At 43.5% G+C, this 72,089-nt stretch overlaps 1 protein-coding gene across 8 annotated transcripts; it reads right to left on the bottom strand.

Annotated features, from left to right (window-relative positions):
• Nucleotides 1–20,954: 20,954 nt before the first annotated feature.
• On the bottom strand, nt 20,955–53,242 carry LOC147632905 (zinc finger (CCCH-type) family protein). 8 transcript variants are annotated; one of them, XR_015267246.1, is made up of 15 exons: nt 52,647–53,240; nt 52,469–52,561; nt 52,152–52,385; nt 51,982–52,054; nt 27,208–27,340; nt 25,042–25,195; nt 23,779–23,841; nt 23,510–23,632; nt 22,927–23,094; nt 22,675–22,809; nt 22,474–22,569; nt 22,065–22,176; nt 21,767–21,810; nt 21,360–21,625; nt 20,955–21,235 (listed from the first exon to the last, which is right to left on the bottom strand). XR_015267246.1 is itself a non-coding variant. In XM_086807821.1 (15 exons), the coding sequence occupies exons 1-14, from the start codon at nt 53,130–53,132 to the stop codon at nt 21,379–21,381; spliced, it is 2,301 nt and encodes a 766-aa protein (XP_086663947.1). In that variant the 5' UTR covers nt 53,133–53,242; the 3' UTR covers nt 20,955–21,235; nt 21,360–21,378. The 8 variants fall into 8 exon arrangements, 5 of the variants coding, with proteins under 5 accessions (XP_086663947.1, XP_086663948.1, XP_086663946.1 ...); XR_015267247.1 differs by having other exon boundaries at nt 20,955–21,188; XM_086807821.1 differs by having other exon boundaries at nt 21,925–22,176; nt 52,647–53,242.
• Nucleotides 53,243–72,089: the final 18,847 nt, after the last annotated feature.

Below are 72,089 nucleotides of genomic sequence, written 5' to 3'. Positions count from 1 at the left end.
AACAGCAGGATCTGAGGCTATGGCCTTGTGACATGGCCTGGTGAAGTACAAGAGCTTGTGCTCCACTTTGTGTTTGTTCTTCATGAGGGAATGGACTTTATGGCCATTGACCTGCCTCATGAGAGTCTCACCAAGATGTGAAAGCTGGGTCAGGTGCTTGGCGTACTCCTCGAAGTGGCCACCTGTGCAGGTCACTTATGATGGAGAACCTCTGTGGAAGAGTCAGAGGTGTCCGACATGGTAGTGGCTAGTGGATGGGTGTGAGAGCTCAAGAGAAAAATTGGCAAGAGTTTGGCTAGGGAAAGAGATGAAAGTGCGTGAATGAGCCCCTATTTATAGGTTTGGTAGAAGGGTACGACCGTGGCAAATCCAGGGAACGACCGTGGCATTTGAAACAAATGGCCTTTAATTGGATAGTGGAAGCAAACAGGAATGGCAACACCAGCAAACGGTCGTGGCACGGTCAGTGACAGCCGCGGGCTTCCAAAGAACAAATTAGAACGGGTGTTCTATCATGCAATCAAAAGGGAACGACCGTGGCAAGGCCAACGAACAAGCGTGGGTTCCAAATTGAGGAAGGGAACGGGCATGGGTTCCAAATTGAGGAAGGGAACGGGCGTGGGTTCCAAATTGAGGAAGGGAACATGCGTTCGCTCAAAAAATCAGAAAGGAACGGCTGTAACAAGGCCAGCAAATGGGTGCGGGTTCCAAATGGAAGAAGGGAATGGGCGTTTGCTCAAGAGATCAGAAAGGAACGGCCGGGGGCTCATGAAAGCAAACTCTTCGAACAGGCATGGAAGTTGAGTAGAGGAAGGAACGACTAGGGCATTCCACTAGGTAGGCTGGAATGGCCGTGGCAAACTTTGAACGCCCATGGCACTTCAAAACCTGTAAAGAGTATGGCCATGGCAAATTTGGTACGGCCGTGGCTTTTTTTGGGGGGGGCTGTGGGCACCTTGAAGCAGGTTTTGTACCCAAAGGTTATGCTATCAGCACCCCATTGCAGATTTTGTACTGACCGCGTGCCCAATTTGCCAAAGTATGAAGTCAATTCCAACTAGGCAATGGTGAGGTAGTGGGTATCACTTCCTTGAGGGATTTTGAGGCACTTGAGACTGAATGACCCTAAGTTGATGATGGCATTATGGTACTCTGTTGTTGCAGCCTCACAATGATAGGTGGGGGGGTCGCTAACGTTGAAGGTATATCAGTAATTAACTCTATCAATGTGGCAACATAGAGGTTGTAGTGTCACTGTGAAGCTTCTGCTTTCCTTTTTCCTGGGCAGTCATTATAGTGGATGGCACCTTTGGGTTTCCATTCAAGGGTAGGGGACTGCTGAGTGACATGGGGTGGAAGTTTAGGTTGGGGAGATTTGGGGATCTAAATGTGATGATTGCCCTCATAGAAGTGTTGGGTTCGTTGAAGAGGTTTGGGGATCCACCGAAGAGTTGTTTTGGGTACAGTTGAGGGTTCGATTGAGGGTTGGAACTCCGTGGGGAGCGCTTGGGCATGTGTTTGTCATGTACCCTGTAGGCTTGTGGTTGGCAAATGTGTTGCCGATGTGGGGGATGAGGAGCTTTGGTTGCCTGTGGATGAAGGGGATGGTTGGATCTTTTGGGGATCCACAATTTAGATTCACCTCATAATAACCTTGTGCTGAGAGAAGCTTTTTAGGTACCCAAAGGTGAGATGGTAAGCCCTGTGTTTGTTAATAGGGTTAGTTTGGTTAGTTTTGTTTGGTGGGGAAACAACTGGTGAGGTAACCATGTGAGAGTGGGTTTCTGTCGAGCATGGTGGGGGGGGTGTGAGTGGCGTTGATGTGGTTGGAATGAGAAGCGGCCTCTTTTTTGGGGGGATGGATTGATAGGGGTGAGGTGATGGAATGATAGTGGGTGGTGAAATGGGAACTGCTTAGCATGGGGAAGCTGCAGGTATGGGTTCTTCGTCCCTCATGAGGACAGTAACTTGGCTAGAAGCCAGCTGTAGGGTCGCCGTCCACACATCCTAGTTGATGTTGCACCGGTTATGTCCCATCCAACCCCTTCCAAGGAGTATCTCTTCACACATGGTTCCTATGGCATCACGTAGAAAGTCCCTTCCAAGGGATTATTTCCTATGTGGAACAAAAGCGTGACTGTGCCTACGCAATGAACATGCTATCATGCCACAATTGTAACGATGACAGCGGTCTCTTTAATAAGTGAGGGTTCCCCAAGGGAACGCCAAGTTTCATAAGACATCAAATTGTAACTAGCCCTATATCAATAAGAGCTATTTTTTGGACAAAGCTTGTCGGGGTGGTCATTCCTAACCACAACCAAGCAGGCTTCACCTCCCAGTCTTCTGAATCTTTAAGGTCAACCATATGGGCCATATCAACCATGATATGTCTCTACCAAAGTTTGGCTTGTCTTGCTTTGGCTTCTTCTTGTGCAGCTCCTTTCATATCCTCATGGTATTTCTTGCTATTTTTTAATCGTGGATGGCTTTTAAGGTGGCCTCCATGAGAGGGCCATAGTAGCATTTAAGTTTGCTACCATTGAAGTAACTAGCCATTTCCACACCTTCCATTGTTTTGATGTGCACTACGCCTTGTGGTGTTATCTCAGTGACTAGGAATGGTCCTCCGCCTCTGAGATTGAGCTTCTTTTTATGTGTCTTAGTACTAAATAAGAGGACCATATCACCCTCATTTATTTGTTTATCCTTAAGCTACTCATCAAACCATTGTTTGCTCAACTTCTCGACAACCATGTTGTATACTGCTAAAAGGTATGTTTTGTCAAGATTTTCAAGCTCGAATAGGCGATAACCTAAGATGTTTCCAGTGAGCTTTTCTTGCACTACGACACGTAAGCTAGGGACTAAGAACTCCATGGGCATAACCACTTCAGTACCATAGGTTAAACTGAAAGAGGTAGCATTGGTTGTTGCCTTGTAAGAAGTTCTATAAGCCCAAAGTGCCGCCGGAAACTTTTGTTTCCAATTCTTGAGGCTGGCCTCCACAGTTTTGGTCAGAATGGCACGCAAGATTTGGTTCATGCTTTCCACTTAGCCATTCGCTTTTGGGTAATAGGGGGATGAGTTCCTGTGAGTGACAAGGAACTCTTGCAAGAGGAATTGGATTACCTCATTAATGAACTGTGTCCCATTTTTGGTGACGAGCTCAAGGGGGGGCAGTTGCCACCAAAGCATGTGATGACTAATTCATAAAGAAATTTAGCAGTCGATCTAGCATCAGCCTTACGAGTTGCACGAGCTTCTACCCACTTGGTGCAATGCATCTATTATGTATTGGGCTTGAGTATATTTGGTTGCCGGACTGATAGGTCCAATGAAATCTATGCCCCATTTCTCAAAGGGTTGTAAAGACACAATAGGGTTCAGGGGCATGTGGTCTTTGAAATGGGAAATTGTTGTACGATGGCACTCATCACAGTGTTTGATGTATTATGCAGTGTCAGCCATTAGGCTGGGTCACTGTAACCGAGCCGTGAGGACCTTATGAGTAGTGATGTCTGCCTGCAAAGTTCCCTCCAGCGCACAGGGCAGAGTGATCCTGTTCAAGAAGGAAGACATACTCGTCTTCTCGAACACATCTTAGGATTTTATCTTTCCCTTGCTTATAAAGTTGGCTTGCCGATGAGCTGGTAGGGGGCCTCTCATTTGATTAAGCGACGAGCGTTGTCTTTGTTGAGGAGGGGATCTACAGGTAAGCCGTTGGTTAAGAAATGTGCCACCTCCTCGCCCCATTCAGGAATCAAGCATAATTGGAATAGGGCGGTGTCTGGTAAATCGTCATCTACTCCCATCAGCTGTTCACCATTTGGGATCCTTGACATGTGGTCTGAAAGGACATGCTGAGAACCTTTCCTCACTGTAACAGTGAAGTCAAACTCGAGCAATATAAGCAGTCAACTGGTGGGTGATTCTACCTGTCATACTATAGGGCGCTTTTTTACCAGGTACAAAAGGGCTTGGTGGTCTACAAAGAAAACAAACTTAGTTACCAAAAGATAATGGCGGAACTTCTTGATGGTGTAGACCATGGCTAATCCCTCTCTCTCAGTCATAGTGTAGTTCCTCTCAGCTTCATTGAGTTGGCGAGCTGGAAAAACTGATGGGAAAATCCATCTTGTGTTCTCCTGGTTGGGCGAGCACAAATCCCATAGCAAAGGCTAAGGCATCGATGTGGACATGAAAGATGATGTCCCAATCGGGGGACTTGAGAATTAGAGCACTTACCAAGGCTTTTCTTAGCGTAGTGTAAGCCCATTTGCATTCATTAGACCACTCAAAGACAATGAGGAGTCCGTATAGATGTCAAGCAATATCAGCATACATAAAAATGAATTGCGAAGCCAACCTATCCCATAAAGCGTTGGAATCCCTTGAAGTTATTAGGTGGTGGAAGCTCTAGGATGAGCTACACTTTGTTGCCATCAGTAGAGATTCCCTACCTGGAGATAATGTGTCCCAGGATCACTCCATGCTGGACCCAAATTTGGCATTTGAGAGGGTTTAACGAGATACAATATAGCTTGCACTTTTGTGCTCCTTCCAAGAGGAATTGACACAAAGGTCATCCATGAAGACCTCAAGGAATTTTCAAAGATATTCCTTGTAAGACGTACACATGAGACGTTGGAAGGTTCCAGGGGCATCGGTTAGCCCGAAGGACATGACCCGATATGCATATGTGCCCCATTCGGGGATCGATCAACACCTGATTGTATCTAGAGAATCCGTCAAGGAAGCTGTAGGCTTCCTTTCCCGCTACTCGTTCTAGCATGTGTTCCGTGAAAGGTAAGGGGGATAGTGGTCCTTGATGGTGATGGCATTGACCTTTTAAGGTCTCGATGCACACTCTGACTCTTCCGTTCTTCTTGGGCACTATCACAATAGGTGATACCTACTCTGTATGCTTGATTTCATAGATGAATCCGGAATCAATAAGTCTCTCGATCTCTTTGTGGACCAACTTGGAGTATTTAGGGTTCATTGGGTATGCCCATTGTTTAATCGGCCTGGCTCCATCAACCATTGGAATGGAATGCTAGACCACCTCTGGAGGTACACATTTCATGTCCGTGTACTTCCAAGAAAAGAAGTCCTAGAATTTTGTGAGTACTCTGTGATAAGCTAGGTCTCTTCCTCTGCAAAGAGGTCTTCTCCAATATACACCGGCCTCGGTGCTTCACTTGGGCCTGCCAGGTTTATCTCCTTGACCTTCGTTGGACCATCATAAGAGGTCCTAGGGTGCCCACTGTCGGACCTTCGAGCCATATCATAATGGACAAATCAGTCGGCCATCTAGAAGGTCTTGAAATGTTTAGGCACTTGTCTGGTCTCTTCAGCTTTAGTCATCGACTAGCTTTTTGGCTTCCTTTTCAGCTTGTGCTAGCTTCTTGTTGCGTTCTTTACGTACTGAGCAGCAAAGCTTTTCTGAGTCTAGTTTCGGTTCAGTGGGCTTTGCTGGATGTGGAATGGTAGAGTGGACCAAAAGAGAGCTATTGGCAAACTCCTTTTTCCATATTTCATTGAAGTAGTCATGCGCTTCCATCACCCCCACATATCGTTCTAGCCCAGGGAATCCCCTCATGCCTATGCATTCTATGGGAGCGTGCACCCCCGATGCCTGTTCAAGTTCTTGGGTGGCAACATTGGGCAGGTATGCTGAACTGAGCATGTATAGAGATGTAATCTCTTGCCCATCTACCATAGAAAACCTTGAACAAGTGCATCTAGGCAAAATGTCCAAGGTAGCAAGGATATGCATCCAGTTCTCAGAGTCTTCATGCTTTGCAAGCGGTGCACACCCCTCTCTCTCCCTTTCATCTTCAAGTGTCTTATGAAATGTTTGGCATAGGTGGACTGCAGTGAATTGTGTTGTGATAGAGTCCTCTACGAATGGTCTCCCGTTCATCATGTGTACCTTCCACGTGCATAGATTGATCTTGAATGTTAGATCTTTTTGCCGAATGTATATGTGGTCGGTATCCCAATCATGAATCATTTTTTACTATCTCATGAATGGTCTACCAAGGATGTAATCATAAGAGACTGGTTGATGTCCAAAATTCATCACCACAAAGGTGTGGCGGTAAGCAGTTCCCAAGATCTTAATCTTAAGATCCCTTAGTAGACCAATGGGTCTAGCTGTGGCTTCACCAGCAAGTTTAACCAACAAGGTGGTGTCATCCAAGGTGGGTGCTCCCCATTTTTGCTAGCATTGTTTTGTAACGACGCTCACTCTTGCTCCTCCCTCCAAGATTGCTATAACTTGGAGGCCATCAAAGGTTATTGGCAAGGTTGCATTGAGTTCATCACCTTCAAAGTGTTGTCCAAGCTTATTCACTCGAATCGTACCAGTTACCTTATGGGTATACGAAATTCTTCTTCCTCATATTCATTAGAGTTGTTAGGCTCCATATTTTCATGCATGCATGCCGTGAGGCGTCCTTCCATCCAATCCTTTAGATCATTCCATAGACTTGGGCTACTTTGGAGCAAAGTGCCAATAGGGATTTTGACCTGAGAAGAGAGGAGACTTGCAATGTCTCTTGGAACGGGGGATGTTTTGCGAAGAAGGTTGGTCTGGCTTAGTTTTAAGCTCTTTTGAGTGTAAGGGATAGGAACAAGGATTTCTGTGCTCGTTCCCCTAATAAGATGGTCATCCCTCAGGTTTTTAAGATATTCAACCATCCTATTTCCTTGCTGGGGGTAGCTGCTGTGGTGGAAGCTGCTGCTTCTGTTAGCCTATGTGGGGGTGGTTGGTTTGGAATCTTTCCACGATATACCTAAGCTTCATGAGCGGGTCTTAGGTTTGAGACCGATGGGAACGGCTCAAGGTAGGCAGTAGGAGGGTCATTTTCCATTTGCGCTTAGCATTCCTGGACCAGTTCCTGGGCTGCCAAAAGTCTCTCCTTTTCCTCAATGGGGTTAGGATAATCATTGAGATTTTTTGGTAGTCGGCCGTTCACTGGCTTGGGCAGCAACACGTAGAAAATCTTCCTCTTCAGATGAAGGAGTCGATGCATGAGTTGTAATGCCATCTTTTGAACCACTTTTGATAACCACCCGGCTCTCACCCTTGCCAATCTTTGTGGCTTTCTTTCTTGAGTGCCTAGTCGCTCGTGCTTGTTCAGGGACTCTTTCTTGGCCTTGGTTTTGCAAATTTGATGCCTCTACAACAGCATGTGCTACGGCTCTCTGCCAGTTTTGCAATCTTGTTACAATGTTGTGAGAGGGATTGCTCGGATGAAACCATCTCTAACACTCAACAGGTTAAGGCTGGTGCTTTCATGAGGCTTTACCACCATTCCCGCTCTTAGAGAAAAATCCTTATACATGTGCAATACCACACCCTACACACAATGGGGTCATGGCAGAAGCACCTGCAGTGGTACTTACCATTCCCTTCCTGTTGGGACAATCAGCCACTCGGTGAGGTCCTACACAATCATAGCATTGTATGGGTGGTCACTTTGTCATCCGATTCATGTCTCTGGCCCGTGATGTTAGGGTTGCTAAGTACATGGGGTACATTTGATCTCCCTCCATAATGTAATGACTGAAGGTTTGTGAGGGTGGGCTTGTAGGCTCTTAGGTTTCATAGATAGGGACTTCCGGAATTTCCCCCTCATTCCCATCTTTGAAGATTTCCGTCAAGGTTAGCTGACAAATTGGTGTAACTCTTGGCAGAGCGGGGGCTGAGGTGGAAGAACCGGGGGTGGTAAGGGCATTTCAGGCAACCTGAGGATTCCTCTATGGGCCACTTCTTGGCCATGTTGAGGTGCATTATGAAGCGCAGGTGCTGGTAAGGCCAACGATTACCTAGGGTTGGTAGGCAACACCTAAGGTAGAGCTCTAGCTAAGGTAACTTTTTGATGATAGTAGTTGGAGACCTCACGATTGCCCCATTTCATGCAATATTACAATAGAGGCTGGGTCTCAGATGTGGACACTCTATTCCGGTATGGCTAGCTTGAGAGACTGGACACCATATAAGATCCCTCTTTGGATAAAGATGGGGTTGGCTTCCTTGATCCTAACCTTGGCCGGTTCTCCATTGTTGGGTCATTTGCTACATTATTAAAGCAGAGGCCAACTGCTCTACATTTTGTCTTGACATAGACTCCTTGCATTTCCAATCAGGTTTTGTGCTAGTAGTCTTGAAAGAAGTTTCTAATGTGCCTTCATGGAGTTCTCGGGAACGTGTTCCCTTGAAATTGTCCTCAAAATGCATAGCACTCTTGCAACATTGCTCAAAGGAGGTATGGCCCAAGGCAAACAATGAGTTGTGTAAGGACACGTCATCAAGACCCTCTAGAAATATCCCCTATTAACCTTTCGTCAGAGAACTTGTCTCTGCCACTATAGCATGAGTGGAGATATCTAACTCTATTAATGTAGTCTCTGATGGTTTCTCCCTCCTTGTGCCTTATGTTATGTAGCTATCAACTAGGCTCCATATGATACCTTGGTGAGAATATCCAACCTTGAAAGTGTTGCCATATATATAGACAGTGATGTGTGTGAACACACTTAGGACCGCCGGGGCCCTTTTTCCCTCTTTAGGAGGTTTTTTCCCCCGGCTTGTATATACGCCCATCATTCTAGGGCTAACTTATCTTTGTACATTGACACAATCTAATACACTTTGTGTTGTGTGCATTCTTGCTTCTTCTTCTCCAAGCTTTGTGTGCTTTCCTGCAACCCTAATTCCAACAATTGGTATCAGAGCAGGCATCGGCTCCTAGGGCTACACCGCCAGCACACTCCTACTCACGTTCTCCGATTGAGGTGACTTTCACAAGCACTTGCAGGTCCCTTGCACGTTCTCAAAAATTGCATCTGAGGTCGTGTCGGGCTCCGTTTTTGCATTTCAAGTTCTGCACAGGTGTTTTCGTCATTTTGTGCAAAAATTTTGACAGTGCAGTTTTTTGCAAAACAGGCATACGTATTCTATTGTGGACCGTGCTACATAGCACGAGTTGTTTTTTGTTCAGTCTTTGCTTCATTATAGGTAGCTTTTGCATCAGTTTCAGTCAGTGGCCATGGCTAATAATAGCAATGATGTATTTTGCATGTTGTCTTTGCTGATGATGATAACTACCCACTTTGGGCATACATGATGCAGCATGTTTTGGTTGCAAAAGGAGTGTGGAACATTGTGCAGGGTATGGATGTAGGATCTGTTGAGGATGTTGCAGGTTCTAGCAGCTCTATTGTTGCTACTGTTTTACCCACTGGCTGAACAAGCTTGTTTGGGATGGTAAAGATGCACAGGCTCATGCCTTGATTGCACTTTCTGTCAAACGTAACATCACCCCAGATATTCGTTCAGCTAAAATAGCAAAACAGGCTTGGGATATTCTGGCTGGGTGGTTTGTATGTAGGTCGTAACGAGGTAAAAATCTCTTACCTGCGTAAAGAGCTAGAATCGAAGATTATGCAGGAAGATGATGACATGAATGTTTTTCTTGCTGAGATTAAAGATCTCAAGGAACAGTTGATTTCTGCGGGTGAGATTATTCCTGATCATTATCTTGTGCAGACTGTTCTTGATGCTTTACTTGAGTCATATCAGACTTTTGCTTCCACGTGGAGACTTGTTACTGAGGATAGACCTGATATTATCAAGTATGATACTTTAGTCAACAAGCTCTTGCAAGAAGCACAGTCCAGGCAAAACAGGGCTAGGCAGCGTGCAGTTGATCAGGCATTTATTGCTGCCCAACAGAGAAGAAGTGGTAAGGCAGCCCCTTCCACTGTTTCTTCTCCTATTAGTAGGTCTGCAACTTCTTCTCCTTCCACAGGTAGCAACAACAAGTCTGAGAAGGCTCTTGATAAAGGCAAGAAAAAGATCAGGTGCAACTATTGTAAGGCAACTGATCATGTCATTAAGAATTGCCCTAAGCTAAAGGCTAAAGAGACAAAGAAGAAAGAGTCAAATGCAGCCACAATAGTGGATGCTTCTACAAATGCAGATTCTGCAAATGTTGTGCAGGATACAGAATGGGCGTTTAGCGTGTATTGCCAGTATGATCCATTTGTACATGATGCATGTTTGGCAGTTTCTGTTGACTCTCATGTATGGTATTTTAACAGTGGTGCTACAAAGCACATTACCTCGCATCGTGATATGTTCACTTCTCTTGAGGCTGTCCCTAATGGGAATACTGTCACATGTGCCAATAATGCTTCTTACCCAGTGAAGGGCATTGGTAAAATTATGCTTACTGCTACAAATGGCAGTGCTTTCACACTTTTAGATGCTTTGTATGTGCCAGGGATAAAGAAGAATCTATTGTCTGTCTCTGCGCTTGCTAGACTTGGACTTGTAGCCAAATTTGTGGATGACAGATGTACTGTTCATGATTTGACTTCTGGCGATACGATTGTTGTATCTGGCACCTTGTTTCGTGGGCTGTATAGGCTCAATTCTTATGACAAGTGTGTGGAAGATTCAACAAATGCAGTTTCTGATGAAAAGGCAGTTTCAGATGCACTATGGCATGCTCGTTTTGGTCATCTGAACTTTGCTAGTTTGCTGCGTTTTTGCAGAAATTTGATATGGTTGCTTCATTGCCCCCTCTTGAGGCACCATTGAAACATGTTTGTGAAGGCTGTATTTTGGGCAAAATGCAGTGTTCTGCGTTTCCAAAGGATGGTTCTGTGCGGGCCACCGCCGCAAATTGCAACTTGTACATATAGTGATATATGTGGGCCTATGCAAACTCCGTCATTTGGTAAACACTTGTACTTCGTGACTTTCATTGATGATTACTCAAGGCATGCATGGGTATATCCACTGAAGGCAAAGTCCGAAGTGTTTTTGTGCTTCAAATAGTTTCTGCTTATGGTTGAAAATGTATCCAATTATACTATGGGCACCCTCCGTTCTGATCGAGGGGGGTACATGTCTAAAGAGTTTGATGCATTTCTGGCTAGTCGTAGGATAAAACACCAATGTACAGTGCCGTATACCCCTCAGCAAAATGGTGTTGTTGAGAGGAAAAACAGATCACTTATGGAGATGGCACGATGTATGGTCAAGAGCCAAGCCTTGCCACATGCGTTTTGGCTTTAGGCTGTCACGTGTGCTGCATATGTACTCACTAAGGCCTTACAGTCTATTACTCCATACGAAGCTTGGCATGGCAGGAAGCCTTCTATTGGTCATTTGCGTGTCTTTGGGGTTGCTTGGCCTATGCTTTAGTGCCTATGCAACAACGCAGAAAATTGGATGATAAGGCTGTCAAATGCATTTTTGTTGGTTACAGTGCTAAGAGCAAGGGTTACAGATTGTATCATCCGCAGTCAAAGCGTACATTGATTAGTCGAGATGTTGTTTTTATGGAAGATGCTGTGCAGCCTTTGTTATCATGTACCAAAGAGATAGGTGTGAGCTCACGGGATGTATTTGATACGTTGTTGCCTCTATTTACAGGTGGGAATTCAAATGTAAGTCCTAATGAGGCAAATACTCAGCCTATGCAGATTTCAAACGACATCATAGATCAGCCTATTTCTGATGCAGATATATTTGACTGCACATGGTTTTCAAAATAGTCCAACAGAAAGCACTTTATATGCTAAACGTGTGGATGATATACATCTAATCATTGCTCTCTATGTCGATGACATGCTGCTCACAGGACCAAATGAGAGTCATATTGCTGATTTTAAGGCTGATTTAAATGCCTCTTTTGCGATGTCAAATTTGGGGCATTTGCATCATTATTTGGGGATACAGTTTAAACAGTGTGATGAAGGTATTGCTTTGTGTCAGACAAAGTATATTGAGACATTGTTGCGGAGATTTGGCCTTGAAGACTGCAAGCCTATTGCTACTCCAATGGAGACAGGTTTGAAGTTGAGTCTTCATGACGCTGGAGATCACTTTGATGTCACACTCTATCAAACAGCTATTGGTTGCCTCATTTATGTATGCATTACGAGGCCGGACATTCAGTTTGCAGTCTCACAGGTGAGCAAGTTTATGCATAGCCCAGGGTCTTAGCATTGGAAGGCAGTTAAACGCATCTTTCGCTACTTGAGTGGCACCATACATCTTGGGTTGTTTTATCCCAAGGGGGGATCGTTGCCACCAAATTTGCATGCTTTTTCAGACTCAGATTGGGCTGGTTGCTATGACACAAGAGTGTCCACAAGTGGTTTTTGTTTCATGCTCGGTAGCTCATGCATATCTTGGTTGAGCAAGAAGCAACCTACTGTGGCCACTTCTAGTTGTGAAGCTGAGTACAGGGCAGCTTTCACAGCTACGGTTGAGTGTGTGTGGCTCAGACGGCTTATGGCTGACTTGGGTGTTGGACAGGAGTCTGCCACCTCTATCTTCACTGACAGTCAAAGCGCATTGGCAGTTGTGAGAAACCTAGTTTTTCATGCTCGCACAAAGCACATTGAGGTGCATTATCACTATGTCAGGGAGAGACTCTCAGCAGGAGAGATTAGCTTGGCCTATGTGCCAACACAGGACAACCTCGTCGATCTTTTCACAAAGGCGCTTCCTCGTGAGAAGTTTGAAGCTTTCCACAAAGCTTTAGGCTTGCTCCCCTTTGTGGATTAATCTACTTCGGGCATGGCACTCCCCTATACATGAGTGCCAGCTCTCGTTCACACCATTACTCCTCCTCCCAGGGGGGATTTGTTGCCATATATATAGGCAGTGATGTGTGTGAACACACTTAGGACCGTCGGGGTACTTTTTCTCTCTTTAGGAGGTTTTTTCCCCCGGCTTGTATATACGCCCATCATTCTAGGGCTAACTTATCTTTGTACATTGACACAATCTAATACACTTTGTGTTGTGTGCATTCTTACTTCTTCTTCTCCAAGCTTTGTATGCTTTCCTGCAACCCTAATTCCAATAGAAAGCCTCTTTCAAAGCTTCAAAGGTAGCTTTATCCTCGGTCTTCAAGGACCTGAACCATTGGCTTGCTTTACCATTAAGGGTGAGGCCAAAGGCACTCACCTTGACTTGATTTTCTACTACTACATGATTGAAGGCATCGCAAATTTGATTAAATATCTCTAAATATGGGATCATATCCCTAGTCCCATCAAATTTTGTGATAAGTTTCGAGATTTTAACGGGTTGCTCTAATCTTGGTGCTGGTGCTGGTGCAGGTTGCACTGGGTTGGGGGTTGGGGCTTGGGGCTTGGGGGTCGGGAGGATAATATACCATAGGAGGCCCCTGTCTGATAGGTGGGTTTAAATATACCCCTGTGTGGACCCATGTGGTACCCAAGATAGACTCCTTATGGTGGATACTGCTGATATCCAGGCGGATCGAGCTGATGTGAAGGGCCTGGGTAGACCCTCTCCCTTTGGTGCGACGTTTTTGATCCTTGAGATAACAGACCTGGCCCTAGGTTTTGCACTGGTCTTTTTTGTGTTTTTATTTCAATAGGGAGCTAGAGCTAACCTTTAACTATCTATTGGTACCTACAATGCATGATTAAAACTAACAAATTAAAATTAAGTAGTTGAATAAGCTAGAATGAAAACTTAAACAAAAAAATATATATATAAAATTAAGGTTTTGCATGAATGATAAGGGCAATGTGAGAGCCCTCACCTTCTTCTCCCGCTCTATGAAGACTTGAACACTCCAATGCTGCTCTGGGTAATCACCATCTAAAAACAAAACAAAACAAGATTAAACAACTAACCGATGGATTTGCACTCCAACCGGGCCAATCAAAGGCACTAGCAACAAATGAATAGTGTGGAGAACCCTAAGCTAAATGCATTCCCCGGTAATGGCACCAAAGATGTTAAGGATAACATGATACCTTGTACACACAAGAGAGAAAGAAGAGAAGAAAGATGCATGCAAGAGTCGAGTGCAGAGAGTTGCACTTGGCCAACCCTATGAGGGTTAACTTCTCGATGTGAAGCCACTAGGGGCTCACTCTACCTCTTCATGTGTCACCCAAGAAGAGATCCAAATGCTAGGTAGAGAGCAAGAAGGAGGGAGCTATGGAGAGCTCAACCTCTACTTCATGCAACTAGCATGCCAAAAGGGACATGGTAGATAGCAAAGAGAAGGTAGAGACGAGGAGAAAGGAGAGCATTACCACCCCTACTTACATACACTAACAATCCTACATGCAAGCAAGCAAGAACACAAGCTAGCATGCAACCACAAGCTCAAATGAGAAAGAGAGAGAGAGAAGTGAGACAACTGGGGTTGTCCCTTTTCATAGTCCATGAAATGATTTATATACATGAGCTCATAACTTACAATGTCCGGCTGCCCATTTACAATTGGGGACCCAAAACTAGTCTTCCTAGTTTCTCTAGCTCTATGTACATCTATTCCTCATGACTGGGTGTTACACAAGCTGTAAGCTCGGTCATCCCATGTCTCTTATACAATGAGCTCTTTGCGCATTTATAAAAAGATAAATCACAAAGGTGTAGCAATGTACAAGGTAATGTTAACTGGAGTGGTTAACAAATATGCTAGAGCATGCATACAAGCAAGAAATATACATACTCTATGCATGCATAAAGAGAGCAATATCCATAGAGCTTGTTCACATAACTAACCCTAAACCCCAGCACACCCAAGGATGCAAACAAGGAAAAGCTAAACTAACCCTATGAGAAATAAGCATAGAGTATGCATGCCTAGAGTATACATGCTCTATGAATGCCTAGAGTATACATGCCCTATGCATGCCTAGAGAATGCATGCCCTATGCATGCCTAGAGAATGCATGATCTATGTATTTTTGCAACTCTCATGGACCTATAAGGGACATAGCTCTAATGCCTAGTTATATGGTACACATGTGGAAGAGGTAAAAACAAATTAAGATGTGAAAATATGTAAGGTAAAATCATGGTGTACATACTATTGGCCAAAATAGTGCAAAAATCAAGAGTAATAATATCCTATGTGAGAATATTGCTTTAAGAATTTGCTTTCACAAAACATTGCATCCAATGTTGCCAAACCTAAAAAGTACTCTAGTTTGACATGAAAAAAAATAAAAAATCAAAGCACTCACAAGTACAAAATTAGTACGAAAATAGTACCAATTTTTCCTTGGTCAAAAGGAGTACTTTTTTAGACACCCTTTCATGCTTTCACCCTGTAGCTATAGCCCAAGGTGTGTGTGTGTGTGTGTGTGTGTGTGTGTGTGAGAGAGAGAGAGAGAGAGAGAGACAGAGACAGAGACAGAGGTGGACATGTGAGATAGAAATACCACGGAGTAAGACAGTAAGATGTATTTTTTTGAAGGAAAAAGTAAAAATTTCTTTATTTGGGCTCTCTCTCTCTCTCTCTCTCTCTCTCTCTCTCTCTCTCTCACACACACACACACACACACACACACACACACACAGGTTGATTAGGACTACTTAGTGTTAAATCAAATTCAAAATGATATCAAATGATGTCAAGTGACCGTAAAATTGATGTAAATTTATATATTTTAAGATTATTCAACTCATCCACACTACTTTTATACACATTTACATGAGTACATATACATGCATGTCTGAGACGAAGAGACAGAAAATGCCAAAGCAAAAAAAGATTTAAAATAACATGATAAAACCTCTCCTTTTGCCTTACTCCAAGCCCTAGGAGCTCAAAGGTGTTTAAAAATAATAATAATTAGAAAACAGTTGAAGTCTGCTTCCTCTATGGTATGTTGCTTAGTGGTCTCTTCATGCATAACAAGAGGGACCGTTTTTACCATTAGTTGCTCCAATCCTCTTGGGTGTTTGTGCTAAGGAAAGGTGGTATATCTTGCCCATTCTGTGGTGCACACATATTGGTGCTTTTCGAGTGGTGCAATATGCTTGTTTTATGAGTCTTCTCCTCACTCGAGAATTAGTACTCTATAGATTGGTGCTTGGGGTGAAATGTGCTTGCTTCAATCTCCTCCTCACTGAGGATTAGTTCTATGTAGATGTCATCGTCGAGTACATATGACCAGTCAAAAGGGTTCATATAGATCCTCAAGCTTGTGAGAGATTCCACCCTAGTAGCCATCGCGAACAATGCTAAATGCCTAGCCATGGGATCAGGTACCATTTCTTTTGTTTCTAGTAGTGTTGATACTAAGAAATTGTCTGATGTCATTTATGTGTCAGACATCAAGAGGAATATGTTGTTAGTTTACGACTATAGTTGACCATGATTTGAAGGTTCTCTTCAATAATGTTGGGTGCACTCATCAAAACTGCTAACTGCAATGTCGTAAAAGGGAGAGAAATCCAGCCCAATAACTTGTATAAGATGTCGGCATTTACAACTCGAGCCAATGTTGGGATAAGCAAGTTATGGCATGAATGATTTGGGCACCCAAGCATGGTAGTATTAGAAGAGATAAAAAGGATTGGGATTATGACACATCTCATAGTTTCTTTTGACATGTCAGATGTATGTGAAGCTTGTATGATGGACAAGCAACATCGGTATGCATTTTCACAAGAAAGAAAGAATCGCAGAAAGGCTTCTCTAGAGCTTGTCCATGCAGATCTTTGTGGTAAAAAACCAACCATTGCATTGGGAGGTTCTTCCTACTTCTTGTTATACTGATCAATGACTTTAGTAGAAAGATATGGGTGTATGACTTCAGTAGAAAGATATGGGTGTATTTTCTTCAAGATAAGACTAAAGCTTTTGGAAAATTCAAAATATGAAAAAGAGAAGTCTGAAACAACAATATAGAAGAAGCGGCCATATTGTAAATGAGTGTAGGAGCTTTTGGATGGGAAAGCTCCAATAAATCATAGAAGAGCCAACAACTATTTAAAAATTTAAGAGAATAGAGAAGCAGAAGGGTCTCCGCTCACATTATCAATATGGCCTTGATGGATGAGAGAATGAAAGTGTGAGAGCCAACCAGGTTGGAGAAAGCATTAGCACATCCGAATTGGAGGGAGGCCATGCAATCAGAGTATAACTCAATTATGAGAAACTACACTTGGGACCCTTCTAGGTTGTCTTGCAAAACGAAAATTTATTCACACCAAGTGGGTTTGGAATACTAAGTACAAGTCTGATGGTACATTGGATAAGTACAAAGAAGTCAGTATTGCAAATCAACGTAAAGTTAGCATTTGTGAATGGCCATATCAAGGAGGAGGTTTTTGTGGCGTACCACTCAGGTTTGAGATACCCAATTCAAAAAACAAAGTGTGCAAAGTCCAAAAGGCATTGTACGGGTTTAAACAGGCCCCTCAAGCATGGTACTCGTAGAAAGATGCTTTCTTTGTAAGTATTGGTCTCTCTAAAAGCCCATTAGTTTTGTAAATTTGTATATTTTCTTTGAGTAAGGCAAGTACATGATCATTGTCCGAATGTGGACAACATCATAATGATGGGAAACTATGAAGAGAAGAACAGGAGATGACGCTTATGCATTTGAGGATTGAGGTATGGTAAGAAAGATGGAATCTTAACTTCTCAGCAAAAGTATGTAAGAGAAATTCTGACGGCATTTGGCATGGCTCAATGGTTACACCCATGGAGGTACGCAAGAGAGGTGGAATCTTTATTTCTCAACAAAAGTATAACAAGGCATTTGGCATGGCTGAGTACAAGTCAATGGTTATACCCATGGAGGTTGTGCAAAGGTTTCTACGAGAAGATGCTTCTCCACTAGTATGTATAAAGGAGTACATGAAGTTGGTGGGGAGTTTATCTTTCTGTGCAACACATGGCCTAACATTAGCTTTGCAGTTGTTGGTGTCTTTAGCAGGTTCCCAAATCAGCCCCAATAGAAACCCTAGAAGATAGGAATGCGAATGTTAAGAGTATATCAAAAGACCACTGGGTATGGCATTGAGGGAAATCTCTTGACTGCGTTTTGTGACTCAGATCGAGCAAGATATTGTGATAGTAGAAAATATGTTTTTGGTTACTGTTTGCTTATTGGGTCTGAAATTACATCCTGGAGCAGCAAGCAGCCTAGAGTGACACTGTTGAGAGTACATCAAAGACCATTGGGTATGGCATCGGGGAAAATATCTTGACTCGATTTTGTGACTCAAATTAGGCAAGATATTGTGAGATTAGAAAATATGTTTTTGGTTACTATTTTCTTACTAGGTCTGAAATTACATCTTGGAGCAGCAAGAAGCATCCTAGAGTGGTGCTTTCTTCCAAAAAGATCGAGTATACGACATCACGCTTTGCGAAGCAGTCTGATTTGAGAAGGATTTTAGGAGAAATGGGTGTTGCTCACTCAAAAGGGAGCAATATTGTTGTTGTGCGACAATCAAAGTTGCATGGCAATTGCGAAGAACCCAATGTTTCATGCTTGCACCAAGCACATTCAGATACATTATCATGGATGGAGAGGTGGAGCTTGTCTAATGACCAAATGACAAAGAATTGTGCAAATATTCTCACAAAGGCTCTTGAGAGAGATGCTCGAGCGCTCTTTATCGTCGTCTCAGTGTTGGACCGAAGAGGTAGTCACCTATGATGGACATTGAGGGGGGTGTTAGAAAAGCATTTACTCAATACTACCACACCCACCATCACCCAATACTAACGAGTGATGGATGTGCTATATTTCGTAAGGCCCCCTATATGAGAAGTAGCTGTTGTGGGTGAGCACTTGAGTACTAGACAATTTCTAGTTTAGACACTAGATGGTGGGACCAAATATAGCAAATGGTTGGGAGATGGGTCATCTAGAATTGGCACTTTGCCGATTGGGATGCATGCTTGTGCACGCTATATGTTCGCATTAGTGAGTACTATAGAGCAAACAAAGGACACACTGTTCTTGGGTTGTGAGGCCCATTTGAGAGTCTAGATGCTCTTAGATAGCTGTGCGCGTTATGTTAAGTCTACAAAAGTTAGTTGTAGTCTAATGTGGTCTCAATCGGATGATATCATCATTTGGTCATTTTGGACCAAGTCGTAGGTTGACCTACATCCATTGACAACCTTTGTTTATCATTGAGTTCATTGTGTTCAAGCACTCTTGTAAGCAAGACATACTCCATTCAACGTTTGTCTAGATCACCATTAAAGCTCCTTACCTAGATTGGAGCACATGGGTTGATGGAAAACCATCAGTTTATAACCAAAGTTTACAAGCACTAATATTGTTTAGTCTCTACTTCTTTCTACAATTCAATGCTTTATATTGTGAAGATCTCTCTTCTACTATTGTGTTTTCTTACACTTGTCTAATATAAGAAATGATTTAAAGAGACTCTACTTAATACAAATATTAGCTCTTCAATAGAAATAACATAATGAACTAGAGGAGGAAAAAAACTAGAAGTGATGCTAAGTGTATGCTTAACAAAGTGAGATGAGCTTTGTCTTCACTTAGTCAAAAAGCTAAGCTTGAAGTTACACACATATGACATTAGTTCTTCTATTTCAAAGAGAAGTTGCAAGGCACACTTTCTTTTCACTCAAATAAAAAATAAAATACTCATTTTTAAGGGAACTTTATATGAAGCATTACAGCCAACATATAGTTTTCGAGATAATGAAAGGGCCACATCATTGATAGTCAACAACACACCTAATTTCAAGGTTGCAACCTCCAATGTGTTTTGCTAAGAAAAGTAATAATGTGTTTTGCTAAGAAAAGTAATAAATGTAACGTAACTGTCATTATATTATTGTATTGGGGATATGGTGTCACAAATATGAAAAGCAAGAAACTTTTAAGTTAATTTTTTGGATTTTTTTAAGGGTTTTCTGACATGATAGGATTGCTTAGCAACACTCCAATGCCATGATTTTCAAAAAAAACTGACTTTAAAGATTGTCTTGATTAAACTAAACTTGGTTTGAAAAATACAAAAAATGCCAATGTTCTAATTAATCTAAGACAAATGCTCATAGCCATGATGAAATCAACCGAATAAAGAGAGAACCTCCATTAAGTAGAGGCCAAAAGTGCCTCTTTAGGAGCTTAATCAAGCCATAAATAAACCTATAGCAATTGGAGGACGAAAATGAGGCTTACCTTGCTTGATTTGGTGAAAGGATAGGGGAGCGACAAGCCTAAAAAATAATCCCTACTTGAGAGGGAGGGAAAATTTGACGACAATAATGCATTACTATGCTAATGCTATCATCAAGAATTAATTAGAATACATGTGAGGCAAGTTTGGGAGCTTCATTTACTTGGATTTGAAAAGCAAATGTGAAACTGAAGCTGTCCAACTCCCGAGGCGTGAGTGACTTTCATTACACATTCCGTGGATCATATCCACAGCATTTGGTATGTCTCGTGTGTCAACCAAGTTTGTTCAATGGTCGTAATTGTAATGTAAGGAGAAGAGCTACCTGCATGGACGCTTCACGAAGCGAAGAAAGTGGGCACCAAGGACCATGCCACGAGGTCTAACATCTCGATATGAACGCTTTTGGGGGGGGGTGGCGGGGACCTTGCGTTTGAACACTAATTGACGCGCTTTAATCGTAAGAGTGAAGAGGCAAGGGCATAGCATAGGGGAGGGGAGGGGAGGGGAGGGTGCAAAAGAGGTCCCATCTTGCATTAAAGCAAGATTGAACTATCATGAAATGTTTTCCAGTGAAAGCCCATGCCAAATTTTGGACGTGACCGAATAGCTGTTTTCTCACGTTTTTAAAAAAAAAAGGTCAAATGAAGGAACCAGGGCAGCATGGGCAATATCCTTCAGTGCTTAAGGCTTATTAGCTCTATGATAACTGAAGCAAAGGGGTAGAAGATACCCATGCTGTGTAACAATCTGAAATAAGTCAACCAATATGAGTAACATATGCACTAAGCATATATAGCCAACAATCTCAAAAAGTTGACGAAACGCCGAGAAAAGCTAATTTTTCTACTCAAGCGCTTTTCACCCAAAGCGTCAGAACCTCAAAATGTGTGTAGAATTTGCAGGTATTTTTTCGAATGCAAGCGGTGCAAAATACACTAAACCCCTGTTTTATGCGCCTGAAATAATTTGCTTTCATTATACAAGATTCTTATAATGGGGTTTTACTTAGCTAGTGCTCTCAGCACGTCAATTTGGTTCAAAATGTCATACATCACAAGTTTTCGGATTTCCCATAGAGAGCGATTCGTAGTAGCCAAGATGGAACCTGCCGTCATTGGCAACAAGTTTCGAAAGGTTGTGGCCTTCACTCATCCCTTCATGGCCAATGGGCGAAATCAAACTCGGTTTCCTATAGAGTGTGATTCACAGTAGCCGAGATGGAGTTAGAGAAGATCACTGCTACATTCACAAAATAACAAAATCAATTTCAAAATCTTAACGACTAACATATGATAGCTCACTCCATTGCCATCCAGTGGCACCCCCCAAAAACCAGGCTTTTAGATCCTTGTGACCTTACCAAATGCAGTATCATATCATTATCTTTCCATCAGCATAACAACCTCACAGTGAGGAGTGTGTGGGAACATGTCAACTGCCACCGCTCTCATGGGAGAGAAAGGATTTGACACAGGCATCGACTTGACACGCTGACGAGCATGCCCCACCACGGTCCTCCTCCAGGGACCCTTCTGGGCCGCTCCCTTCCCATGATCTGCTGCTCCAATGGGTGTGCAGAGCTCCACAGCATTGGCCAGAAGGGTCTCCGGATTGCATGAAACATAGCTGTTAAACAGTGATACAAAGTTACAACCCCATCAACAGCAGGCAATCAAATCCGCCTTCTCAAAACATCAGCTCCCTCTATGTAGGTGCATGCATGTGTGCAAAACTACCAATTTCAGACCAATCATCAAAGGTACTCACACCAAACGACGGATTTGTTCATGTGTCCTGAGAAGTTTCACTACCTGCAAATTTTATCCACAATTTTGAGTTTCAAAGTCAAGATGGTGTTTCCTTCAGAGCTATACTATATATGTGCACGTGCACAGACACAACTCTACAAAGTAAATATTGCTTACCACCGGGTGAAGACCACTCCTTGGAGGGTCTACTAAGACTACAACAGATGCGAATTTTCCTTTTGATGCACATGAAATTCCTTGGGAGCATTCTTTTTCTGAAGATGAATCCAAACCAGGAAGTTCTGTTAGGGACGAACTTGGTCGAACTACAGCATTAATTTTTGCACTTGGCACTTGGCAAACCTCCTCTTCCAATTTGTCCTCCTTCAAAAGATATTCCTCAAGCAAGCTATGCATAACATCCTCAGCCTGTAAAACGTAAGAAATTTCTCTTAAATCTCTGAATTTGTTGTTAGTAGAGCTGTAGTTTAGTACGAACAAAAGAGCCACAAGGTCTCTGGAATTATAATTACAAGATCATAGATGTAAAACTGAAACATTCTTGGTTGCAAGGTGTATGACAACAATTAGTACATGCACTATCGGCCAAAGGTTACCATGGCATAAACCAAACTTAATTTAAGGCATAAAGGATATGGGACCCTCAACCTCAACAACACAAACAAATAACAACACTTTCCACTTCAGCCACGAAAACATGACTACCTTGCCACATACAAACCGACAGTTCTTGATGCCATTGATTTCAGCATTTGTGCGTGCATCTGCAACTGCTGCATCATTCATTTCAATGCCTATGACCTGCCCAAATCTAAAAACTTAAAACTCGAAAGGATTGATCTTTGCAGTGCAACAGAACATACACATTTCAAGCTCAAATTTCAGATTTAAGAGAAAAGAGAGTACCATTCCAACTCTATGAGCTAGTGTCAATCCTATGGTTCCAGTGCCACAACATACATCAAAGAGAAGGGTTTGAGAATCAAGCCCTGCCCAGTCACCTGCCAGACTGTACAGCTTTTCAGCAGCCAAAGTATTAACCTGTAAAGGAAACACAAAAGATAAATATAACTTGACAACAAAACAAATCGTATTAAATGTGACAGCTATCATTACAACACAATGTAAAAACACAACCCCAGAGCAGCCTTTAAAGACCTGAAAAAAGGCAGTTGGTGATATGCGAAACCGGAGGTTGCATATGTAGTCATGTATAAAATTGTGAATCTCCTTGTCAGTTTGAATCATGCCTTCTTCTGCTTGTGGAATAGAAAGAGAAATCAATGGCGAATCAGGGGAGGCAGCGTTTGAAATGCCCAGGTGATCCTGCCAAAGCAAGGAGTTATGTTTCTCTTTGAAAAGATTCAAATCAACATATATGAGAAACAACAAGAATTCCCAAGGGAAAGGATCTTCCTATCATCCCCAAGTGTTGGGAGCAATCCTGAATTCTTTTTTGTTCTGCTGTTTCATGCGTTGTTTTTATTTCTGCTAGTATATGTCACAAAATGCTTCGTTCTCTCTTGGCATCAGCCATACAATTTTACTTGCCAACCATCCCCGGCACGTTTATGTTGATTCCATTTCTTCACATTGATATACTACATCCATCCCTGGCTGGCTTTAAGTGCATGCAGCATCATTATATTTAAGATTTTGTTATTAGTAGCTACAACATTAACAAAGACTGGTCAATCTAGTATCACCAGATATTACAACCCAGTTTGTGATTAAACAACACCTGAACCATTAGTGCTGAGAGTGGAAGGCACGGGCAAGCCTGGGAAGCGGACATAGCTAGTTCATGAGCCATTCTGCTGTATTCTTCTGATCTAATGCTCTCATCAACACCTGTTGAACAAACCTACAGCCCACTTTCAGGTCATCGTCATGACATAATCAGATCACCAAACCAAAAATCATTCAACCAATGTCTCGTACTGCAATTAGATCCACCCTCAAAAAAGTAAACAAAGGCAGCATAAAAAAAAGAAGTTGCATGTGGCAAACCTGCACAATAAGCATGACTTCAGCAATGGAAGATGTCCCACTCGCTGCACGTCCCTCACGTACCTTTAGAAAATAAGCAATAAATGGTGTCATAATTAAGTAGGATACAGGATCACAGGGAAACAAGTGCATCCTCCATTGTCAGTTCATTCCAAATTGGATGTAGTGGCGACCAGGGTGTAACATGTTTGTAACCCCTGCTTTATCAACTGGCTCCAAGACTACCCAGCAAGTGCACCAGAAATGCGAAGAGTTATTTCAAACCTAAAGCAGTCCCACTGTAACCTTCAATGAGGTTTCAACAAAGATGAAAGCTTAACATGTGAAGCATTAATTGCTACTTACAGAAGTTTCGAAATATGAGTTTCAGAAATCTGTAAAAAACACCTTTATCAATGTATTTTCTAAAGAAGATTTTTTGCAGACTTACAACAGACAATGTGGACCACATCTTATCAGGTGAGATTGAGCTCAAGCCTTGCTTGTCTGGGTGAACTCACCATCCAGGGTGCCATGTATGACTTATACTGTTCTACTTGCTTGAGCTTTCACTTTCCACACTATAGGGAAGTTTAAATCTCCTACTTCTACAGTAAAAAGGCTTGTAAGTGGCGCAGCCACTACCAACAACCTTTCAACGTTTGATGTACTTAAATAGTGGACCTACAAGCTAGTGGCTCTGATCAAAAAATTTGGGGCTCTAAACTGCTCCTCTATACAGGGAAATACTGGTATTACAAATATCTAAGCTACAGAGATGTTCCAATGAAATTGAATATGAAGTGTCAACTAGAGTGGACCTAGTGCAATCTCAACAATCAGAAAATGGGCAAATAAAATTGAAATCAAGTTGTGGGAAGACCCAACACAGAAGAGATTCAAAACTCATCGCCTCCATCAAAATGTGGGAAAAAACAGGAAAGTTTCAAGAAGACACAAGTTGACTCCGGCTTATTTCCAATTACCCACTTGTGATTCAGCCAATCACTGCTTCAGCAAGCAGATTCACCTGACTGACCACATATTCTCTTCACCAGCCTTGGCATGCAACCCATTCTATGAGCCACAACCTTACTGCCTCTCTTTTGCTTAACATAATCTCAAAGTATTCACTTTTTCCTGAAACGGCCCTTTCCAGTCTAAACCATTAAGTACATAACATAATGTGGTCCCATAAAAAAAGGTTCAAATCCAGAGAGTCAACTATGACCATGTGATATAGAATGCAAAAAGCATATTGATTGTGAAGGTTCTTGCACTTGCCGTGAACAATCTCCAAAAACCAGTGTTCGTGGCTTTATCCCAAACAGGAAGCTCAGAATCTTGCACAAACTTCTGGAATGTTTTTGCAAACGAGCGAGCAATTAAAGAAATGTTCTGGCATTGGTCAGGCTCCATGACATAGTTGCAACCTTCCCTGCTCAGAACAAACAACAATCAGTCCTATTACCTGGAATTCCAAAAAACTGTTCCTCACAGGGTTCCTCGCAGCATTGAATATCATCGTCATAAGGTCATGAAGAGTCAAACTTAACCATAAAAGTAATACTTGCAATCTTCAACTTTTCACACATCGTAAATGGCCAAATTCTGTTTATTTTAAAGAAGAGAGAAACTACACAAAATTTCAGTTGATTCTCAACTCATATGATTTTTATGTACCAGCAAACAACAGAATGTCTCTCTTGTGAAAGGACTACCAAGGAAAATGTAACTAATCCCAGGGTTCCCACATGACTACTAATGCAACTAAACACTTAAATTAACAGCACTCACTTTATCCACTTAAAACCACGTGCACACTTAAGAACTGGACACCACAATGGGACCAGAATCCCCCTCCCCACTTTATGTCATATTACCAAGGAGTATTTATCAATTACAAGCTTTGGGGACCTCATTCCTTCCCATATCACAGTCCCAAAAGATATCCATAGAACATAGGTTTCCTATGAATCCATGAAATCTGTAAAGCATAGAAAAATATCCTTTTAGAATTCTAGTAATCTCATGGAATTCCATAAACCATAGGAACCAATCTTCAGTCTCCATCACTCCCACATGGACTACTGAAGTTCAAGTCGCAGCAAAGAAATAGGCAGCCAAAAAGGCCTCCACACATTCTTGGATGACAGCAAGAAACTCCTCCTAGCAGGTAGCACATATAAGACTACCCGGTCTCAAGACCAGAGTAGTCCATCCAAGAGGCGCACAAACAGCCCTAAGGAAAACAACCAACCAAGGCAAACAGTGCGGCGGGGTGCTGTGGGTGAGGTCAGCATTGTAGGGACTGTGTGCGGCAGAGGGTACAGTGTGCAGACAGCAGGTATGGTGCAAGCTGTGTACAGACCTGTGCACGATCAACACACTGATGTACAGAATCAGCAGGTGCAGGTGCAGGAGCCTGCAACAGAGATGCGCGAAGATGATGACAATGGCAATCTCCTTCCTCACTCCAAAACAGGTGACAAAAATATGTATGCACTAAGCTTTTGTGTTGCTTTTTCTTCCCACGCTTTTCCATTCACATTTTTATTTGCCCCGCCCCAAAAAAAACAAGCAAAGGCCCAGCCATAATGTGTGCTCAATGTCCAAGATCTCTCGGGCACCCACGCATTAATGTGTGTGAATGCTTTTACTCATGAGGTCCCCAATATATATAAAGTCGGGCCTTCGATAATGATCACGTCCACCATTATAAATACTGATGTGAATGCACAGAATAACCAGTTTTAAGCCTGTTTTCGACACAACTGTCTAGCAATCCCATGACCTGTCAGGCACACGCCCTCCAAAATCCAAAGCTTAAGTCCTGGTTCTCCAGCACCTACCTAGATGTCCAAGGTGCCCGGAACCCGATCTTGGATAACCTCCCATTCCCAAAGCTTGTCCAAAGTCTATAAATCCTGATAAGTTTGTACAATACACATAAATGCCTATAAATCCCATAAATCCCTGAAATGGTGACACAGGTGCCTGGCTTATGGTTTGCATAGGTTTGCTTAGGAGAGCAAGTAAAACCTAGAAGTGCTTCCAGATTTTTGTATGGATTGCTCTGGGCGTGCAGGATGACTCAAGAAGTCAACCCTTTTAGGCCATGAATTAAGTACAACTAGGGAAAAATATTATTTCTCCATTAACAAGCTGGTCAACTTGGAAGAATAATGATTCTCCAAAAACAAGTCAACAAAGGATAGGAAAACCCAGATGTGTCTAGCACGATGACACAAATTTAAAGAATATCAAAATCTTGTAGCTTGTGTCATTTATTAACAAAACCACGGAAGTTTCGAACACAAGCACAGAACATAAAAGTAAAAACACACGCAAAATTCCTCTTACAATCAACACATACTCAAGCAGCATGAATTTCAAACTAGCCATATCTAGAACAGGACGGGCCATTAATGGCTGGCTCAAAAGGCATACCTGAAGTTACCCAATAGGAAGCCTACTACTCGTGTACCATCCAACGAATGACCAATTGTAAACTCACACTTATTTCGATATCCATCAACAATAGGAGATGCAATGACTCCATCGAATGGACAGCTCAAACCACCTGCAGAATCAATAAAATGGCAAAATTGAAATAAGTCTTTGATCGATAAAGGATGGTGTTTGAGCTGGTATATTAGTGTTGATCAAACTGTTAGAAGTTTTGTTTGTTTTGGTACATGTCTGCCTCAGAAACTTAACTAGATTGTGGCTTGGCTGACCTAGAGTTAGTAAACATTAATCTCTTGCAGTTAAGACAGTTAATATTTGAAGTGAAATAGTAACTTTGGTCACTTGGATAATCACACATAAAGACAATAGAAGACACCTTAGTCTAGAAATATGCAAAAAAGAAGTTTTTCTGAAGTTCTATGGTGGGAAGGCCTCTCCATCAAGAAAAACCGTGGATGCAAGCACACCCTCATGAAGACATCCAGACCAACAGGGCTGAGTGCTTATGGAACCCTCGGGCTGGGTGCTACGGGAACTTCTCTCTTACCATGAAAATCGAATCTAACAATAGCCTAAAACATATACCAATGGAAAGTTCAGGTTATTTCCCAATTTAAGAAAAACCAATGCCTAAACCGACCTAAAAACATGTTTCCTACCCCAAAACAAACCATTCCAAAGCCCTAGCAACATCAAGCTTATATGTGTGCGTGTATCATAGTTTCTAGAAACAGTAACGATGATGAGAAATGGAAATATTTGGGCATGTGAGGCAAAAGTAAAGGTGAAGTTAGGGTACTGAGGGGAATAAGTTTGTGAACGGCATATAGTGTAGAAAAAAGGTACAAAAATGTGAACCAGAAAAGGAAAACCGCATGGTCAAGAAACAGAATTTCAATGTTCCCAATCCAAGAAACAGAATTTCCCAGTAACTACCACATGTATATGTGTGCACTCATGAGTATATGAACACACACACACACACATATATGAACATTGGAGACTCAGGCTCGACTTAATGCACAGTAAGCACTAGACCCAGCAAGATGAGCAAGTGATATGTGACAAAGCAGTAGCGGACTTAAAACAATGTGTCTCTACCCTGTAGCACAGCACAGCAGCCAGTTTCAATCTCTTAATAGCATGCATGGAGGAGTGTTAGGCTGCCCTTGTAGCCTCAGCAGTACAGCCCGCTTGTTGCCCTTCCAAAAAGCCACCTGTGGCCAGCAGCGCAGAGTTCCCAGTATCTGAATTTCCCACGCCTGCAAACAGCGCTGCCCGCCTACTGTCCCTCCAAAAGCAAGAGTAAGAGAGGCGTAGCCTGCAGTGTCATGTGCACAGTGTGTATCTACCGTGTGCTACACGCACGCAAGACTAGCTTCGAGGTTTGGGGAAACTTGGAGCTAGGCAGGCTGATTGGCGAGTTGAGTTAGGGATAGACTAACGGGCAGGCATCCAAGTATGGACGGGCGGGCGTCCAAGTGTGGACGCCCAATGACCAACCAAGAGCCTATAAAAGGGTGGCCAAGGTTAGTAATTAGTCATATAGAGTCTCGCATGATTTGTGAGAGCTCTATGATCTGGAGCCTGGAGACGTGCACTTGCTTCATGCAGCCGAGGCCGGCAGCAGTCTCGAGGCCCGCGAGGGTAGCTTCGTGGCGGTATGGGACGTCGCGAGGTAGAGATTGGTTGGTATGTCAACCTAGTTGGCTCAGCTCCTGGCTCGGTGGGGACAGGCAAGATTGTCGGCTTGCCCACGGCTGTCATGGTTGGGTGGTGGGTCAGGCCTTCACCCCCTTCTTGTTTGTTTATTTGTTTGCACGTTTCGAGTCTTGTACCAAGAGCGTTCTACGAGGAGATCCTATGGGGATTGGACATGCAGCCTACCTTTTCAGTTTTACTCAGAAAATCTCAGCTCCACGCTGCCCCTCGGCGCTCCTTTCCAAAAAGCAAATATATATAGAGAGAGAGAGAGAGGGAGGTGTGTACTCCAAAAGTGGATGATTCGGAATGGTTTACTATTCCGTAATGACAAAATTTGTGTACCACAGATCCCGAACATTAGGTCCAAGATTCTTAAGGAGTGTCACGACTCCCTTATGCTGGACACCCTGGGGTACACATGACATTATTGTTAGTGAAACACACTTTTTATTGGCCAAAGATGAAAGGGTATGTAGAAGATTATGTTCTCAAGTGTCAAGTTTGTCAAGCAAATAAAGCTGAACGCTTTAGACAGGCTGGGTTGTTGCATCCTTTGCAAATCCCAGGTAATAAATGGGAAAGTATTTCCATGGATTTTATTACTGGATTGCCAAGAACGCATCAAGGCCACGATTCTATTTGGGTTGTGGTAGATCGCTTGACAAAAATGGCTAGATTTTTACCGACCCGGAAGACTATTACCGCTACGCAATTAGCACGACAGTTTATCGAGTAATTGTTTAGACTGTACGGGTTACCGCATGACATAGTCAATGATAGGAACTCTAAGTTTACGAGTGACTTTAGAAAACTTGTTTTTGAGAAGTTGGAAACAACTTTGAATTTGAGTTCCTCATATCATCCTCGATCTGATGGCCAGACAGAAAGAGTGAATCAAATTTTGGAGGATATGCTTCGAGCATATGTATCCAAAAGACAGAGTTCATGGAAGGATTATCTTCCTATGTTAGAATTTGCATATAACAGTACTAAGCATACGAGTACAGGTTTTAGTCCTTTCATGCTTATGTATGGTTTTCAACCTAGATCACCTGTTACAGTAGGATTCTCAGGACTTCAGCATGATGCAGCACGTAATTTTTTGCAAGATATGCAAGAAATGTTACAAGTTGCAAAGGAATCTATTAGAAGTGCTCAAGACCGAGACAGATTTTATTCTAATAGACATCGTTCACCCAGAGAGTTCTCTGAAGGAACGGTGGTGTATTTGCGAATTCCGAAAGATTCCGAGACTTTACGGACAGGTCGATCTCCGAAATTATCCCCTACCATTTCGTATTACACGACGGATTGGTTCAGTTGCATATGAATTGGATTTGCCTTCTCATGTGAAAGTTCATCCTGTATTTCATGTCAGTAGACTTAAGGAAGTACTGGGTGGAACAGACCAGTTAGTTGCTCCTCAAGAAATCATAGATGTCGAGGACATGACATTTGTTCCACACGAACCTGAAAGGATTCTTGGATTTCGTGAAAGAAGATTGCGTAATACGCTTATCACGGAATATAAGATCAAGTGGAAGGATCGTGTTGAGAAGGACGCTACATGGGAGACATTGACTACTCTTCAGAGAGATTACCCTGGCTTCTTAGTGAGCTCTTAGAGAAAGGGGAGTATGTCATGTGCACAGTGTGTATCTACCGTGTGCTATACGCACGCAAGACTAGCTTCGAGGTTTGGGGAAGCTTGGAGCTAGGTAGGCTGATTGGCGAGCTGAGTTAGGGATAGACTAACGGGCGCGCTCCCAAGTATGGACGGGTGGGCGTCCAAGTGTGGACGGGCAGGCGCTCAAGTGTGGACACCCGATGACCGGCCAAGAGCCTATAAAAGGGTGGCCAAAGTTAGTCATTGGTCATATAGAGTCTCGCATGATTTGTGAGAGCTCTATGGTCTGGAGCCTGGATCTAGTGCAGACGTGCACCTACTTCATGCAGCTGAGGCCAGCAACAGTCTCGAGGCCCACGAGGGTAGCTTCGCGGTGGTATGGGACGTCGCGAGGTAGAGATTGGTCGGTATGTCAACCTAGTTAGCTCAGCTCGTGGCTCGGTGGGGACAGCCAAGATTGTGGGCTTGCCCACGGCTGTCATGGTTGGGTGGTGAGTCCGGCCTGCACCCCCTTCTTGTTTGTTTATTTGTTTGCAGAGCGTTCTACGAGGATATCCTATGGGGATTGGACATGCACCCTGCCTGTTTCAGTTTTACTCAGAAAATCTCAGCTCCACGCTACCCGTCGGTGCTCCTTTCCAAAAAGCAAGTATATATATATATATATATATATATATATAGAGAGAGAGAGAGAGAGAGAGAGAGAGAGAGAGAGGTGTACTCCAAAAGTGGAGTAGCGTCCCCCCCTCCCCCCCCAAATATCCTAGGGACCACTTACAGTTATTAAAACTTTCCTAGGGGCCACCCAAGTTTATAAAACCTTATGAACCTTAATTCCCTTGGCACCAAAGGTTATAAAACCTTTTAGTTTTAATTATCTTTGTCCCCTTCACAATTAGGGTTGTCCACACATAGGTCGATAAACCTTAGCTCCATATATGAACCTTTAAAAAATTATCTTGCTCACCGACCACCATGCTCACACTTATGCTGCACCCATTTCACAGGGTTGACATCTGTCTTACCTGACTCTTGACCTTCAAGTTCACCTTTTGCTTGGGATTCCCTTGGCTGTCCTGGCCCTTGAATACCTTCAGCACTTTGTGAATATGAGATGATTAATACCTTTGCCAAGCTATGCTTTTATAGGCACAAAAAGGGCTCGTTGGTCACCCATCCTAGTTGTGTTCTTGCGCAAGCGCGCTTAACGGAGGTGTTCCACAAATTAGTCTAGCCATCCAGACCCCAAAACCTTAAGGTGTTAGGTGACCTCCGGTAATCCAATTTGTAGAAACCTCAACTTGCCAAGATTCAAACCCAGTCTCACCACGTGAGCTGGTTCTCTCTAGAAGTGTGGAATCTGGATTGCATCTCCAACACCCCCCCTCAAGCCACACTTTGGTTGAGGTCTTAGCTTCCAACATCACAACCTGGGCTCTGATACCATGTCGGACACATGGATCCTCCCACTTCCCAGGAGGTCACCCATCCTAGTTGTGTTCCTGCGCAAGCACGCTTAACGGATGTGTTCCACAAATTAGTCTAGCCATCCAGACCCCAAAACCTTAAGGTGTTAGGTGACCTCCGGTAATCCAATTTATAGAAACCTCAACTTGCCAAGATTCAAACCCAGTCTCACCACGTGAGCTGGTTCTCTCTAGAAGTGTGGATTGCATCTCCAACAGGGTCGGCCTGCTGATAAACCCCATGACCTGTTTATGGGCATAAACCTGGCGCTTTTCACATGTGCAGCCGCTATGATGCTGGCCGACTGGAGCGTGGCCCTCCTCGGTCTAGCCGACTTCTTGTCAAGGCCCCTCATGGGCTGGCCGACCAAGGCCCACAGACCAAGGACGAACACTCATCGTTTAAGCCTTTCTTGGGCCCATCTAGAGCTGGTTGCCTTGCTGCCCAGGCCTTCCAAGCCTGGCCAACAGCATGCCCAGCCACACCACGAGATAAAGATAGAGAGAAAGAGGGGAAGAGAGAAGGGTATAGGGAACTTGCACAGTACACTAGACTAAGCGGGGAGCAAGCCCCGACCCCTTTCAAGAATTTATTTAGGAACAATCCACGGGCAAGCTAGCCAAGATCAATACAACCAATGAATACACAATCAAACAAATATGTCAATGTAAAAACCCAAGGAGTCGATGTTGAGGCACGAGATCTCTGATGCCATGCACACCACGGAGATGACCCACAAGAATCTCTCACCAGGCTAGTACCAAATCCAATATCCAAATCCAAGTCTAGATCCAAGTCCAAGTTCAAGTCTAAGTCCAAATCCGGATCCAAGTCCAAATTCAAATCCAAAGTCTGAATCAACTCCCAAACCTCAAAGATGTCCAAGTATACTCAATACCCAATCTTCAAGAAAATCCTCAAGAAGCTTCTCGAAAAAGCAACACCAAGGTGGCGGATATATAAGAGCTTTGGATCTATGGAGGACCTCCATAGTGGACACGACCCATTATGATGTCACCATTTGGACATTCTCTACGCTTTGGACCTATGGACAAGCTCCATAGTGGACATGATACCTTACAACACGGGACGTATGTCTACACCAAGGGTCATGTGGACTGGCACCTCATGGGAAGGGCCTTAATGTCTACGCACCGAGGGCCAATAGGCTGGGGATTTTGGTCCGCGCCCATATTCAAAGTAGAGTATTCCGGTTGGCCTAGGAATGTAATATCTAGGCCCGGCATGATTGCCCGTTACAAGCTAAATGAAAGGAAAATTGTCTAGCACATTCTTATGCATGGCATACTTGCATACCAAAAGTTGTTTTCGTGTGACCAGTTTTACTGCCTACAAGATTTGTGTGCCTAGTTTAAGGGTAGGGGACGCCCTCTCGTGAACCGTGCACCTGAATCTATATTCTAACCTCCCTTGTGAGTTGTATACAGGTGGTAGATGGGACTCAAAACTCTTTATTTAAGCTTTGAAATAATGGGTACTATGCTCAGATACCCACTCAGAAATGCTGCAAGAACTGTACAACAATGTATATGGACAACAAGCATAAAGGAGAAAAGAAGATCACTCCTGAATATCACCTGAAAAGGTAGTACATCATGTGGAGCAATATGAAGGAGGTCCCGTAGATGCTGCTTATCACTACAGAAGATGAAAAATGAGATGATCTGAGGGAAAAAGAGAGCCAGCCCTTTTATAGTACCGCAGTATGCTTGTCACAGGCCGACAGCATGGCTGCAGCAAAAAAATGCCTTAAAATGCCTTAAAAATACCCAAAAATGGTATCTCAGCTAAGATATGCTAATGCAAGGCTTCATATGGAGCTAGATACAAGCATGAATATGAATGGGAAAGCCCATTTGGGGATGAAATAATTTCCAACACCTCCTCTTCAGCACCAGATGGGTGGACCAGGTTCGGTACGCTACAAAAAATCCTCCAAAGAGTCTGAAGGAACAACCTCCTCATAAAAGGCACAAAGCTCGCGAAGATATGGTACATCTGAATACCAAGGTCGTCTCCGGAAGAAGCCACGAGAAGATCGAGAAGATATCGAAGACGAAACAACAGGATCAATCTGGAGAGAGAAGTCCTTAGGAGATGGAACCATAGATAGCTCCGAAAAATGTGGTACCTCCTCTGCATCTGCAACAAGTATTGGGACCGAAGTAGAATCCTCCTCTGAAGAAGAAGAAACTGAAACAACCACTAGAACAAACTGATCATCAGTGATAGTTGAATTTGCCAGGTTCGAAGTAGGAACAAGCTCCAAGATAGTGGAAGATGCCTCCTCTGAAACATAAGAAGGAGAAGCAACTGCCAGGAGAGAAGCCGCCAAAGTAGGAAGCTCTGGAATATGTCAGGATATCTCAACAAAATCATCGACCTGCTTTGCACTGTAGAAGAACCATATGTCGTCGTCTCCATCATCCGCTGTCGCCACAGTCGTGGTCGCTCACCTCCTCGGCATCACATCAACAGCAAAATTTGGAGGAGATAAGAAATGAGGCACAATCCATTAAATTAGAGCTACTGTGTTACCCCCCCCCCCCAAAAAAAAAAAATGGTGAAAATCACAAATTAAAGCTTCTCCAATTATAGAATTTTAGGGTTTCTTCAAAATTCAGCAATTTGCATCGAATTAGAGTGCTTGCAACACCAAAAAAATTGGTGGCTTTTCCAAAATCAAGCCTCCTCACTCAATACCCGTCAACTGCAAGCATCAAATCATGGAGATAAATAAAAACAGTTTCGTGATGGAGACGTTCAGTGGAAGAAACTTCTAGACTTGGCAAACAAAGATACACCTCTTTCTTAAGAGGGATGGCATCTAGAGAGTGGTCAATGGCATTGACACGAAATCGGGTGGTAACGACGAGTGTCGAGAAGATTCGTACTTCACAAGACCAAAATGATAAGGCCATGGCTCTCATCGAGCTCGCATTGTCCGACCATCTAGTCCATCATGTGGACTTCAACAAGAGCACCAATGAAGTACGGAACAAACTAGAAAATCTATTTGGCAACAAAATAAATAACTCCAAGGTAACCTTGGGTGAACACTTGAGCCATCTTGGGTCTATCTTGCAACAACTCTCAAGCTTGGGAGTAAATGTTGATGAAGATGATAAGAAGGATGTCCTTACATCTAGCATATAAGAAATCTCCAAGTTTTCACAGAGCTTAACTTATTTGAGGGTGGCTCAAGAGACACCTTTTGATAGCATGCTTTCAATTCTACTAGAAGAAGATTGTCGTCTTTGTTGGGGTAAAGGCACTAATGCCACCCTGGTACAGTTAGTACACTTAAGTACAGTTAGTACTTTTATTGCTAAGTACACTAAGTATTGTGTACTTAGTGTTGTAACCTTATCCATTAATATAAAAGGTTGACTGTGTGCTTGGGGAGGTACACACATACTCATTATCCCCAAACTCTTGATTCTCTACTGTGTGTGTCGTTGTGCTCTCACTCCTTCCTCTCAACTGGTATCAGAGCGAGATTGCACATCTCTCCCCCCCACTCGCTGGACTATAGTAGCTTGGCCTTGCTCTCGTCTTCGCGGTGCCCAAACGTGGGTCTTAGCTGTAGCATTCAGCGCAGCAGCCAAGCAGCGTGCTGCTCAGCCAGCCAGCGCCAGCAGCGAGCAGCCAGGAGCAGCGAGCAGCAGCAGCTACTGCTCCAGCCAGCGACACCAGGTCGCCTAGCCAGGCGACACCCAGCAGAGCGGCGCCAGGCCGCCCAGCAGGCAGCAGGCGACACCAGTTCAAGCCGCCAGCGTCGCCCACAGGCGACGCCAGCATCAGCGGCGCCTACATCGCCACCAAGGCGACACCAGCACCATTAGCTCGCAGCACGCGAGTGGTCCTCCAGGAGCACGCTGCGACACGCAGCCTCTAAGCTCCGACAGTGACAGCCCTCTCTCTCTTCATTTTTACGGTACGCTTTGTCTTCCCTTTCGCACCCGTGTACTTGCAAGTACAGGTGCAGTCCTTTTGAGCTCATTGTGAGCACAGTTGGTCAGATGCAAGTGTAGTACGCGTTTATGCCTGCTGTGTGAGGAAATCCTTGACATTTGTTTGCAGAATCAAGGGGCTTTTGTAGCCAGTGCCAAGAATTGGCCTGTACACGCACGCATTGCGTTTATACTCCCGATTGGAGTTTGATTCTTGCAGATTTCGTATGCATTTGTGACCTACGGGGAGTGGAAGATGCATTGAGTACCACATTGCAGATTTAAGCACTGAATGTGCTAGTCAGATTGGGGCTTTTGCAAGGTGGATGCATATCAGTGCTGGGGGAAGCAAGGAAATGCCTAACAGTTGTCAGTGAAGCAGTAGCTGCACTCGAAATTCTGAGTTTTTTGTCTCCAGTTAAGGGGCTTTTGCCCAATTTCTGTTCTAAACTGTTGTATACAGTTTTAGAAGTGTCTGGAAGCTTGAAATCGACAACATTGAACAGTCCAACAGTAAATTACTGATTCTGTACTTTCTGGTACAGTTGGGGACTGTTCTTTGTCAACAGTTTGACTGAATTCAGTCACGGTACAAGGGTACAAAGTGCAAAGTACACTGCTGTTTTTTCACTGTGTATGCAGGGCAGATGCTTCTGTAAATTCAGAATATTGCTGGTTGTACAACGGTGCATTAAATGATGCAAACAGAGTTGCTGTTCGGAAACTGCAGCAAGCAGTAAACAGTGATAAATCTCTGTTTAAGTGGGAGATACAGTGCAAGTGCAGTTCCTGTTTGTTCCGCTGCAGGAATTGATCTTTGAGCACAGTTCAAGTGCAATCTTGCACTTGGTTTGCAGGGAGTCAGGCACCCATATTACTCAGTTTGCTGATTGTAATGGCTTCATCATCGGAGTCCTCACTTTTGAACATCAAGAAGTTGCAGGGTGCTGCAAATTATCCTATGTGGAAGAAGATGGTCCTAAATGTGCTTATACTCAGGCAGTTTCATGCTCCTATAGTACACGAAGGTGTAAAGCCCGAAGGCATGTCTGATGATGCTTGGGCATTGGCTGATCTGTCAGCAAAGTCCATAATTGAACTGTCACTCCATGGGAGTGTTGTTTGGAATGTGGACAGTGAAACTACCGCCTGGGGTGTTTGGAAAAAGCTACGGGACACATATGAGCAGCAGAGTGCAGCCTCTAAGATATATTGGTTGCGCAAGTTCTTCAACTTGAAGATGAAGGAGGGGACTTCCATGGATGCACATCTTAATGAGTTCAATTCTATTGTTACTCAGCTTGCGAATCAGAAGTACGTGGTGGATGATGAAACCAAGGGTATGGCACTCTTGATATCTCTTCCAGAGAGTTGGGATACTTTCACCACAGCTGTGACGAATGCAAATGCCTTCATAGGCTTCTCAGATATCACAGGACTGATTTTGCAGGAGGAGCAAAAGCTGAAAGCTCAAGATGCAGTGAAGCCTAACAATGCCTTGAATGCAAGAGGCAGAAGTCAGCAGAGAGGCAAATCCCAGGAAAGGGGAAAAGGTAGGAGCAAGTCCCGCTCCAACAAGGATGTTGAGTGCTACTACTGTGGCAAGAAGGGACATACCAAGAAGCAGTGTTTCAAGCTTAAGAATGATAAGAAGGACAAAGCCAAGGAGAATGATGCAGATGCAAAGGCAATAGTACCAGTAAGCAAGGGCAAGAGCAGTGTGAAGATTGAGGAACTTCATTCTACACACGGTTATGACAGTGAGGGAGATGTCTTATTTCTCTCTACCTTGGATGCTCATGCTCTCCATGCAGGTGGTCTTGCAGACATGCACTCTTGGATTATTGACTCAGGTGCCTCGTTTCATGTCACACCTTACAGAGAGTTGTTTGTGAGGTATGCAGGGGGCAGTAATGGAGTCGTTTTTCTGGGAGATAATCATGCATGCAGTATTGTTGGCATTGGAGATGTCAGGCTTGTGTTTGCTGATGGTACTCAGCTCATGCTCCATAATGTCAGGCATGTACCGGAAATCAAGAAAAATCTGATTTCCACTGGTATGTTGGATGATGAGGGATTTGTGACCAGCTTTGGTCATGGTTGTTGGAAGGTCACCAAAGGTGCCCTGGTTATTGCCAGAGGGCCCAAGGTAGACACAATGTATACTCTTCATGCCAAAGTGTGTAATCATACTGATATTCATGCCACCGAGCTTCCGAATATTTCAATGTGGCATAGCCGGTTGGGACATATGAGCATAAGTGGAATGGAGCAATTGGCTCGTCTTGGCTATTTACCGTCTCTTAAATTTTCTGATCTTAAGTTTTGTGAGCATTGCATATATGGTAGACAATTACAGTGCCCTCATAAGAGGAGAATAGGACATAAGGATGCTCAGCTTGAGCTTGTACATACAGATGTGTGTGAGATGCCTAGTCCATCACTTGGAGGTGCACGGTATTTTGTCTCCTTTATTGATGATTCCACACGTAAGGTGTGGGTGTACCCTCTTCGGTTGAAGAGCGATGTCTTTACAGTGTTTCAGAAATGGCTTGCTTTGGTTGAGAACCAGACAGGCAAAACACTCAAGGCTTTGCGGTCAGATAATGGTGGGGAGTATATGTCTAAAGCATTCAATGACTTTTGTGATGCTAGAGGTATTCAAAGGGAACTCCCTGCTCCTTACAGTCCACCGCAAAATGGCACTGCAGAGCGCATGAATAGAACCATACAGGAAAAGGTCCGCTCTATGATGTCACATGCTGCTTTATCTTATGGATTTTGGGCTGAAGCTGTTAAGACAGCAGTACACCTCATAAATAGGTCACCGAATAAGAGACTGGATGGCGGAGTGCCAGAAGAGCTTTGGACAGGAAAACCTCCGTCCTATAAGCACTTAAGGGTCTTTGGTTGCACTGCGTACGTGCACATACGCAGAGAAGAACGAACCAAGTTAGATCCTAAGTCTCTAAAATGCATATTTCTTGGATATGGTGACAAAGGTGAGATGGGTTACCGCCTATGGGATCCAGTAAATAAGAAGCTTATACGCAGCAATGATGTCTTGTTTGACGAGTCATGCATGTTTAAGGCAGACAGTAAGTCTTCTGATGCTTCAGACATTGATGTTGATGACTTGGAACACCCTGTACAATTCAGGCAGCCTGCTAATCAGCCAATACAGCAGCGTAATCAGCCTTTAAATGATGCTGCAGCAGGTCAAAATAATCAGCCAGCAGTGGCAGAAGATGTCCTACAGGACATGCCACCTTTGCAAGATCTCCCAGGCATTATTTTGCCACCAGGTTTGATGGAACAGCCACCTGTTTTAGGTGACCAGCAGGCTGGACAGCAAGACCCATGGGTCCGTAGGTCCACACGACAAAGGAGGGAGCCAGCCCGATTTGTTCCAGGAGCAGATTTTATAATGCTTACAGACTGTGGAGAGCCTTCCTGTTATAAGGAGGCAGTGCAAATGCATGATAAGAGGCTATGGGAACTAGCCATGAAGTCCGAAATGGACAGTCTCCATAAAAATGGCACTTGGGAATTGGTGCAGCTGCCAAAGGGCATGAAGACATTGCCATGCAAGTGGGTATACAGACTAAAAGTCACACCTGGAGCTAGACCACGGTATAAAGCCAGATTAGTTGCCAAGGGTTTTAAGCAGGAATACGGTGTAGACTTTGATGAAATCTTTTCTCCCGTGGTCAAGATGACCACACTCAGGACTGTACTTGCTTTGGTTGCATGTGAGGATTTGGAATTATGCCAAATGGATGTGAAAACGGCTTTCCTTCACGGTGATCTTCATGAGGAGATCTACATGCAGCAGCCAGAGGGTTTTGCAGTCAAGGGCAAGGAGTCACTTGTATGCAAGTTGAAAAAGAGCCTTTATGGGCTGAAACAGGCACCAAGAGAATGGTATAAGAAATTTGATACCTTCATGAGGTCCCAAGGTTTCAGGAGAAGTGATACCGATCACTGCTTGTACACAAAGAAAGCTGCAAATGGCAGCTTAATCATTCTCATTTTATATGTGGATGATATGCTTATTGCCGGTAAGGCTCGTAAGGAGCTTGATGATCTAAAAAAGAGATTGCATGAGGCCTTTGATATGAAGGACCTTGGTGATGCAAATCACATACTGGGCATGCGGATACGGAGAGACAGGGGACAGCGTCTGTTGTATTTGTCTCAGACAGAATATATTGGCAAGGTGTTGCAAAGGTTTCACATGGAGGGGGGGAAGACTCTTAGTTCTCCATTGCCTCCATATGTGAAACTCAGTGCAATGGACAGCCCACAGTCAGATGCTGACAGGGCTGAGATGGCCAAGATTCCGTATGCTTCAGCTTGTGGCAGTCTTATGTATGCTATGGTTGCTACCAGGCCTGATATTGCGTTTGCAGTGGGAGTGGTTAGCAGGTATATGGCAAATCCAGGCAAGAAGCATTGGGATGCAGTGAAAGGTATTATGAGATACCTGAAGGGCACACAGGAGTTGTGCATATGCTTTGGCAAGCAGGATGCAAAAGTGCATGGTTATGTTGATTCAGATTATGCTGGTCATCCAGATAACCGGAAGTCTACTACCGGTTATGTTTATACATTCACAGGAGGTGCAGTGTCGTGGGTATCAAGGATGCAGCAGTGCATAGCCTTGTCCACCACAGAAGCTGAATATATTGCAGCCACAGAGGCATGCAAGGAAGCCTTATGGCTATCTCGGCTAGTGGGAGACTTGGGCATTACAGGAGATATCCCATTGTTGCATTGTGACAGTCAGAGTGCTATTCAGTTGGCCCACAATCCTGTCTTTCATGCAAAGACGAAGCACATAGATGTGAAGTATCACTTCATTAGAGAGGTGATAGATGATAAGCTGATTCAGCTTGTCAAGATTCATACGGATGACAATCCAACCGATTTGTTGACAAAAGGCTTGCCTGCAGAGCGGTTTGCACACTGCCGACAGTTGATGGGTATAGGATGAGCCTCATTTGGCCATGTACTCCATTGTGTATATGTTGTACTTTCTCATTTTTTTACTTGAGGGCATATTGCCTTTAAGTGGGAGGTTGTTGGGGTAAAGGCACTAATGCCACCCTGGTACAGTTAGTACACTTAAGTACAGTTAGTACTTTTATTGCTAAGTACACTAAGTATTGTGTACTTAGTGTTGTAACCTTATCCATTAATATAAAAGGTTGACTGTGTGCTTGGGGAGGTACACACATACTCATTATCCCCAAACTCTTGATTCTCTACTGTGTGTGTCGTTGTGCTCTCACTCCTTCCTCTCAGTCTTAAGGATCAAGTTTTCAAAGATCCTAACTTATCTGAGGGTGGCTCAAGAGACATCTTTCAAAAGATGCTTTCAATTCTAATAGAAGAAAATATTTGTGTGGTGCAACTCCTCTCTATTGTGTGTTATTACCAGACATGGGTGTCTCCGTCACAGATTGGTAAGAAGTGTGAGTTCTACAGAGATCACTTCTTCAGACTCTCCAAGAATGGATTCTTTGAGATCCCGGGATACATACAGATACACGTCACATGCTATGCGTATCACGATCAGCTAGCTGAGCGTATCCTCCCACCGTTGAGGATATCCCACATGAGGAGAGGACATGCACAGTATGCACCACAAGGACAGTAGAGGATGAGGCCCATTTTATGTTTAGTTGCCCGGCTTACTATAAGATACGGGGGAGATTCCACTACCTCTTTAGAGAGGGATTTGGACCACTCACATGGGTGATACAGTTTGAGGATCAAAGGTGCTTGGGCATGTACTTGGAGCTCAGACGACACAGGGATGTAGGGTTGAGGCAGCATGCTGAGAGACATCCCCGGCTCCAACAAGACACCTCACAAAGAGCCATCACAGATTTCTTTGTTGTACACACATCCACATCGAAATCCATTGCCCACAACACTTCCTCTACTATGACATCAGAGCCCACCAACCGTACCCACGCTCCAACTCCACGCCCCAAAGGAGTTCTACGAGCCAGACGTCCCCGACCAAAGCATCACGTCCCTCCACCACCCAGACAGATTCGTGAGGTTCTCCGCCGACGTGACGCGCTCCCATCACAGAGGCCTGATATTCACTCCACCATCAGATCGGTTCTGTCCGAGGAGGGTATCGTCATTAGCTAATCATAGCATATCTCACTCTACACAGGATCATCTGCTGATCACATGTAATGTCAGATGTTATCATTTTACTTTTTCTTTCAGTTTTCCATGGTTCAATATATCCATGGTACCATTGTATTACTTTTGGACTCAAAGGCCCTTGGGGTCTTCTGTAGACGTTAATATAACTATACTCTCTCTCTCTCTCTCTCTCTCTCTCTCTCTCTCTCTCTCTCTCTCTATATATATATATATATATATATATATGCACCATGGTCATGGCTTGAGCTTCCATATCATCTCTCTACTTGCACTCTACCCCTACAAACCTATCATGGATATCTTTCATTCTCCATAACTCCTCCTAGGAAACCCTAATTTCAACATGGTATCAGAGCTAGGCTGAACCACATCTTCATTTTTAGGGTTTTTGCACTCTTAGGGTTTCTGTATTTTTAGGGTTTCTGCATTTTTCTGTTGCACTGCCAACAACAATGCCTCTTATGTGTTTTCCTCTTCTCATGCATATGTGTGATCCTGTGATATCCAAGTCCGCCATTTAGCCCACTGTCCAGCAGCATATACAGCCCTTAACACAGCACATATGAGGTCACACAAGCTGTCCACACCAGGCTGAACTTAATGCAGCCATTCGTGGTGCCACACGGAAGGAAAACACACGTCTTCAGTGCTCTCCATACATAACTGAGCGCTTCTCTTTGCCGCCTCTTCATCATCATGGGCTGTGTAAACGAAACACGGAAAAATCTTATCAATCATGAAATCTGAAAATACAGATAAGCATGCCAAATAAAACAAGATGACAAATCTGCACAGTACACCACACTAGGGGCCAGAAGATAAGCTGAACCCCCACCCCCCCCCCCTTTATGGTTAGATTACCAAAAAGAAGTATGCTTCCAATACAACTTTGCAAGTGCCCAGGGTTCACCGCTGGCTACACCTGTTTCTTCCAATACGATATGAAAACAAGAAAACATAACACAAACTGAATTTGCTGACAATTCCCAGCACAAGTGAGCATTCTTGGCATCAAGCACATGCAAGACAACTATGGACAGCCCATAGCACTCCCATATTAGCCCGGGACAACTCAACATCATTGTCTTCTTCCTGTCTGGCTCATAGAGAACCCTCAAAGGCTGTTTTCAGCAGTCAACCAGCCCTCAGTAGCCTCAAAAGAAATCGACCAACACCTGTACACAAGCCTACAAGCCCACGGTCAGAAGGAAAACTGTCCAAATGTCCATGACCAGCTCTTCCTCTCTGTTTTTATCCTGTGTCCAGCCCGGCCAACAGTAGAGAACATGCAGAAGGGGTCGGCCAGCACCTCCCATGCACCTGTTAGGTTTTTGTCGCGATTGAAGGCTGTAAACAGCCTATAGAAGCAGTCGACCAGCTCCCATGCACCCGCAAAAGCAGGCGCCTCACATAAAAATGGAGTCTTACTAAGATTAGTGCTCCTCCACCAGTTTTAGCTCCCACATGTGCTTTCCACACATGTACTATCATGTCAGGCTACACCAGCCACACATGTACTGTCATGTCAGGCTCCATATGCCACACAAACACACCATGTCAGGCTACACCAACCATACATGTATGTCATGTCAGGCTCCACATGCCACACATGAACAGTAGAAAAATAGAAGCTGTAAGGAATTTTGTGACAAGCTGTCCAGCTTCTAAGCCGTTGACCGCAACTGAAAAGCTTCCAAGTAGGCCTTCAGAAGTTCCGGATAATCCGCAAAATAATCCTCGTCCATCCATTTTTTATCCATAGCCGATAGTTTTTAAACTTCACAAGATACCTGCACACCAGCTTGCCACCTGCATGCTTGCGCTCTTGATGAAAAACTATCTGCTCAGGTTGCAATACCTCCGCAAGTTCATCCACTTCTGGTGGATCTTCCAAAACTGGTTCCAAAGGAGGTGGTCCCATATAAGGCCTAAACAAACTGACATGAAAGGCATTGTGTATTTTCCAATGATCGGACAATACCAATCTATATGCCACTTCATTTATTTTCTGCAAAATTTGGAATGGCCTGTAATATCTGTTTGAAAGCTTAGGAAACCGGCCTTCCTTACCTGGCCGCCTCCGAAGACATGCTTTCTCAAACTTGAGTAATACCCAATCACCTTCCTTGAAAACCACCTCTTGCCTGTGTTTGTCAGCTGCCTTTTTCTACTTAGCTTGAGATCTTTCTATGACTGTCTGCACTTGTGCAAACGCAGTATCCAAATCACGGACATACTCATCTCTGCTGCAAAGATTTCATCTTTTGTTCGTAAGATAGGTGGAAGCACCACCTTGCCATAGACTATCTCAAATGGAGCCTTATTAGTTGAAGAATGCACTGTGTTATTGTATGCAAACTGCCAATGGCAAATACTTTTCCCAATCTGACTTCTGCTCAGATACATAACACTTGAGCAAGTCAAGCACAGCTGAATTTGCAATTTCACTCTGACCATCTGTCTAAGAATGATAGGTTGATGAAAAACTCAGCTTTGTGCCCATATTATCAAACAATGCCCGCCAAAATAAACTGGTAGTCCGAGGATCTCTATCCCCCACAATAGACTTGGGCATGCCATGATGTTTGAAAATCTGAGCTAAGAACAACTTTGCCATGTGCTCTGGTTTGATTGTTTTCCTCACAGGAATAAAGTGTGCATGTTTGCTAAAACGATCTATAATAGTCCATGTAGCATCGTTTCCATGTGCCAATTTCGACAAATCCATAATAAAATCCATAGCAATACTTTCCCATGGTTCTTGTGGAATGGGTAAGGGCTGAAGTAAACCAGGTGTCTTGTGTCTGTCAAACTTGACTTTCTGACACACTATGCACTCTTGCACATAAGCTTCAATATCCCTGCGTAGAGCTGGCCAAAAGAAATATCTTTCCAAAGCCTGTGTATTAGGGAACCATTTTTCTGCAGTTTCACGATGTGAACCGAGTCCTGCTATTTCACGACGTGAAACATTCTTTGCTAATTCACGCCTCTTGAACATAGTGATAGAATCAGAAATTGAATCAATTTGGGTTGATTAATAGCTTATCAAATCATACATACATGCACTTAAGATCTGGAAAACTTAGCGGAGATGATCTTACGCCTAACGATGGTGCATCAAATCATCCAGGAACTTCCTACCAAAGAAGTGTGGGATCAGGACATTCTGCAAGCACACACTTGAGTGTTTTGAGAAACCTAACCACCGCGGAAACTAGTAGTGAAGAATCCATGAAAGAAGGGCTGAGATACGTTGGGTTTGGGGAAGAAGAAAAACCACTCTCTCCAACCAAGTCTAGTGGGATCATTGATATCGCCCGGGGATTTTTCGGTCTCCAAACTAGTCATGGTGATGAAGAAGCACAATTTGCATGCATGGGTCCATCAACTAGCGCTGGACTCGGTCCAAGACAAGAAGTGCCAGTCCAAGCGTAGAATTCTAGGCTGTCAAACATTGACACCCCTCGAATTAGACGAGATATGGGAAGTGCAGTTAGGACGGGTCAAATATTCTTTCCCACCACCGAGGAGGTGGAATTGGATTTCCAACGAAGTGAGGTAGAATGACAACTCTGAGAATTGAGCTTAAGGAAACAAGAGCTTGATACTCGTAGGGCAAGAGCTGAGGGAAAGGAGACCGGAAGTGTTAAACCACTCCAATCACGAGGAAAAGAACCTGAAATTGCTACAAGTAGAAGTGATGGAGAAATTTCGAACTTGGAACCCATCAACGAGGAATCCAGAATGGAGGAAGGGATTACAACCAGAGAAGAAGAGTAACATAGCTAACTTGGCTGTAGAAGTAGAGGATTGACTCTATACTTTCTTCTTCGTTAGATCATGTAACAGTGAAGCTAAGAAAGTAAAGTGTCGAATAAATCGACAATAATAAGAGCATAACCAATAACGCTCCTAACTTGATGCACATTCTATAGTTCTGGCCAATCCTTGATGGCTTGAATCTTTGTGAGATCCATGCGTACTCCATCCTTGGAAACAATATGTCCTAAATAGTGAATTTCTGAAGAATTCACTCTTCTTTCCATTGATGAAAAGCTTATGTTTGGCAAGATGCTCTTTATGTTCAAGCTCACTCTTTTTAAAAAAATGATAATATCATCAAAGAAAGTTCATGTGAACTTGCGGTGTGGTCAAAAAACTATATCCATCATGCTATTGAAAGTCGCGGGAGCATTCATAAGTCCAAATGGCACAACGAATACTCATATAATCCAAATGATGTTCGAAAAGCCGTTTTGTGCACATCTTAAGATACCACTTGAATCTGATAGTAGCCACTCTTACGATCAATGCGAATAAAACAAGCAACTCCCTCAAGTTTATCAAGAATATCATCGATTCGAGAAATCAGAAACCTGTTCTTGATAGTAATCTTGTTAAGGACCCTATAATCAACACACATTCTGTATGTCCCATCCTTTTTCTACACAAGTAAAACTAGAGAACAATAAGGCGAAGAACTTGGCCTTATCAACCCCTTCTCAAGTAAATCATTTATTTGAGTCATGATTTCCTCCTGTTGGGCAACACTCACCCTATAAGAAGGTCGGTTAGGAGGAGAGCTCCCAGGGATTATATCAATACAATGATCCTCTGGCCTCTCTGGGAATAACTGTACTGGTAGTGAATCAGCAAAACAATCAGCATATTCACTTAAGATCCTGCACATTATTCTTTTTGAGATTCTGGGGGCATTGAGCTTTCATGTGATCTTTGCTCCCACAAGTGAAGCACTTCCCCTCTCTCATGCAATCAAAGATATGTTGTCTAGACAGCTTAGGATCATCCTTTTTACCCCCCAGGTTCTTTTCTGAACCCCCTTTTGCATCCTTGGACTCATGAGGCATAAACTTAGGTAGTTGTCCACCCTTTTTCTGCTCAATTCCAACTCTGAATTTTCCCTTGTATGAGCTGAATTCTTGTCTTTTTGACGCTCCCTTGCCATGCAACTCCTCAAAAATAATGGCCGAGTATATGAGCTCCTGTAAGGTGTTGTGGGGATACACTGCAAGGCTCTCTTGAATGATTCGTTGCAGCCCTGACTCAAACTTTCCTTTCTTCTCATCCTCACTAATCGTCATGAAAGGTGTGACTTTGAGAAGAATCCACCAAAACTTTGAAACATAAGAGGAAACGGATTCGCCTTCATCCTGTGTTAGCCAATCCCATTCCTTTCGTACATTCTTCTCAGAGTGAGGAGGAAGGAACTAATCATAAAATTGCTCTTTGAAAGCCTTCCATGTTCGGGCAGCTATCCTATCCAAAAGCTTTGCCATCCACCAATCACTTGCAGTCTCTTTATGATGCATACCCACATGCCTTAACATAGATTTCTCGGTAAATTCCTCAGTGCAAAAGGCTATTTCAAATTGCCTTATGAAAGCAAGTGCCTTGGTAGTATCCAACTTTCCATTATAGCTCTCGAATTTGATGTCCTTGTCTCCTGACTTAAACTCTTTGGCCTTCTTGCTATGACGAGCATCCCGACGCTCTAATACATCATCCTGCTCGTCATACGATGCCCAGATCTTTCACGAACCCTAATTTCCCGTGTAACACCTTCCACTCTGGATGAAACTTTAGGAGCAGGAACATACCTAGAAGGTGGAGACACCACTGACAATGCATGAAGATCTTCTGCACCTCTCAAATGGACTGAAAACCCCTCATCATCCCCACGAGCTGCATGTTGATGTACATCATCTCCTCGATCTGCATGCCCCCTTGTATCTGTTGCATGGGCTGCAAGCCCCCTCAAAACACTTGCTCGGGCTACATGCCCACTCACATCACTGGTGCGGTTTGCATGCCCTCTCACAACATCATCGGAGTTTCCTTCACGGGCGGGATAGCCTGCGAGGCTGCCGTGTGAAGACCCACTTGCCCTCATCATCGGAAACAACATCGCCACGGCTTTTTAAATAAGCAACAGCCAACTCTCGAGGTTTGTCGATTTCCATCTGTTGGGCAATTACATCAAAAGTGACCACATCAGCCTTGACATGAGACTTTGATTCAATGACCCTCTGTACATCAAGATCTCTTTGCAAAGCACGGAGCTCTTCAAGCTCATTCATCAAGGCATCAATATCCTGCTGATCCTCAGCCCTGGCAGACAATGGTGGATCGTTATCCGCCAAAGCCCCAACATGATCCTTGTCTCTATCTTCTTCCTGCATGCGGCGAGTACGGGTGATAGAGTCCTCCACAGAATGATCTATCTGGCTGGCCATAATGTATCTTCCAACTTTTCAGAAAGAAAAGAATTTTCCGTGCCCCGGAATCGCTCTCTACCAGTTCCCCAAGTATGATACCGAATAGACTACAAGGGTGCAACAGTGCCCCTACACAGCCACAAAGTCTTTCCACATGCTCACTGCCGCTTAAACCAAAAGTAACCTCTTTCGAGGCGCGACAATTAGACGAGGAATCCCAACCTTCTCTCACGGATAATGACTCCTTACAGCCATATCCAGCATCATATTAGGCACAACTATGTAGAAAGCCAGGCTCTGATACCAATGTAAACGAAAGGGCAACTATACACGGAAAAATCTTATCAATCATGAAATCTGAAAATACACATAAGCATGCCAAATAAAACAAGATGAAAAATCTGCACAGTACACCACACTAGGGGCCAGAAGATGGGCTGACCCCCCCTCCCCCCCCTTTATGGTTAGATTACCAAAAAGGAGTCTGCTTACAACTTTGCGGGTGCCAAGGGTTCACCGCTGGCTGCACCTGTTTCTTCCAATACAATATGAAAACAAGAAAACATAACATAAACTGAATTTGCTGACAATTCTCAGCACAAGTGAGCATTCCCGACATCAAGCACATGCAGGACAACTAGGGACAACCCATAGCACTCCCGCATCAGCCCGGGACAACTCAACATCATCATCTTCTTCCTGTCTAGCTCATAGAGCAAGTGGACCAGCCCTCAAAGGCTGTTTTCAGCAGTCAACCAGCCCTCAGTAGCCTCAAAAGAAATCGACCAACAGCTGTACACAAGCCTGCAAGCCCCCGGTGAAAAGGAAAACTGTCTAGATGCCCACAACCAGCTCTTCCTCTCTGTTTTAATCCTCTGTTCAAGCTATAAATCAGCCGGCCAATAGTGGAGAATATGAAGAAGGGGTCGGCTAGCACCTCCCATGCACCTATTAGGTTTTTGTCACGATAGAAGGCTGTAAACAACCTGTAGAAGCAATCGACCAGCTCCCATGCACCCGTAAAAGCAAGCACCTCACATGAAACTGGAGTCTTACTCAAGATTAGAGCTCCTCCGTCAATTTTAACTCCCACATGTGCTTTTAGGTCCAGAAGGGGGAGCCTACTTGAAGGAGTCCCAAATAATGTCCAATGCCCAGCTTTTGGCTGCTACGTGTATTAAATAAGTCCTGCTCAATGTGTACTCACTTATAAGTTGTTTGGTCACTTATAAGTTGTTGCCTGACATGATAGTACATGTGTGGCTTGTGGGGCCTGACATGGTGTATATGTATGGCCCATGGAGCCTGACATGATGAAATTGTATGGGACTAGCTATCTTGGAGATCTTTTGTATTTATGTACTGGGAAGGTTCCAGAAGGATCATGAGTCCCGGACATTTTATTGGATACAACTGAGCAGATGGGTGTTTCTTCCAGTCTAGCTGCACTCGTGTGTGTGCATGACTTTGATTTTATCTTTGGATGACTTGTCTTGTTTGCTTGGACAATGCCTGAGATTTCTGCCTGTGTTGTCCATGGGGCTGGGGATGCCTGGGCACCCCGTGGACGTGTATGTGTACACCTATTTGGGACTGACATGTGGTCTACATGTGTTTTGCAGGTGGTAAGCATTCCCAAAAACTCAATTTACAGCTTTATGAGTTCACATGCTAATAATTATTGGTGCACGTTCACACTCACTTATAAGTGACACACCATGTCAAGCTACACCAGCCATACATGTATGTCATGTCAGGCTCCACATGCCACACATGAACAGTAGAAAAATAGAAGCTGTAAGGAATTTTGTGACAGGCTGTCTGTGCTAGAAACAGTCATATGTGTGATCTTCCTCCACAACATCTCAACCAGCAACACCTCACTAGTGGCTCCTCCTCCAGTGCACCAGCTCTCCCTGCCTACCAGCTTCGACATGGCCACTCCGACCCCAAGCTTCGAAGGCCCTTTTTGCCCTCCTGCATTTTTGTTTGGCGACGTCCAGCTCATCCTACTGTGGCTCCTCCACCTCACCATTGACTTCTTACCTATGATCTGCTTCAGCACACCTTCATCACACTAGACTGCTCTTCAACAGCTCCGGCCCGACTTCAGCCCCATGGTACTCCTCTGCAACACCATATGTCAGTAAGATCATTAATATTTTGAGATAAAGTATTATGGAGGAGTTCAACCTTTCCCTCGGGTCCTCTGCCCTACTCTGCCCTAGCTTTCATGCAAAAAAGAAATGTACTTAGAAGTACTACAAGCACCACTATGAAGTCTCTACTCCTTGAAAGTATAGTCCCACACTTGACATCAAGTGTCAAAATCTTGGAAACGACAACGCAAAGGATCTTCATCCATATCGAAGAAAGACGCTTCTTCCTCAACTTCTAACCCTTTTTTCATTTGTAACCTTGGGTGCTCTGCGCGGGTAGTCCCCCAAAATCTGAGTTGTATATTTTGGATCCTTTTGAATTTTGTAACGCCTTGTTTTCTATAAAAGGCTACTCTCCATGATTCCCTTTTTGCCCTTGCTTTATAGGCATGGGGGAGGGGGGTGTGGGGGAGCGAGATGGTGGGCCCCTCGTCACTACTATGATGGCCTCGTCCATTTGAGTGTCCTCCTGAGGGCGGAAAAAACTCGTGACAGTAGATTGAGATGGGTGCCGAGGTCGAGAATCTCTCAATAGTAACTCTCTATGTCATCGAAACTCTAATAGGAAGAGTTCAAGACAACGTTGATCTGAATACTCCATAGGCGATGGAATCTGGCACAACCTCAAGAGTCTGCCCTCTCTAGGGATCCCTGTTGCTCTGCCAACCTCAAACTCGTGCCTATGGGATGAGATCCTAAGCTCACCAAGTGTCTGATAAAGTTGCACAATGTGGAAGAGAGACACATCAAACAATGAACATCTTATTATGTAGCATGAGGCTTTTACAATGGCAATACCAGCCTGCAGATGGTGCAGAGAACAAGTGCATGTGAATAGGTTAGATGATAAACAAGTGAGAAGCGAAGGGGACCTTATATAGGAAGGCTTGTGGCTAGCCGATTGCCCCCATGGAGCTGGCCGATTGCCCCCAAGCGAAGGGGACCTTATATAGGAAGGCTTGTGGCTAGCCGATTGCCCCCATGGAGCTGGCCGATAGCAGCCCACGACCAACATAAATCCATGACCAGCATCAATGTGAAATACATACGTGTGCCAATAAAAGTCTGGTCCCTCACAACACATTGAGATGCACAATTTCTAACACCCCCTCTACAGCTCAGTGTGTGCAAAAGTCTGAAGAAGACGCCTTTCTGCAAGGCATTTTGAGGGCTCTTTTTGGACTCGACCATATGTTTCCATGAGAGGCTCACACTAACTACAGATTACAACCTGATGTTTTCATTTTGGACTCATCCATATGTTTCCATGAGAGGCTCAGATAACAACCTGGAATGTTTATTGTGATGAGTATTTGTACATGATTGGAATGTATAGAGCTACTTATACATAATAGAAACGCTTGTCTTATAAATGAATGTTTATTCTGGCTAACCTTGGAGCCTTGCACTGACAACCCATTGTGGAAGAGGTACATCTTGGGAAATCGCTTTTCGAACATTGCGCACCTGAAATTACATTGCAACATGCAAACATTACAAAGACGACCTCATTAACCTTGTTTTTAGTGGGGGTGAAAGCTATTTCTGTGATTGTCGCACGGACCAGCTTTTTGAGCACTTGAGAGACCTCCGCACTTTTCTTGTCAAGCTGTTGTTGGTATGGCAATTTCGCTAGGGGTGTGACGACATCACATATGTCCAAGAGTTTGGTGGCGGCTTCATTATTCGACTCATGACCATGTGCTGAAACCTGTTGTATGTTATTATTCTCCCAAGCCCGGGGCAAGGCATCTACAACTCTCAGGATCTTGGAGTGGACTGCTAGCCCATCTAGCTTCTGCATTACAAAATACATGGTCATTTGTTGCTACCAAAACATGTGGCAAAGCCTCAGGCAGCAAAGACTGTTTCTGAGGGTACCTGCTTGGCTAGGACCATGTGCTCGTCACATTCAAACTCTACGAAACCTACTGGAGAGCGCTTCCTCTTCTTGGAAATACGAAATGCAACTCCCTGCAAGCAGAGACAGTGGTTTGCAAGCGGAGACAAGAGAAAGACAGTGGATAGATGGGCTGGAAGGAGTGAACCAAGCTCTTACCTCGTCTGCGAGGAGCTTGTTGAGGTCTTCGGAGGTCCATCTCAGCGGAAGGTCCCGGATGCACTTGCGAAGAGAAGCTCCGCCATCCTCTTCCTGCTCCGCCCCCGCCTCCTCCTCTTCTTCTTTGGGCAGCTCTCTTTCTCTCTTTTGGGCGGCGCGGCCGCGAACGGAGGTGGGGTCCCAGGAGCCATCGGGACGGGGCCTGAGCTCCGTATGTCCATGGGCGTACCTACAGTTGTCGCCGTGCCTACAGCTGTCCAGCTTCCGGAAGTAAGAGCACAGGCTGGTCTTGAAGAATAGATCCTTCTTCGCTGCCTCCTCCTCGACCCTCCCTACGGCCACATCGTCCCCAACCTTGTCTTTCTCCTCCGATCTACCATACTCTAGAAGAAGCTTGGACTCGCCATCCTGCCCTCCTGTTCCCGCTTCAGGCAGCACCGATGCACTACCATGCCCAGCGCCGGCACTGTCAGGCACGGAGTTCATATCTTTGAAAGAGGAGGCATATAAATTTGAAGGTTCTACTGCTAGAAACAAAATATCGTTGAGGATAACCTATTGTTTGCTATATTTTGCCGTTCTTCCATTATTTTAAACCTTCGTTTCCCGAGCAATAATTTTCGGTCAAGGACACTGGGTGCAATTGTGAGGTCTAGAAACCACCGTGGGGCTTTGGGGGTATGCATCTAAATGGGGATGAAGTGCAAGGAGGCGAAGCACTCACTCATACCTAGACACACAGAACGCACTCATGCATTGGGTAGGCACATTAGGCCTCCGTGTTGTTGTGGGGGTTACATGGTGCCGCGTGCCCTAGGGGATGCCCTCCCCACCTCGATGGCAAGTATGTTGCACGCCGAATATCATGCATCTATATGGGGATGAAGTGCAAGGAGAGGCGAAGCACGGACTCGTACCTAGGCACACATAGAACGTACTCACACACCGAGTAAGCACATTAGGCCTCACGTGTTGCTATGGAGGTCATATGGTGCCGCGTGCCCCGAGGGGGGATGCCCTCCCCACCTTGATGGCAAGTATGTCGTGCCCCGAATATCATGCATCTATATGGGGATGAAGTTCAAGGAGAGGTGAAGCACGGACTCATACCTAGGCACGCATAGAACACACTCACACACCAAGTAGGCACATTAGGCCTCCCATGTTGCTGTCAGGGTTACATGGTGCCTTGTGCCCCGAGGGCGGATGCCCTTCCCACCTTGACGGCAACTATGCCGATGCGGAAATGAAACCGACGGAAGGAAAAACAGTGGAAATGGCGAAGTCGCCGAGACGGTGAGCCGTGCCAAGCCGAAGGGTCGATGGGGCCGGGCCAATTGGATCATGGATTCGAGTTGCATGACGAGTTGGGATGATGGGTCGCCTTGTGGCCCAATGTCCGGGACCCCGATCCTGGGGCCTGTGACATCAATAATACTAGTTAAGCGAATACATGTTCCCTACTTAGCACTCCACCGTGCATAGTCTCGAAGTTATGGGCAAATACATGTTCCCTACTTAGCACTCCATCGTGCATAGTCGCGAAGCAACGGGACAATGCACATTGATCGTGAATTATCTCATGATCAAGTAGAACAACTATTTCATAGTATGTGAATACCCAATTCCACATAAAGCTTTGAGGAGCACACCACCACCTAATGCAAATGGATATACTATGACGTATCAAAAGTGTCAGTGGCCTTTCCCTACTGACATTGAAACGACACAACACATCGAGCATATACGTAGCACCAAAAGTAGTGACTTGTGTTTGCATATTATGATGTCCCATGCTGAAGCAAATGGCTCAAGATACATCTTCTTCTTAGACATGAGCCTTTCTTTGACTTTTTTTGCCTTCATTGAGCAAAATATACTTATCAACGTGATGGATTTTATGCTAAACTATCCAATAAAAGCACAATATATGTGGTAGATGCTCCCATCATCCATTGTGAACAGCAATAGTTTTGAACAACTCGTAGTAGTGAATAATAATAACATAATATGACAACCTGTTGGAAGCTAGTATAAGGACTTGGCAATACACATGCACATGCACCATCCTGAGTAAAACTCCCTCGTATGAAAAGGATGTAGTGACTACTGCTAAGCAACATTTGATATTCCAATAATTCTCTACACAATTTGAAAACAATACACTTGTTTATGAGCTAGTAATATGTAAAATAACATTTTAAACCTTGTTTTTCCATATTGTGCACATGTGTTTGTTTGTTTTAAAAAACATATTCAAGGTATAGCTACGTACCAAGTAATAGGTGCCCTTACACTTCTTGTAAGCTCATGATTGATCTATAGAGAAAGGTATGAAACTTGTTTCAAACCTTTTTAGTCGCTTGTATTTAAGGTATGAAACTTGTTTCAAACCTTTTTAGTCGCTTGCATTTAAGTCATTTTTTACAATAAGCAATACACAAACATTCCCTCGTAACAGTTTACTTGTAGGCTCTTCTCTTCCCTCTTCTTGCTTGTATGTGTGATATTGAATATCTTGCATGTATGGATGCTTGTTAGATAGCATTGGTTGTATATTTTCTACTTACATTAGCTTCCCCTTGACCCCCCACCTTTTGTGAGAGAGAACAACTACAAAGGACCATCTCTTGTTGCCTCCATTTAGGCATAGAGAGCTCTCCCTTCACCCCACTAGCAAGGAGCATTAATAAAGCAAGGACATAATGAATGAGTTGGCGCACCTACATAGGAAAGTTGCATTTGCAACTCTAAGACGAAACTTGACAACACATGCTTTGGCAATGCTAAGGTAAGCTCTTGACTTGAACATATTTGATGCCACTACCTAGCCTAGAGCTCCATTCATCTGTCCATTCCAAGCTATTGGGATAACCCAATATTGCTTGATGTTGATTACAAGGTCACACTCCAAAAAACATGGTGCCTTGGATGTGTCGGTTTTATTGTTTTTTATTTTCATTTGAAGTTTATTTTCATTAGGGCAATCTATTTTCAAATCTTAGAAGGGAAAAACCTTGGTTTCTTGGTGATTTGCATGATTTTAAAGCACATAAGGCTTTGATCTTGTTGCAGTGAGCCAAGAATAGCTTAGTAATTATGATTAGGAGTGGAGTCCACTCCAAAAACATGAGCATAAAGCTCCATTAGGTTGGATTATAGTAGGATAGGTAGTTTTTGTTTATGCATTTTATATTTTTTCATGCATTTTTTGAATTGGTAGCTTAAAAGGATGTAAATCTAATAAAAAAAACCAAAAATGCTTGCATAACAACCACTAATTAGGATAGGATCCTTAATTACTCCTAGGATTAGGACCCTTAATCACTCCTCACATCATCAAGTCTAGAAACCTCAAAAACTCTAAAAACCATGCCAAACGAGCTCTCGGGTTAGAAGATGTGAGCCCATAGTCAAACACATGAGAGCCTAGAGAAGTGAACCATGAGTCTACACATGTGAGCCATGAGTCTAGAGGTAGGTATACCTAATATTATGCCAACCAATTATTATTATCTTAAAGACCTATAAGACAATACCCACTCATGTCCTTCAAAGATTTTCTTGTCATATAATAAGTACCAGCTACAATTTTCAAGGAAAGTCGTTTATAATTATTAGGGCATTAAAGTACAATTCTTTACCCACAATAATTGCACACACCAACCATGTCATAGGCCTATTACATATAAGTATGTACCCCAAGTAGGCCAATTTCACAAAAATAAAGTGTGTAAGCTTAGTTCATATAAAAAATGCATAAGCCTACAAACATGAGCCTGGAAACGTATTAATCAATTTGTAAGTTAACATGGTTTCACTCGACTGACCTACTGTAAGGCACTTTGCCATCTTACTTGCGCATAAGAACGGCACTTATCTTTTTGTAAGATGGTGCTGGAGCATATAAAGCAGCCTTACTATATGCGCTTAATGTCAAATAGAACAAGTCTACGGACTTAGTGTACAGAGTTGCTTAAGACTAGTAATAGAGACCGGACCATTTTTTAGTTTAGCCGACCTATTGTGAAAACTAGTCACTTGAATAAATAAGCAATACGCAATCATTTCCTTGCACTAGTTTTCTTATGAGCTCTCTTCTGTCCCTCTTCTTACTTGCTTACATGCTATTATGTTCTTACTTGCTTGATGGATGCTTGTTTGGATATAGGTTTACCTCTTACATTAGCTTCTTCTTTTCCCATCTTTTATGAGAGAGAACCATTGAGGACCATCTCTTCTTACCCCCATGAGAGCTCTCCCTTCATCCCTTTAACAAGGAGTATTCCGGTGTGATAACGAAGTGAGGATGCGATGGATATGATGTGCTAGTGCACCCACAATGGAAAGTTACATTTGCAACTTGAAGGCAAGACCGAACAACACATGCTTTAGCAAGGCTAAGGTAAGCTCTTGACTTAAATATATTTGGTGCCACTGCCAGGGATTAGCCTAGGACTTAGCTCCATTTTTCCATCCATTCCAAGCTATTGGGATCACCCAATATTTCTCGATGTTGATTAGAAGGTTACACTCTGAAAAACACAAAATTTTGGGAGCCTTGGATGTGTTTGTTTATTACTTTTGATTTCCATTCGAAGCTTATTTTGCATTAAGTATTCAATGTTCATCTATTGGTAGGGCTAAACTCTATATTTTGCATTAAGTATTCTATGTTCATCTATTGGTAGGGCTAAACCCTATATTTTTTGTGATTTGCATGAAATTAGAGCCAATGAAATTGGTGATTTACATGAAGATGGAGCCCAAAGGACTTAGATTTCATTACTTTAAGCCAAGAATCAGCTTAGCAATTATGATTAGGATTGGAATCCACTTTGAAAACATGAGCATTGAGCTCCATTAGGTTGAATTAGAGTGAAGTTATTAATTTTAGTGCATGCATTTCATAAATTTTCATAAATTGTTCATGCATTGTGAAATTAGTAGAGTGGGAGCATGCTAAATCATTAAAAAAATAAATAAACACTTAATTAGTTGTATCAGAATCCTTAATTAAGATGAAGAACACTTAACACACCCTATCAATTCCCAAAAATCACAAAAACTAGGCCAAACCAACTCTCAAGTGTAAGGGACATGAGCCCATAGTCTTGCACAAAAAGATGTGAGTTTGGTGGTAGGTATACCTAATATAGTACATACCATAGTCTCACGTAAGAAAATGCGAGTATGATGGTAGGTATACCAAATATAGTACAGAGAAATTATTAGATAACTAAGGACACTTATTACTTAATAAGTGCACACCAACCTTGTCATAGGCCCTATTCCTATATTTTCATGGTCTATTTCACACCAGGGAAGGACATGAGCCTAGTTCATACAAAAAGGGTGTGAGCATACCTACATGAGCATGGTGGCATAAACCTTCATCATACGTGAGTCTAGAGGCGTGACCCTAGACAAATGAGCCTCGAGAGGTGAGCCTACATACGTGATGCTCCCTATGCCAAGGAAACGATCGACCTTACTAGCCCCACTAGTCACTCCTTGGTAGGGGAAAGTTATAGTGTCTACATATCAATCCGTTACCATGAGGTATATATAGATTGCCCCAATTGCCATATCCACCTTTGGTACTACCACCCTAGCCAATTCCTCCAAGAAATATACCAATACAATAGTATTAGGCGATCCTACCTGTAAAAACAAAAACCCAAGAGAATAAGAGAGCTATGAGTCTTATGAACCATACCAATAATATAGTACTTAGTGACCATGCTTGCAAAAACAAAAACCCAAGAGAATAAGAGATTTATTAGTCTTATGACCAACAAGACCCATATGTGTAGCAATAGTACAATCTCTATGGGTATCTTGCCCAAGGTTCACTCATAGACCATAGACTACACCTCTTTATTCGAGGCCATGGTGCAAGAAAGAGCAAGAGACCATAACAATATGGTATGTAGGCCATCGAATGTAATGTTTCCAATGCAAAGACCCACACCATTTCCTAGATATGCATTTAGAGAGAGAGCACATGAGCCTAGAGCTGTGTGTAGAGGGAGAAGATGTGATCCTAAATCTATGTGTAGAGAAAGAAAGTTAGGTCTACATGAGGGGAGATAGGGTATCCACCCTAGGCCCCACTGCATACAAAGAAGAGAAGAAGAAGGGTTGCTACAATTAGATTGTGGCATGCCTAAAAGAAGAGAAGAAGAATGGCCGCTAGTAGAAAATCATGGGTTGCCGCACCTAAAGGGAAGAAGAAGAAGAAGGCTTGTTGAAGAAGAGAAGAAGAAGGGTCACTACAGTCAGATCATTGGCCCACTTTAAGAAGAACAGAAGAAGGGTCATGGCCCACCTTTGAAGAAGAGAGGGTCACTACAGCTAGATTGTCGTCCGCCTGAAGAAGAAGGGTTGTTGTAGTAGTCAGATCATTAGGACACCTAAATTGAAGAAGAAGAAGAAGAGTCATCCACCAACAAATCGTGGTGGGAAGCATGCAGCAGAAGCAGACAACGAAGGTCCTATACCCCGATCCGCTACCCTAATTTGGCAGAGCAAATAGTTATGTTGTGCATCGATTAAAGAGAGAGGCGAGAGTTGTGCTATGCCCCGATCTACTTGCGAACAGTTGTGTTGTGTACACCAATCGAAGAGAGAGGCGAGAGCTCTCATGTGCTATGCCCCGATCTGCCTGCCTGCCTGCATGCAAAGAAGAAGAAGGCTAATGCGCCATTGCTCTCATGTGCTATGCCCCGATCCGCCTACCTGCATGCAAAGAAGAAGAAGGCTAATGCCCCATAGCAATAGTAGGGACATAGAAGGATAGACATAGGAGGGCTAGCAAAAGGAGAAGAGCAAGGAGGGCTATGCCCTGGCTGCCTGCATCAAAGAAGAAAAGGGCTTATCCCTTGGCAGCTTGTGCACCAGCAAGCATGGAGTGGAGGAGAGAAGTAGCTCTTGTCCCTTGCACGCATATGAAGTAGGGGGGAGCAAAGGAGAATCGGACTTATGACCTTGGCCATGCCTACCCAGAGAGAGATTACCTCTAATCAACTAGTCGTAAAGCCCTCTTCTAACTAGGTGCTTTAAACCCAAGCTATTGATGCCCATTAAGAGAGTCATCCAGTGACCCATGAAATGTCTTCCACCACCCTCCCTAAATCCATCACCCATTCCCACTTCATCCCAACCTCCATGACATCTGCTTTGGTCATGGATGCATTATTCCATACCCACCTTCGTGACACCCTCAAGGATGTAATTGATCTCATGGGCCATCTCTTTCCCCTATAATCAACCTAAGATTTTGCAGTGCTCCCCCATATTTCTAATGTTGATACTCATTGCGTGGTCCAAGCTTACCAGCCATGTCACTGAAAACCTTTAAGCGCCACATCCTCCTGACAATAACAAGAGATTCAGAGCCAAGATGCGTACATCTAGGAAAAGGGCTACAAACTTACCCATGCCCAAAAAGATGCTTCAATCTTCCCATGAGAAGAGTGCCATGCTCAAAGCCGAACTCAAGAAGGCCATGTGTGTAATCCATCGACTCCAGCAAGCAGCTAGTGGCATTCGAAACCACCCAGGAGGAGCTCACCCACACACATGAGCAAGACATGAATGCCCTCCTCTAATCGATTCCAAGCCGTTGATACCACTAAAGTTATGATGATACTAGCCGAGCACATAAAGCCAAAAGAGACCAACTCCTACACGAGCTTAAACAAGCGAAAGACAAAGAGGCCTGACTAGTCCTTGCGTGGCTAACCAATTCACCAAGGAGTGTGATGTTTCCCTCGTTGTTGTGCAAAACATGAAGCCAACAAAACCCTCACTGATTTCTAAGCGGAGAACAACCTCAATGAGCGAAGCAGATGCTAGGGAAGTAGCCTACCAAGAGCTCCTCCTCTATAAAGAAACCTTGATTTGCTAAGGCACATGCCAAAATTCATCACATGTAGACCCTTACCTTAAATGATACCCCATTGGAAGGGCGGCACGACCCCACCAACGGAAGCTAGACATGCTTCTCTCATGGGCCCACTGACTTTACACAATGCTAACCATCGGTCTACCCGTGGATACTGTTATCCTCATCAACTACACCTTGGCCCTATACATGCTTCCGTTCAACATCTTTTTGACACAATGCCAACCAGGAGCCAGTCTACCCATGGATACCCTTATCCTCATCAATTACACCTTGGCCCTATACATGCTTCCGTTTAACATCTTTTTATCAAAACTATCTCTAGCCCCACCTTCCACACCATTTTTAGGCTGCCTAACCACTCAAGTCCCCTCATTGATAGTAGCCAGATTGGTTCCACAAAAAAAACCCCAATGCCCACCCCAACCACCTCTCCAACTGAACCAACTTCAACTTCAATCCGCCATATCTTCCATGCAAGCCTCTTCCTCCTCCACCACTCAACCCCCTAGACTCAACCTTCTCCACCAACTTCCATAGTCCTTTGGATATCCCCTTTGACTTGGCCAAAATCTGCATGGTGAACCAATATTTGGATTCCTTATTTGCCCAATGGAAGATTGATCACATAGAGGAGGTTGGCATAATGTTAACCCCAAGGACTACCTAAATAGGTCACATAGGACTCTAATCCAAGCCGCATATGATCTATCTCCTTGGTAATCATCAAATCTAGCAAGAATACATGGCTACACAGAGAGAAATCCACATTGACCCCAAGTTCATGTCGATGAAAAACTTGATGGAGGGTGAGCACATGTATCCCATATACCTAGCAGCTACTGCAACACTATGGGGGCGAGGAACAATATGTCTAAACGACCACCTATGCAATGCTATCACTATGCTAGACCTCATTCAATAGTTGAATGTCTAATCAAGAAAGAGATGGCGAGTACTCCTGTGAGTACCCCCTCCTTAACTCCCTTATGCACAAGTTGTGGGATACACCACATGTATGAGGATTGCCCATTGAGAACGGGTGTACTTGAAAAAGGAAATGAAGCTAAACCAAGTACTAGAATTAACTTTTTGAGCATGCGAGATGGCTTCAAATAGTGCCTCTTAATTGATGAGCCCATCACTACATCTACCCTCTCCTACCTCATCACCAAAATCCCTCCCCCCTCCATTAACTTACTTGTCACTTTCTTCCTCTAAGGCCAAATCTCTTTCGACAACCCACACTCCTCTTCACCCTCCCCATCCATCCTCTCACCACCAACCTCTCCACATGGGCCCATCTCCTAGAGTACAAACAAGTCACATATGTCGATGCCTCCATCGAGCTCACCGCACCCCTTGGTCTTTATCCATACGTGTATGCTTCCTCCAAATCCGTTACTACCCTCGCCCACTTAGACCGACAAGGATGGACAAATATTTACATGGCCTACAAAGCCCCTCTTCACTATGCCATCAAACCATACTCCCCCCAAGGCCTCCTTGTACTATACAGCAAGATATACCATCAACTGGAAATCATAGCTGCCACTGCCATGATCGAATTTGATAAGTCACATGTGGCTTTCCCCCAAGATTTCACCATCGAAGAGGCTCCCTAGGCCAAAGCCTTCTTCTTCTCCAAAAGACTTGCTATAGCCCCTGTGGTGGAAGATGATGACAATGATAGTGACGACGACGATGATGACAACAATGATCCCCCAACCCGTGGTGGTGACCCACATGCCCCGCAATCTTGCCCCCCAATGCCCTCATCCCGTCCCTCACTCCCACAACCACAAAGGCTCCCCCTCTCAACCACTACCCAACCCACCCCCAACTAGTGCTCACGAACATCCCCTTTAAACCCCCCACCCTCCATGCCAAAGTCCTCTTTGGCACTAGCTTCCCCCCTCTAATATCCTCCCGCACCACCCTTACCCTATTTCCCTCATACCACCCTACCTTATGTACCCTCGCCACATTCCTCCCTCTATCTTGGATTGGGCTCGCCGGTACTCCTCCCCCCTAATCAACCTTCATCATCGACACATCCACCCACCCTCCTTGATGCCTCTCTTAGTGCCACACCCTCTACATTGAAAACCCCTCCCACCATAAACCCCAACCCTCCATCCTCCCTACCCCCATTCCTCTTGAAGAAGACAAAATTCCTCCCCATCCCCCATAGGAAAAGGATGAGATGGATCCTCCACTTAATCCCTAAACTAGCGTGACCCTCTAGATTGCACCGAATTCAAATACACCATCCGAATCCTATTTGCCTACTTCAACAACAAAGGTCACTGATCGCATGGACATTCATATCCTTCGACTTTACATTAACACCAAGCATGATGCCTAGAAAATATATCACCCACACCAATAATGTGGAGGCACATGCAGCCTAACCCAGACGCCCGACTCATCAAGTTTGATCTTATGGGCGAACAACATGTTTGGCAATGCCCCTTTCTCTTCAAGCCTCACATATGGGCCGAATACTGTAAGGCCCCACCGTCCACATCAACCTAGCATATCTCCCCATCCGCATCGCTGGGCCTAGGACCTGTTTCGCAAAATGAACAACAACAGAACCCGAAGCTTCGATTTAGCTTCCTTCGGATCAATCCCACACTTTTGGCAGTCCCTACACAAAAGAACACATGATCGCCCGCATGATAGCGTTCAATGCCAAGTATGAGCAGGTGCTAGAGCCTACCATCATTGCCACCATCCACTTCTTTGACCTAATCATCACCCTCTTGGCAAAATTCCCTACTTGGCACCACTCCGATGAAGGATCCCAAGGCCTTACCTTTGACATCAACAAAGGCCCCACACTCAAACAACTATTTGGCTACTGTGAGCGCATACAGTGGATGCCAGTTTGGTGCCTCTAGACCTTTGAATACATGATGGAGTCAACCTTCTAGACAAGCTATAAAGCTTTCCATTGTCCCCTCCAATACCCTAAATCATGGTATGTTTCATCCACACCTACTCCCTCTACTACGGCCCCACTGAGCTTTCTTGCCAGTTCCGAGGATGACGAACCGGAATCAGGGAGGGGGTATGCTAGCCCCAATGGTTAGCATTACTTAAATCATGGCTATAATTTGTGTAATTTGTTTTTATGCGAAACCGTGCTAAGCGCTTCATGTAAAAAGATATAGGATGACTGAGCTTATGACGTGTAATGCTTGCCCCCATGAGCTACAAAGCTTGGATGTACATAGAACTCGAGAACCAATTTTGGGCCCCCAATAATGAATGGGCGGCCAACCATTATAAAAAGAGAGCTCATGTATATAAGAAACTTAATGGAATGTGAAAAGGATACAATCCCATTATCATAATTAATAGAGCAAGTCGTGAAAAATGACAACTAAATTGCACAAATGATGACATAGTTCCATTTTTCAAGAAAATAACAAGAAAAGACCATCTTTTTGGAAAAAAACGATAACTTTCAAAGCTTTGGTACATAACAAGCTTCCTCTCCCTCTATTGTGACACCAATGAGTTGAGCACTACACACCATGGTCCACTATCATTGTTTTGCAAAGACAACGTATTGTGATCTATAACTTCCATTACATTCCAAATCAAATTTTACAACACCACAACATTACATGACAAACACCTACAAGTACTTGAACACACACAACAATACATGAAAGCATGTGTACACAATGTTTTGTATTTCCATGGGCTAGTATCATTGCAACTCATTTAGACAACACCACATTATAATCTAAAAGTTGCATTGTATTCCAAAGCTTATTTACAGATCATAGCATTACATTGTAAACTCTACAAGACGTTGAACACACGACTATCATTTCTACTTCTTCACAAAGACACCATAGAGAGATGCAAATTTCGTTATATTCCAAATAAAAATAGCAATATTGTAGCATATTATGACAAACACCTGTAACTATGTTGAATGCATGCAACACTATATGAAAGCACTTTGGAGCCTCAACTATCATCTTCGCCTTATTCGTCTACCCTAAATTTTCAATGAAGGTGGCAACTTCAGCTCGAAGAGGAGCCTCCTTTGCCTCTTTAATGATGCCAAAAGCTCTCCATATCCCAATGGTTGTTTCTACTTTCACCTCTAGCATGTTCTTGTTAGCAAGGTCTACCGCTTTCTCTGTTGTAAGTGTCTTGTAGAGCTCCTGCACTTCAGATGTTGTTGTCCATGCTTCCATAAGGGCATGCAATCTAGGTTCTTTTTCTTTGAGGTGCATGAAAGATTGAAGAGCAATGACTAAGATGCTTTCATAAGGGCATACGATCTACGTTCCTTTTCTTTGAGGTGCATGAAAAATTGAAGAGAAAGGCTTAAGATGCTTGCAAACATAGTAGTATTAGAGGGATTATTGGATGAAGCCATGATAAAAGAGTTTACAAAGAGCCTATTGCAATATGAAGATATGAGGCTAGGGTAGGGTAGGGTGGGATGTGTGCCTAGAAGAAGAGTATTGGAACATGACAATCTCCACTGTGTTTATAACTTCTCAAAATTAAAAAATATAAATTTAAGTATAAAAATAACTATCTTAAGAACAAATGTAATTATTTTAAGGTCTTGCTCAAACTCTCTCTCTCTCTCTCTCTCTCTCTCTCTCTCGTGTCATTGAGATCTCTTTGCAATTGCTCCATCTCTCTCAATTGTCAATTTAATTACATAAACGATCATGGAAGAAGCTAAAAACAATGCCATTGACATAATTTGAGTGTACAACAATAATGCCTAAAATAATGTATTTCTTTCATTATAAGCTAGTGAAATACAGTAGTACAAACGCCATGGGTGTTGGTGGAAGAAGGAAGGTGGTATGGGGTAGAAAGCTTTACCCAATGTTGCAAGTGTGCAGGTGGGAATAGTGGCCTCGCAAGTTCAGGCCGTGGTGCCCATGATGAGGGCATTGTAAAAGAACCCACAGAGGATATATGTGGCATGACATGTCGATATTGGGGCTCCCTTACAACACTAGGTGGCCATGATGAGGCACTTGATTGTGTTAGGCTCATTGGTACTAGGACGAGTGGAGGATATGGCTGAGGAACATGTGGAGACAGTGCCCCCACGTCCATCTGCTACTCCCATCTCGCGACAAGCATACTCACTAACCTTACCCTTGAAAAATTGTTGACCCAAATCATTATGCACATAGGCAAGCGATCACAAACAAAAACTAAGGCACACCTCATCGCTCTCCATGCTGATTTGCAATGTCGTTACAATATCTTGCATGCTCTAGCCATGGTTCCAGTATCGAAAGCAATCTAAGACTACATCCTCACAATCGGGAACGTCCCGAGTAACCACCTGCCCCATAGTACAAGCTTACAATTGGCACATATATAAATGGATGACAATATAAAAGACAATGACTATATAATGATTACACTACTCGAATCGAGTTGTAATGAAGTGAGTGCTGTAATTACCATGTGAAAGGCTTGCTTACACTCAACAACATCTTGGATGAGATTCCCATCCTCATCCAACTGGTATGGTGAGGTTTCCTCTTGCGGTTTCGGCTCCAAGAAGATATCGTCGTCCACGTCAAAAACTGAACAATCTGCAGCTACCTCGCCTCCCCGCATGTCATACTTTGGACGACTAGACGTACTCTCATGACACGAGGGTGCTTGAAGATGGAGATAACCAAAACAGTGACCTATGTGCACATGCTAGTAAGTACACTAAGGAGGGAAATCATTGAGCTTCACTTTAATAAAAACCAATTTCTTTTGCACCCGCCTCTTCTTGGTCATCTTCTGACATGACATACATGTATCGCGTGAAGCGTAAGAACAAAGTCCTTCACAATGTGAAGTTCTGAGTTTCTGCCTCTCGCACAGCAATCCCTAGGTACTCTGCATGTAGAGTGCACACCATAGTGCCGTCGGCTTGTAGGAACTCTGCAGTAACAACAAGCACAAAAGCTAACTCCACAAGTACCTCCCTAAAAACATTCCATCGAGGAACCACAACATCGTCCTTTGAAGCAAGAGAGATTTGTTTGATAATCGGCCCACACCAAGCACATGCCTCCAAGGCTATCGAAGGCTTTCATGCTTTCGCATCTCATCAGAGATCCCATGAATCGTTGCAATACTGCAAGATTCCTTAAACAACAAAGCATATAACTGGACTGCAAACGCTATAATGATGAATGGAGAGAATCACTAGCCCGGGTTAGAGATCGTACCTTTATTTTCGCTTCCCGAAAGCGTGAGATGAAAGTGATCAATGTTGGAACTCAAAACTAAGTGCAAGGGGTCCACTACATTGGGATTGATGTCTTCATTTAGATAACACGTTATTAGTGTTGATCAATAAATGAACTAATGAGTGTTCAAACATGTTAAGCTCACTTACTAGATCCTAAGAGGGCTTCCTTGTCTTCTTTTAAACTCTCCCACCTCTACCCTTGTTAACCCAATTCTAGGGTTAACAAGATCTACCACCATTATCTTACATCAAGGAGTCACGATAGATACACCAAAGGGTCATACATTCAAGATACGAAGCAATAGTGTCCAAAGCTTGTTATGGGCTATCACACCTCCAAGAGGGAACTCAATGCATTCACTTAAAGGAAGAGCAATAGAACACAACTGTCGTAGGGCACTTACCAATGCTTTGAACTTGAGTCCCGTGAGGCCCAAGCTCACTTGTTAAGCTCCAAACCTCCAAGCTCCACCTCCATGCTGTCATCGTAGAGTCGCTCACACCGTTGCATAAGGCAATCACTCTCTCTCACTCTCCCACACAAGTATGAATCATACAAGCATAGAAGAGGCACAAATGCTAGAATGCTCTCTCTCAATCTCTCTCAGGACACAAAGAAGAGCTCTTGATAGCACACAAAGGGGGATTGTGTCTTTTCATTATGAGAAAATGCCTTTATACATTTGGCCCTTATTCACACTTGGGCGCCTAAAACTTACTTAGCTAAGGCCTTGGGTGGCCAATATCTCATAATGTACAACTTTTATAGTGCCTTTTCATGACACTTATTAATGTTCTCAATTGGAGGAGTATACTTATTAATCTAAATGGGATTAACATCCCCTCCTACCTGATGTAGGTTCTGTCCTCATCATAACAACCTGATACCGAGGTCTAAAGACCTGCTCACCAAACTCATGATGGTAGAAGTTTTAGTGTGACTGAAGCTTTTTGAGGGTTCTTTTGAATGCTGAGTGTGAACGCCAGAACCCTGTGTCCACCATGTCTTCGAACGTGACATGCATGTATGCCAGAAGACACCGTAGATGATGGTAATACAACATCATACCCCTGTCAACAAATGGGCCTTGATTCTTGTCGATTTACGGTTGTTCAGCTTTATATATCCGTCATAGGGCTCTTTGGGTTGATCAATCAGGACCACAAATAATTTTAAAAAATCGAACACTGGCCACGATTGTTGGGTCCAGGATGATACGACTCCATGCTTGTATCCAAGTGAGCATCTGTTTCCTTTGCTCCCGTATGTATGTAAAGGTTGTTCGCATGAAGACTCAGAAATTGTAACATACATGGGAGTCGCGTTGCTTGGCCTCCTGAAATTCCAATGGACTCCATCTTCTCTTTAGTGGTATGTATAATGGGTCAACTCACTAAGTTGGTGGTGCGCACATATAGACTTGGCTATATTATGGAATTGTTAAGTATTCTTTTCTCCAGTCCGGCTGTATTCCAAAATCTTCTAATTTGGGATGTGCACCATCTGTGATAATAGTGGCAGAGCCACCTCGTGTATGTACTGAGTGAGCTTTTCTCCACCTGCGAAAGCAATAACTAATCATGAAGGTGATAATTTTGATCTCAAACAGGTCGGCCAATTGGAGATTGGCTAATTTTGTGTGCCATGCCACATTAGACCACAATGTACCCTCTCCAACCAAAGGGAGTAGTTCCTCTAAATCTGGGCGAGGCACTCGTAGAGGATATGGTACATTAGGCTGTTTTGTTGGTGTGACCTTGGAGTAGGCTTCTGGTAGAATCCTTTGGGTTGGCTCAAATGGTGTTACTTGCATTAATACCTTGAACATCAGCTTCGGCTTTAACAGTGGATTGCTAGCTTGAATGAAGCCTTCATATTATGCACCAGACAATGACTCCAAAATTGTATCATCAGTAAAAGCTTCAATATTGTCTTATGGAATAGTATAGCGTACCTCCTAAGGTTGCTGTTGGGGAGACAGGTGAGGTGCCAGTATCTCCTCGGGGGCGAGAGGGTTAGTGGGAAAATCTATCGTTGAGGAGTGAGTAGAAAAGATATAGTCGGTCTGAGACTTGTTAGTAGGTGGGGTATTAGGATAGGGATTAAGTAGTTTACTAGCGACATTAGAATATACTAGGTAAGTGTGGAGATGGAAGATGAAGATGGGGCTTCTTCCTGACCATGACCTGAGCTGGGGGTGGGTGGCTCGGTTTGTGAGATTTCATAAAGTCTTGAAGGTTAGGGATATCCTCTAGATTTATGTTAGGATATTCAATATGAGTGGCATCAAAAGTGTAGAGTACATTGGTTAACATGGATTCTAAGTGTTTGTAGATATCAGAGTATAGTTTTAGAATTCCAAAAGGGTGATATAAGGTAGACTCACATAAGTTTAAATGTTGGTGAGTATTGTAGACTTCTAGCCACCCATGGCTTATAATCCATTGATAGCTTTGTGCTACCACCCGGTAGTTGACCGGTGTCTCAGGAATGTCGTCTGGAACGAACAAGTCTAATTTTTTGACACTGTTGTCCATAATTTCAGAGTTTTGTAGTACCCGACACCAACTACAAAGGTTTAACACAATAGGATGTAATGGATAAAAGTAGATATCATGTGGATTAGTTAATACGATATCTCCCTATAAAATTCCCATTATAATAGTGGTGTCAGCATCGCGTTCAATATTCTGCTTAATTAGGGGTAGTTCACCTAGGCCTAGGTCCTCATATAGATTTATATCGTATTGAAGTAAGGAGAGGGTTAGTGTAGACAAACACAGAGTAAGAGTTTAAGGAGGGGCTACTGGCTATCTCTAAGGCTTGCTCAAGGAGTAGGTGCATGTCATCCGTAGGTTCTTGCTGTTGACTGCAGTCATGTATTGCCAATTGGCATTCCAACTCTTTTAGACGAGAGTCATTAGTGCTGAGGAGGTTTGATATTGCAGTTTTGCGGACCATCCTTGTAGCATCCAACTCCTCGAATCCTTGGGTTGCTTCCTGTTGGGCACGTCTGGTTGTAGCCTCTTTCTTGAGCTTCTGTGATTCTCTAAAGTCTTTCGGCAGCCAGCCTCTGACTATCTTGTAAAACTGCTGGGGTCACTTGTGCCATTGCCTCTTGGTGTGCTATCACCATCCTTTGTATATCAACTTGACTAGCACTTATGGCATCATTGAGGGCACTTTCTTCGCATGTGCCTTGTTTGTTTTTTCTCTTTCTTGTTGTAAGTGAGTGGCCCTGCTTTCCGCTTCCTCTAGACTCGAGGATAACTGCTGGATCTGGCTTTACATCTCTTCTTCTTTGGCCATGGACTTGTGCTGGAGTTCTTGTACTTGCTGGGCATAAATAGCTGTGAGCTTGTGGTTGTGGGTAACCTCCTTCTGGAGTTGCTCCTTAGCCTGTTCCAGCTTTGCCTTGAGGTCCGTATTCTCTTTGATTCTCTGAACAATAGTTTGGCTTAGTACCAAATTATTGCTTTCCAGTGACTTGTATCTAGTCTCTTACTCCTCAGCGACCTTCAAACTCTTCATGTGATGACATCTTGGTGTGGCCTCGACTAATGCTTGTTGAGAAATGTGGTGCCAAAGAGCACAAGGAAAATATGAAGTGAGTGTGAGAAGCCACAACACCAAGTGAGAATTATCCCACATGCAAGAGAAAGGCCATGTTGTACTCTCCTCATATAAAAGGAGGACATTTCAAACAATGAAATACAAGCACAACATCTCAAATCTTTCTACGAGTACAAGTTTTCATCTTGTAACCTAACTGAACTTGAGTCTAATCTTAACTAGCACATACTCAGAATGAGTCTCTTTCATTTTATCCACCTTAGATTAGCAATGTCATTAGAGTAGCTTAGAATTGTGATTAGTGTAGGATTAGTTTATCTTTAGGTAAATGTATTGTCATTAGGAGAGCTTGATCCATGATGTTAACATGGTATCAGAGTCTAGGTATAGCTCTCCTAACTAAGCTTGATTTAGAATAATCTTGTGATGTTTAGCAACTTAGGTATTTGATTAGAGAGGATAAATTTGCATCTTTAGCCACTATAGGCAACTGATGAATTCTTTTAGCAAAGAGGGAAGAAAAAAAAGTAGAAAGAATGGTGTTTTTCATGTCTGTGACAATAGTACACTATTTCTCTTGCTCATGAGATTACTAGTTACACCCTTCACATGACTAAGAACCAATATTAATAGCTTATGGTGTCTCAAATACCTAGGCATCAGCCACAGCAACGTGCGCCAGCCACATGCACCTACTATTACAGAGAGTGCGCTGACCTTTGCTAAGACCATAGCTGGCTAATAGAACATGCAAAGCACTATTGTGCACCATGTTCAGGGGGGTCCATCTCATTGAATCATAGATGTCATTAGCACTGGTCTGTCGTCAACAAACATCACTATCGAACTGCCCTATTGCTGTTAATAAACGTCACCCTCAACTGCTGCATGCCATTGTGAATGGTGATAGGGTGAAATCTAAAGCTAAGACCTTCCAACCTTACGCTGAGCTCTTCGGCCTACAGAGGTTCAGAGAGTGCGAGATCATTCATGTGACATGGGTGATGCTTGCCACGCTCGGGTGGCTTGCTATGGAAGCATTCCAAAGCATTGCAGACAGCAAACAACAAGAAATATGCAGCAAAGCAAAGCACAAAAAAACAGGTGCAACAAAGAGAGGGAGACAAAGTTGTTGTCGTTGGATAGTAGAAAAAGAATCGACAGAAGACAGAGAGAGCAAGCACGCCATCGTCGCTCATCGAGGAGAGACTAGCAGCAGAAGCATTTGCAAGATGAGCGGCGGCGGAGAAGAATCATGTAGGAGAGACTAGCAGAAGAAGCATTTGCAAGATGAGCGGTGGCAGAGAAGAATCATGTAGGAGATAAGGTCTTTTTTTACAATGATACTAATAAATTTTTTGAAAAAAAAAATAAAAAGGTTCTCTTTTTTCTTTGGTGTAAAAGAGACCTCTTTAAGAGGTTGTTCACATGTGCATCGTGTATGATTATACCATGGGTTTCGACAACACCAATGACATTATGCATCAACAAGGTTTTAGACAAACAAAAATGTAAAATCATTGTAAGCGGCCAAATGAGCACGCTAATCCATGTGTGTGAAAGTGTCAAACACCAAAGAGAAATAATCAAAATAATCTTCACAAAGCATGAGCTTCGGAAGTAACTAATTGGACACTTCAGTGTTTCTATTGTGGTGGACCTCTCACAAGGTGGCAGCTTGAACATGAAGACAAAGGACAT

The sequence above is a fragment of the Cibotium barometz genome, chromosome 13 (assembly GCF_041138505.1).
Source record: "Cibotium barometz isolate CiBa-2024 chromosome 13, ASM4113850v1, whole genome shotgun sequence".
Classification (NCBI taxonomy): domain Eukaryota; kingdom Viridiplantae; phylum Streptophyta; class Polypodiopsida; order Cyatheales; family Cibotiaceae; genus Cibotium; species Cibotium barometz.
This window is presented reverse-complemented; position numbering and strand designations above follow the sequence as displayed.

What these genes read in the sequence shown, in the direction of transcription:
- LOC147632905 (XM_086807820.1), bottom strand. Translation starts at nt 53,132, where the DNA reads ATGAACTCCGTGCCTGACAGTGCCGGCGCTGGGCATGGTAGTGCATCG. An exon ending in TTCCTATTGGGTAACTTCAG is followed by an intron (nt 25,196 to 27,207) that starts GTATGCCTTTTG and finishes TGTTCTGAGCAG; the next exon opens with GGAAGGTTGCAACTATGTCA. An exon ending in GGAGTGGTCTTCACCCGGTG is followed by an intron (nt 21,811 to 21,924) that starts GTAAGCAATATT and finishes TAAAATTTGCAG; the next exon opens with GTAGTGAAACTTCTCAGGAC.